A 70545-nucleotide genomic window follows, 5' to 3' on the forward strand; every position below is an offset into this window, starting at 1 on the left:
CTTTCCTACACGGACAAGAAATGATTGATTTGAATAATCGCCCGAGAATATTCACACGACATTCAAACAGTCCCTGTCATGATTACCAATGTCTCTCTTCCTCACAGCAAGTCTATAATTGGCAGGAGTGTCTCAGATAATTTATACAGCAACAAGATTTTCACACTTTCCCAGTTTTGGATAGTTGCTAATATTTCATGAGACAGTCATTTTGTCATACAAGGGAGCTTTTGGCACATCTGTTGATGCCGACTGCCATTGGATTTCTCCATTTTCCTATCCTTTTATTCATTGTCACTAGTACTCACCTATTCAATTTTTGCACTGTGGAGATTTACATTTAGTTTAATTTAGATTAGTGTTAGTCTTTTTCTATATTTAACAGAAACATCTACTTCAAGTAGATGAACGGATTTCCTGTTATAAGGAAAAATTCCTTATTGCTTAATAGTTTGCCTGTACCATGTTGTTCAATAAGTGAATGGCTAAATAAATCAGGTGTTTGCTTATCTAACTGTCCTGCATTCCAAACCAAACAGACTACTCCAAAAATCAAGCTGAAGCTGTCACCACCCCAGAAGGAGCTGGGAAAAAGCTACTCTCTCCATTGCTTTGCTGTCGTGCTAGTGTGGATTGCCACATGCTGCTCACTTCTGTGCTCCGCGGGATCCCACTGCTAGCAGCAGAAGCAGGGGTTGGTGCCCTGCTTGTGGGACTGGGCAGTCTTCTTGCTCTCGTAGTATCACCATGAAACTAGTGGATTGTTTTAGCAGTCATCCTTAGAAGTCCTTTTTTGATCTCTCTTTGTATAGTCATGTTTGCTCTCCTGTTTAACAGCACATGTGCTCATTTCACCTCATTTTACCTGCAACAAGATAAACAAAACCTTAACCGTCTTTGGCAACACCAGCAATTACCCAACCCTTGGGCTTAAGGAGAGAAACACTGGGATCAGAGCTGTGCTTTCAGAACACCCAGTGTCCTCACCGCCTCGTAGGCACAAGTCATTTCAGTGGCAGCACTGCTCAGCAGCAGATTTATTCCTTTTTTTTACTCCTGCATGTGTTCGACATCAGTGTGTGAAAAATTGCTACTAGAGGGCAGATACTGATCATGATACAGCTATTACTGGCTGCCAGGTACTGCAGAGATTGGGGTCACTGCTTGCTTTTTCCAAAAGAGAGACAGTTTAATGAAATCTTGCTCTTCGGAGGCAAGAAAGCATTTATCCCCTCCAAACAAATTCATAGTCCTGAGGTAAAATGACATGAATATGTATAATTTCTTTAGTGAATTACATGAATTTGTAAGAGAGGTTTGAGGCATACAGCACTTTCAAAGTCCCTCGTTCAGCTCTCTACTGCCTGCATTTAGCATATGCTGAGCGGATGTGTAGAGAGTTCCATGGTGCCTTCAGTCCCAAATGGCTTCACTTATGATTTTGGCTGAAACGGTTTTCCTTGGCAGGATGATTAGGCAGCAGCACACTCCACGGATGTTGCTTATTACCTCTTACATGACTGGAATCACTGGTGCTCATCCACTTTTAAGAACCGGCTGGTTGGCCCACAGGCTCTGCTGAGCTGTGATTGTACCACAGGCAGACTGCTACATCCCTTGGGATTGTGTGTCCCACTACTCCCACCAAATGCATTTCACAAAGCTGGCATTTAAAAAAATCTGAGTGGCTAAATCCCAGCAAGATCCCAGTAGATCCTTCTCTCCATCCTGCTGAGGAAAAGATAACAGCACAAGTGCTCACAATTTGTGCAGCACACAGAGGTAATGAAAAGCAAGGGAGAGAAGAGGCATTAGTTAAATGGCCAAAAAAGCTGAGACAGCCTCACACAGAGACACACAACAAAGAAGCCAGTGGATCTAGTTGACTTCAGCTGAGCAGGGCTTGGAGTGCTGCAGTCCCACGTGTTGATGATCATGAGCAGGCACATCAGTGACTCTGCTGGGTGGAGTCAGCTTCCAGGACCCAACCCTCTGGCATTTTCTCATTCAAAGAGGCAGTACATACAAAGAGAGCTCTAGCAGAGGTATAGAAGGTGATGTGTGGAGAGGATGTATGGGTTGGAAACATCCCAAAGTTTGCTTCAGGTTGGAGATACAGCTCTGTCTATTGAACTGTTAAGGGTGACTCAGCTGTTCTAGCCCCCAGTTGTGAGCCTATCCTCTGCCTGTGTCTGCAAAAACTGATTTATTCCCTGAATGGTCACATCAGAAGTGATTTGGGCAATGTAACTGTGTGACACTATGTTGAAGCTCAAGTTCGGGCCAGACAGTGTCTTCTGATAGATCCCATGTTGCCTCTACCAGCCTTGTGCAGATGTCTTGGGCAACCTAAACTGTCCAAAATTGCACTAGGCACCTGTGCCTGGGCACCTGAAGGGGCTGTCTCTGCGATTAGCATGTTCACACTGCTTCCAGTAGGTATCCTCTGTAAAACCTTGCATTGAGGAAAATGCATCCCTACCCCACACAGATGATGTGCTTAAACAGATGTAGGTCTACAAAGTTCTTACTCCAGGAATAACGAATGAACTGTTTTGCATTAAAAGTTTATCAGATTATGCTCTTTTCCCCGTTGCAGGTTATTCTGAAGCAGACATGACAATAAATCACCAAAACTCTATGAATATTTCATAGAAACACATCTCAGCTTATGGGTGTTCTTTTTTTCTTGAACGATTATGTCTGTGTCTTTAGCCATTCATCGTCTGCGATACGTGACTGGCCACTTGATTCAAATTACTGTAGTGTCTGGCTTTTGACTGGTTCATTAAATATTTCATAACAAGGAGGAAAAGTAGCACTGCAGATGACATCTACGTGAATATGCAAGCAGGTATTTGTGAAATCTTAGTCAGGATTTCTACTCACAAATGCTTTGGGAAGATTAATAGATATCTCTAAGCATTGTTGAAATAGTGACTTTTTATTCCAGTGAAAATTCCAAAGAAATAATGAAAATTATGATGATAATGATTATTTGGTACTGTTGCTCTAGTTAAAGAGATGTGGGTCCAACATTCTGAAGTCTATCCAAGACTGGACTATAACTAAGAAACTTAATGAGAAGCAGAGTAGATGGTATCTCTTGCAACGGAGCTCATTAGTGTAGTAGTTCTTGAACAAACTGAAAAACAAGTCTCAGAAGCCTGACATTTGCCTTGTCAGTCCATGGGAGCTCAACACTAGAATTCACAGACACTGTAAATTTTAAGTAGCAACAAGTATTCCTGAAAACCCTCAGTTCTTGTGTGTATCTCTTGTAACACAAGTTAATTCTTCAAATTATTAGCTACAAAATCTGTAAGGCAGAAAAAAAAGGCTGGAGGGAGGAGCACTGAGCTTTTAGATTTGATTTCCCCCAAATGATTATCAGCTTTTCAGGAGCAAACTTTTCAATGGTAAACTTTTATATTAAATTCCTGCATGCATGTTTAGCAGTCCTGTCACTCTGGGAGCACTTAGCTATGCATACAAACACTAGCTAATGTGAAAGATGCTACCAAACCTCTATCTGTTCTTCCCATTGAATGACAGCTCTGTAGGGGTTTGGAAATGGGAAGCTCCAATGAGAAACAAAAGCCTCAGTGAAGTGAATGACAAAAGCCCCAGTGACTTTGGGAGAGGCTGGGAGCAGAGGTGCTGTTACACCGCGTGTCCGCCTGCTCAGGTGATCCAAGCTCTTGTTGCAGGCTCAGCATGGTCTCGGTGGTTTTTTCAAGCTGTAATGGTCTCTGGGTTGCTCTGGTGAAGCCTAACGGGAGCAAACACCACTATGTGAATGTGACCTGCCACCACTGTCACAATTTCCCTGGTGGGAAGGAACCTTCCTCCACTAAGGATGCAGGTGCCTGAGATCTGTCAGGTTTTCCTGGTGGATTTGGAGCTGTATACTCATTATAAGGATGGCTGCCCTCTGCTTTGGCACCTCTTTCTGAGTGGAAGAGGGCAAGGAGTGTGAGCAGCAAGGAAGAAGCCTGTCAGGCAGGGGAAGCAGAGGGTGAGAAAGGGACAGGGATAGGACAGTGTGGGGAGGTGATGGGAGGTACAGCAGAAGAGGAGGCTCAGGGGAGACTTCATTGCCGTCTGCCTGAAGGGAGGTTGCAGTGATGTGGGGGCAGGTCTCTTCTACCATGCCTAGCGTGAGAGGACTAAAGGAAATGGCCTTGAGCTGGGACCGGGGAGAGTCATATAAGCTATTATAAACAATTTTTTCCCTGTTAGGGTTGTCAGGCATTGGAACGGGTTGCCCAGGGGTGTGTTGAAGTCACCATCCCTGGAGCTGTCCAAGAGACACTTGGACCTGGTGCTGGGTGGTTTAGGGGTTACAGCGGTAGTGCTGGGTGGACACTTGGACTGAATGATCTGCAAGGTCTCTCCCTCCCAGCCTTGATGATTCGATGATTCTGTGATTCTGTGGAAGCTGAAGGAGATTTGGGAGAAAGACGAGGAGCTGAAGATGGGCAACGCAGACGGCTGGGGAAAGCAGAGGGCTCCAGGAAAACGATCGGCCGCGGAGACAAGGCTGGGAGGGCCGGGAAGAGAGCCGGGAAGGGAACCCGCCGGGCTGCGGTGGGAGCGGGGGAGAGCTGGCAGCGGGTGCAGGAACAGCCCCGAGCAGGAGCGGGGGCAGGGTGTGTGCGGAACAGCCCCGAGCAGGAGCGGGGGCAGGGTGTGCGCTGAAGGCGGGGGCAGGAGGGGGGGCAGCAGCGGGGCCACGGTGTGCGCTGAGCGCCCAAGCGTGACGCCCGCCCTCAGGGCCCGGCGAACTGCAGCCTCCACAATGCCCTTGGCCCGCAGCGGGCATGCGCGGCCGCCGCCTGCCAGGCCCGCCCGCCCCGTTCCCGCCCGCCGCCGGGCGGGGACACCGGGAGCGAGGAGGCGGCCGGGGCGGCGGGGCCGGGCCGGGCCGAGCCGAGGGGCGGTCGCTGCCGCGGGCGGCAGGTGAGGCGGCGCGGGGCGGGGGCCGGCCCGGGCTCCCGCAGGGGGCGGTTCGTGGGGGGTGGCGGTGGCGGCTGTCGCCTTCTTCCTGAAGGGAGAGGGGGCGATGAGGAAGCGGGGGGAGCGGGGCCATGTCCCTCGTGGTCGGCGGCGACCCCACGGCGGGGGGGACGAGGCAGGGAGCCCTCCCGGAGCGGGGCTGGCGCCGCGGCCGCGGACAGCTCTGCACGGGCGGCAGCGGGAGCGCTCCGGCCGGCAGCCCGCGGCGAGGGTGAGCGGTGCCGGCGGCTGTTCGAATGCAACTCTGATAACCTCCCCAGAGGTCAAAGGCGCTGCAGGTGTAAAGCCTAGTGGGGCAGGTGAAGATGTAATTGTGTTCTCCTGACAGTTTTCCTTGATGGCTGAGTGCCTTGGGACACCACCCCCCTAGCCCCCCGACAGCCGTCTTCGGCTTTGAAAGCTTAGCAATGAATTTGCGAGTTTGGCCCCAATGGATGTGGACGCCGGGTTTATCACACGCTGCACCTTTTTAATTATTGCGTGCTGACTAAGCAAGGTGGAAAAGTTTTTCTTGGCTGTGTCAGCTCTGGATGCATGGCACATGCATGTTCCAAGAGTGGGCTCAGCAGTGTCTGCTGGGTCCCCTTGCTTCCTTCCAGCCCCTCTCAATTAACCCGGTGTTTAAATGGGCTTTGAAGATAAAGGCTTCATGTTTAGAAAAATAAATAAATAAATTGGAGAGGCACACTCTCCTCTGATGAGAATAAAGACTGCATCTGAACAACTGCTCAAGCCAAGGGAACGTATCAGTGTTTTCACACCAGTGCCATAGTTGGGTAACTATTGACAAATGCTGACTTTTAAACAGTGACTGCTGACTTTGGTAATAAAACAGAAACGGCTCCTTTTAAGAGCAATCTCAAAACGCTTGAACTGATTGATTGGCTTGTTAGCTCAAGCCTTGACTTAGCTGGGAACCAGAAGAGCTCTTATTCTCTGCAAGGACGTTCTCCCTGAAACGAATCTGACTTATGCTAAACACATCATCTGTAAGACAGGGTGTTTATTTTGCAATGTCATTTTCAAAACCGTGGTAGATACCAAATGTGTGAACTAGATATAGGAAAGCTGCCTTGCAGTCTGCTTTTCTGCCAGAGTGCATTTTGAACGGTATATGATTGCAAGGTGGCAGTTTTACTTGGAGTTTCACTTTTGTGTTTTAATTAGCTGTCATCAAAGCTGGAGTTCAGCTTCCAACGCTTGTGAAGTGTGCCATGAACATGCACTCTGGATGCCTGGGTAATGTTTTGGAACTAGTTACTTAGAGCCCACTCTCTATTAAGCAACGTGCAAAATGGATTAACTATATGGAAACCTCTTTCCAGCTAAATTTCCAATCTCCTCAGTTGCATCTCATTGTGAACTTACTGAGGTTTGCTTCAATCATCTGGAAATGAAATATTCTCATCTCACCCCCTTTCTCTTAAAAGATGTTGCTTTAAAGTGTTCCATAAGTGCTGTGGGTTTAAATGGTTCCCTATGACATTAACCCACATTCAGTTGCTGCATCCCAGAGTTTTTAATGTGTCTGGCCTGTGCTCTAACATAGCAAGGTCTTTAGAAGGTGTTTTAAAACATAAGAGACCTAGACGTCTTCCTTGGGTAAAACTATCAAATTATCAGAGCCATAGATGACTTTTCTCAGCAGAAGAAACTGCTTTCTTTTTAAAATGGCTTTTCCAGTCAGGGTGTATGTAGGCTATGAGGGAGTGGATTTTTCTAGGAAGTAGTGGGAGGCAGGAAGAATCATGAAAAAGAAGGTGGCGCAAAGGAGAGCATTAAACCACGGAGCCAGAACCAGATCACAGATCCTCAGCTATGCAGATTACATTTCTTCAAGAGGACAAAGTCTTCTCGCACTGTGGGACAGTATTTTCTTAGGTTGTGTTCCAGGGTGGTTGCAGAATTCAGTGCTGAAGTTAACATTGAGAGGTACAGTAAGTCTGTGGGTCCACAAAGGTCAGGGAAGAGTGGGCTAGGAAGGGTCAGTGGAGTTTTGGGGAAGATGAGTGATGCTCCCCTGTTTTGCTGGCTGCCCTGTGGGGATGCCAGCGGCTGTCCCTAAGGGGCTTTGCGCCATTGGCACAGAGCACTCACTGAGGGTCAGCATTTGTTGGTGGTTCTGCTGTGCTGGATGAAGGCATGACGTCGGACCCTCTTCCTTCTCCTTTTAGGTCTTCCCCCCCTTTCCTTCACCTTCTGTGGTAGAACGTGTTCCCTTCTCCGTCAGCACACCACCTGCTCCGACACCACTTTGCCACCTTTCCTGCACAGCTGTCTCTCCCTGTCCTGGAAGCCGACTGGTAGGTGTGAGGGGCTGGAAGAAGGCAGGTTTCTTTCTTTGCCTTCCAAGTATGCAGATTCTGCCTGCTGGCAGGGCAGGGGAGAGAGGGCCACTCACACCTGGTCGTGCCAGACAGCGCCCGGCTCTGCCTGCGTTTGGCATGAGCTGTGAGCGGGGCACTGAGCTCAGCACGGGGGAGGCTCAGCTGGGAGTGTTCAAAGGCAATTACTGGATGCAGTCTGTGTATGACAAGCTTCAGTTTCATTAGCTGCCTCCCAGGAGTATCGAGCTGTGCGGCTCACCTTTGCAGAGATCAGAGTCTCCTCTGTGATGTTATTAGGTGTTTTTAAAAATAGCTTCATCAATCCACTTTAAAAGAGCTGGTCTGCTCTGATAACAGTGCCTGCTGGTGCTTTTCCAGATAAGGGAACTTGTCACTTTTCCTGCTGTCATACATGCAGCTTCTGCCCTATTTAGAATACAGTATAAAAAAAGAACACAAAATAACCACCAGTCTTGACTAAAGATTTATATGTTTAGTTTAGTAACAACTGAACACTCCTTATTTAACTGCTTTGGACAGTATTGGCTTATGATGGAGTTAGGATCAAGCTAAATGCAGAGTTGAAGATAATAACTTCACATACCAATGTCTTGGGGAAATCTTCATGATAATGTCTCTTATATAACAAAATGACAACAGGCCAAAGATATCTTTTTTTTTTCCCCTTTCTGTCCCAATTAGAAATTCATTAGCTTTAAAAAGAATCTGAAATGCTATGTTGTTCATGTATGTGTATCATCTATACAACGGTGGGAAGGAGCCAGATGAAATAGCATAAAACCAATTTCAGTCTCTTTTGGGGGTCTGAAAAGAAGTTCCCAGCAGTATCATGAGGAAACTGCAATTGCAGGACGTACCTAGTAATTAATTCTATAATGGTGTATGTAGGAGCAGTGTTCTAATTTACATGTTTCTTTGATGTTTTGTGAGCAGATGGCATTTTTAAAAAGGTCTGTTAATTCTGTGGGAATTTGGCAATGCCTAATTGCTGGGGGATCAGTAAAGAGTAGTAGTCAAAGTGAGACTCCTGACTTCTCTGCTCTCAAAAGGGAGACAGCCCTCAGCAGCCTCATTTTTAAGCTACTATTGTTTTAGAAATCCTTGCTTAAAAATATTCACCAATGCCCTCAGCATAAATTTGGAACTTGCTGATTGGTCATCATTAATTGGACTGTTCTCCATGAACGAGACACCTGTTATTACAGCAAAAAGTACTGGGGTGATCATGGCTTATTGTGGAATGTGCTGCATTGTGGATTTTCCTAAGGAAGTCCTTATTCTTTCCCTCTTTCCCTTTTTCTCACTTGTTTCATGGTTCCTTTCCTTTTATTTTTCCCTTCTCTGTTTCTGTCTCTTTCATAATACCTTTGAGTTGGTTGGTGTACTTTAGGCACCTGCTTAAAGTGTTTGCTGCAAAGGACCTAAGTACTTGCACTGTGACATCAAAGGATGACATTTTGAAATTACAACTTTTCCTTTGAACGAGAAGAAGAAAAGGTTCCTGGTTGCTATGGTGATGAGCACTATATAAACGTCTATAAATAAATAAAGTAAACAGCTGATTCATGGACTTTGATTTGCACTATTTTTTTGGTTTTCTAATGAGATATAATTAAATATCAGAATGGGAGGAAGTGACTTTCTATTAATTTTATTAAATACATGTTATGCCTTCTCTTTTACAGCTGAGAACGGTTAAATAGTAAGATGTGTATTTTTCTCTCTATAGGAAGTTGATGGTTTAAAAAATCATAGTCTAGCATTTGTAGAAAAAACTTTTAGATGCCAAAAGGCAGTCCACTAAAAAGATGGTGTCCATTTTCAGTTTAAGCAGAGCATACGTTTTGAGCTAAATGCCTATTTTTCTCATCTTTGAGAGACTATTACAACTGTTGCAACATTTAAGTTCCAGTCAAAAGTGTCTATGAAAGTAATTATGTTCTTCTGCAGTATTTGAAACCCCACTGGTGCACAACAACAAAACTTGAAAATGTCACTGCCTTTTCTTTTATGTCAAAATGACAAAGGCACAGTGAAAAATCATATATTCCTTGTTGAAGTTTGAGGAGGAGGGGAGAATTGGCTTTTTCATAAGCTTTTTTTTTCTCAGGTCTGTGATGTAGAAGTAGCTTTCTCTCTGTGCTGAAGGTGATAATTGTGAAATGGATTGGATGGAGACAATAAACAGCGCACTGGAGTAATCCCACACACAGGTGTTTCTCACAGGAAACGGGTGCGCTTTGATTAACAGCAAAGGAGAGTCTATGATGGAAGGAGCTGTCCTTAGGGGAAGGAAAAAAGGTTTGTGTGATATACAGAACTACTCTTTGGTTAAAGGATCAGTCTGATTTCATGACGGAAACTGATTTTGCCACACTGGCCTGAAGAGAGATTACCTCAGCCCTGAGCTGTGGGGTGCAGCTTGTGCACTGACAGGGAATAGATCTGTTTTCTACCACAGTCATAGCTTTGTATTCAAAGCAACTGTCAGATTTCCAAAGGACTTGGAGCACTATACTGTCCTATTAAACAATAATAAAGTCACACCACATCCTTCACTGTCTTCCTTCCCTCTGTGCATTCAGATTCATGTCTGCTTTACCAATTAAAAATATATTTGACTGAATTCCTTTTACTTCCAAGCATGGGTAATTGGACAAAGACACGTGGTAGTTTTTTGCAGTTACACACAACTTTGTCTCACAGAGCAAAACATGTATCTGCACACAGCTGTAGAAGGCAGGGGCAGAACAGGAGCAAGGAATGGTGTCCCTGAGGGTGTCACTTGAGTGGTGACAGCCTGCTGCAGTTTGATTTATGTTTCATAGGCCTGTCACTTTTGTCACAACTGAGCTGCTGCAGTGGCCAGGCTGGTGGTGCTCACCTGAAGAACAGTGACAGCATCAGTGAAATAGCCATAGAGCTGCTTCTCAACCTGGGGTTTTCTGCCATGGGACTGGGTTCATCTCTCAGAGGGTGGCACAGTGTCCTCACCCTGATCCTGTGGCCACCACAGCACTGTTTCATGTGGGCCTGAGGCTGGAGCAGGTTGTGCCTGCTGGAATGTGATTTGTGCTGCACACATATCAAAGGCAGTATTACCTGGATTGAGGGCAGGGTTGGACAGTCAGTGTTTGACCTGCGTGACCAGCAGTGGACAAGGTGATCCAAGGTCTCTCCTAAAAGAGTTGCTGCAGAGGCTGATGAGGTTTGCAGGCAGCCTGAACCCAAACAGAATTCTGCTGCCTGCCAGAGCAACAGGGAGATGGGAAAGGTGGCAAACAGGGAGTCCTGAATGTGCTTTGAGTTTGCAGCTACTCCCAGGGCTAACCACATGGTTTTTGTGTTCCTGGAGACCAGGCTGGTACTGGAGCAAGACCTGGCTCCAGAGTCACTGACAGAATTTTCTCAATTGAAAGGCAGCATTGTTAGTAGTACATACTGCATTTAAGGAAGAGGCAACTTTATTTAGTAAAGTCTTTTCTTTGGAGAGGAGGATGAAATACACATATAGATATTAGTGAGAGGACAAACTGTTGAGGACAAGCTGGAGCTGTTGTGTATCTTCATTTCTGGCATGGTTAGGACAAAGGGTGAAACAGTGCGTATACCAGATTTTTTTTTCCATTCCTCAGAAGCTCTGCTTATGTGTGGTTAGAATTTTTTTTTCTGTCAGAATTTTTTAATAGATAGATATGATCCAGGACCATCTGGTGGAATTTGCTGTTGTCACATCTAGGTTTTCTGATGTATTGCCTGTCAAGTTATGTTGTATGTTCAGATGAATTTCTCATATGATCTGCTGACAGCTACTGACAGTCCTGAGATGGAAAGTTGGAAGCCTGGAGGGGAGAACAGAGGGGCAGAGCTAGCTTTAAAAATGTAGCTTTGATTGCTTTTGATTGGTGAGCTTTTATGTCTGATATTTATGGGTGACTTTTTTAGTGAAGAAATGTGAATGAGTGAACTTGGTTTAAACCAAGTGCACCTAAACTTACTGTAATTTTACTAGGAAGGTCTTGGAAGTCTGCCTGTAGTTTTGTTGTTGATTTTATTTTTTCTTTGACACTGGGCTCCTTAGTCGTTCTCTATCCTTAACTCTCCCTCTGTAGACAATCTCACACCTACTTAAATTGCTGCCTTTTCTTCTTCCTTTACTCCTCAGTCCTTATCAAGTCCCTTTTTAGAAAGACCTCAAAATATTTTTGTATTTGTTAGGATACTATTAGGAATCCTAATAATTATAGTGTGCTAATCCTAAATCCTAATAGCATAATAATTCTGTAGTAAAATGAACTTAGATTTTTGACAAATTCATATTAAACTTTGCAGACAGATCACATGTATAAAAGCAATAAGCAACTCTGAAATAACTACAGTAATTATTTCCTTGCTGGTATAGTACTCAAATAATTAATTAAAGTAGACGGTTTTTGATGTAGAGATCCACAGTGCAATTGCATTTCCTCACACACTGACAAAGATAATGCTCTACTTTGTAAACCAGAATCCAAATAAGCCATAAGCACTTCAGTTTTGTTCTTCATTTTTTTCTGCCATAATTTGAAGCTCCAAGTAGCAATTACAGGCTGGTGACAAGATAAATTTCACAACCTGTTGTCATTCATAATTTTTCAATTGGCTAGATCAGAAAATAAGTGATTTGTGTTTGAATTTTAACGGTTTTTAGTTTATATAATACTGGTAGAAAGCACAGTACAGGTATTTCTGAGTGGGTTGGGAGGAAGCCTGTTTGTAGACAGAGGTAGGATTGCCCTGCAAAGGCATATCCAGGTGTGGCTCTGAACACACCTCAAAGCTGTCCTGGTTATACTGGGCCTCCTGCTCATTACATCCTGCCTAAGTGTTGATGAAGTTGGAAGTCACCCTTGAAAGGAAAATGGTTTCTTCCATGGGAATCTGGATCTTAAGATGACAGTTCCCAAGCTCAGGGGGCTCTTGCTGAGGAAGAAGCTGAAAAGCATTTACTTGCCTCTGTTTACTCCTGTGAGTCCTTGATGCTATTTCCTGGACTGGGGGCTGCGAGTGCCTTTCTGTGGCAGTTGAGAGAGAGATCATATCAAGCTGACCAGGCCTCTAGAATCTGAATATAGGGACCACTGTTATACTCCAGTCCTGTTCCATACCTTTAAAGTATCAGATAAGGAAACTTGGAAATGATCCCACTGCTGTGATAGGGGAGGGATTGAATATGCAAGGGTCAGTGTAAAGATGCAGCAGCTCTCCATGGTGGTGGTGATCTGTGTTGGATGGAGCTCTGTTCTTGGACTGCTCAAGCACCAGCTCAGCTATTTTCAGAAGCAGTGGACTTTGAAGGAAAACCCCATAGATGGAATATGGCCAAATCCTCTGCCTGTAACATGTTTGATAGCATTGCAGGGTGGCAAAGCTGGTCTTCAGTCCTTTAATGCATTAAATTAACTCCAGGCAAGCTTGCTGAGAAAAGGGTAATGAAGCGGGTCCAAAATGGGCCGTGTGCGCTCAAGCACATGCAGTGGGCTTAATGCTCTAGGCAGCATTCCCACAGGCACGTGGCTCTGGAGCAGCCAGGTCATGGAGCACACTGTGCTGTTTGTCAAATGTATTGCAGACCACAGGTGCAGCCAAAATCACTTAGCCAGGCATCAAAGAGAAAGTCAGGAGGGAGAGCAATTCTATCAGGAGAAACTTGTGAGAGGAGCTGGATGAAGTCTGGCATAAAGCTGGCTTGTGGAGGATGTGTTCCAGTCAGCACCCTCTCAGGACCTGCCTAGCCCACTGTAGGAAAAAATTCAGCTTCTGTTAATTGAGATGAGGATCTCAACACATGGATTGTGTAGTTTCAGGTAGAGGCAGCATCTGAACAGGTCTGCAGCATGACTGACGTGCAGTCTTCATCTTTACTTCATGTGATGAAGAGGTGGGCAGGTGGAGATTACTTGAAGCATCTGGATTGAGGCAGAACATAATTTTTCAGAGTTCCTTTGTCTGGAGGAGTACACAGCCCTTATATAATTCAGAATGTTAAAAAATAGGGAGCTGTTGTCTTTAAAAATCAGTGAGCACCCAAGTCTGTCGGTTTAAAATCTTGCAATATATCTAAAATGAACCAAGAAAATGTGTACAAAAAGTACTGATAAAACCAAGCCCTTCATAAACTCAGAATAATGTGTATTTTCCACATTTAGGCTGAAATACCTGGAGCTGCATGTGGATTTATCCTTGTCAGTTCTTCTGAAATCATGTTTAATAGAGACGTTCTTTTCACATGTGATCTGTAAATAGATTTCTCTGTTTGTTTGTTTTGCAGTAAATCTTCCTTCCCCCACTTTTTTTTTTTTTTCTTCTTCAAGCCTTTTCTTCTTTCTTCTGATTTAAACCTGATGATGTTATGCTGTAGTTAAATTATCAGAGAGGGAGAGTGATATCAGTGTCCTCCACCTTGTAGTAAAAAAATCTATATTTTTGTTTTCTGCAGTGTATTGAGAGCAAGATAAACGAGCAGGGTGTTGCCATCCTTCATCACAGTCAGAATGATAAATGCCATGTCCTGGAAAGTTTAAAGATGTTTAAGAATGCAAATCCTTGGCCCACAGGGAGATGTTTGAAAGTGCAGATCCAGTCAGGAGTTAAGCACATCCTTAAATCTAAGCAGAAGCATTGCTTCCATTGGGTGTATGAACCTGGCACCACGCTGTGTGGGGTAAGCAAAGCTCATTCTGTGGCAGGAGATTTGACTTGTTTTAGTGGCTTGTGGTGGAATAAGAAGATGAGCCTTTTCCTGTCCCCTTGAAGAGCAGTCTGAGGGTAGTGCAGGTTTTGCTGTTGTGTTACTGTCACACAACAGTGTGATCTGATGTAGATGGAAATGCTGATCACTGGTACCCTTGCAGTGCATCCCTCCACTTCTCCTCACTTTTCACCCTCTGCCCGTGTCTGCTAACCATGAGCAGAGAGCCTTGTTTGTAGCAGGCAATAGAGCACCGCAGCACCTCAGCTTGGAAGGTGGAAGCACTAGAAGAGACTGAGGATGTTACGTGGGAGTGCATGACTTTTCCTCCCTCGCAAACAAGGAAATATGTAGAAATTTTCAATAATTCACAACTCAGCCAGGAAGGCCAGTGACTTCCTGGGATGCATCAGGGACAGCATCACCAGCTGGGTAAGGGAGGGGATTGTCCTGCTCTGCTCTGGGGTGGCCTCATCTCCAGTGCTGGGGGCAGTTTTGGGAGCCTCAATCTAAAGAAGACATTTTACTATTAGAGTGTCCAGAGGAGGGCAACAAGGATGGTGAAGGGTCTGGAGGAGAAGTCTGGTGAGGAGTGGCTGAGGTCACTGGAGCCTGGAGGAGACTGAGGGGAGACCTCATTGTGGTCTTCAGTATCCTCACAAGGGGAAAGGAGGGGCAGGTACTGATCTCTTTACTCTCATGACCAGTGACAGGATCCAAGGAAATGGCATGAAGCTGAGTCAGAGAACAGAATGTTTAGTTTGGATATCAGGAAAAAGTTTTCACCGAAACAGTGGCTGAACACTGGAAGAGGCTCCCCAGGGAAGTGGTCACAGCACCAAGCCTGACAGGTTCAAGAAGCATTTGGACAATGCTCTGGAACATACGGTGATTCTTGAGATGTTCTGCATGGGACCAGGAGCTGGACTCGATCTGATGGGTCCCTTCCAACTTAGCACACTCTACGATTTGATGATATTTTCTCTATCTGATTCTTTTTCTGGTTGTCCTTTAGTGGAAGTGCTCTCTTTGGCTCTGTTTTCTTTCCTCCCCTGCAGTTGATTTTCCTGCCATGTTTCTTACTTCTTTGTATTTGATGTCACATGCGCTTTCTGAGAATGCAGTGTATTCTCTGCTCTGGTTGCTGTCCACATCTTCCTGGTAGTGTGAAGTCATCTATGTCTTTCCTCATGGATTTGAGCTAGTTTTCTAACTGGGAGGTGATAGATCATTTTTGTGTACAGATGGAAATGTTTTTATTTGATTTTTTTTGGTACTGAATTAGATGTCGTCCCTCTTGCATCCTTGAGACTCTCTAAAAGAGAGATGGAGGCTGAGTTTTCCTGATGCACTGATTTTACAGCATCAGTTTCACTGAATTACCACCAGCTGATCCAACAGCATTGCAGCTGGCACTGACATTCTCACATTCTTCTCCCATGTTTTAAGTGATTTTTTTTTACTTCGTACAGTGCAATGAGGTCTCAAGCTCATGACTGGAAATTTTTTGGTATTTTATTGATAAATACAGATAAAAAATATAATCTTCCTGTTTGGTCTTGTTTTTTTTTTTCCCTAGAGTAGTCCTTGAAGGTTGCACCTTCTTCCATTGTACATCCTTTGTCCAAGTGTGTCTTCTTTTTTTGTCTATTCCCCTCCTACTTGTTTCTTCTCTTCCTTCCCTTTATTTTAGTCCTAGGTCTTCTTTATTCTTTTGGGGTTGTTTTGCTTAGGTTTGAGAAGAGACACACCTGAGTTTTAGTTGGCTGTTTGGAGTTAACTTGGAAGTTTTCCTTACAACTGCCATGTAAGCAGAGAGCTCAATAATTTGCCCCTTCATCTCTTCAAGCTTTTTCCAGTGTCAACTGAAAAGTTTCACAAACTTTTGCCATCCTGGCTCCAGCTTTCATTGCCTTTTGACCATCTTCTGCTCCAAAGCTTGCTTTGTCATACCTGTGAGAGGCTGTGCTGCACAATCCTCACATCCAAACCAACTGATGTTTCCCTTTTCCATTGTAAAATGTTTCACCTTTTCCTTTCAAAACACACATGCAAGTGTTCTCCTCTCCTCTGGCCTTTGACTCTGCCCTATAAAACTGCAGCCGAGATCTAGGTACTCACTGGCAGCTGGACTTCTCTGCTCAGTTGCATCCAGGAGCCCCTTCTTCAGCTGCTAGATGTTCAGAAGGCCACGTGTATAAAAAGAGGAGAAGGGCTCATTTCGATATTAAATAAGGATTTATTGGTTCTTGTGTGGAGGTGGCCTATATGGATCTTGGGATTAAAGATGAGAGGAATAAGAGTTTGTTTGATAACAGAAGGGGTTTCTCGTATTTATGGAAAAAAATGGCTTTTGTACCACGCAGCTTACTTGCCAAAGTTCAGCTGGGAAAATACTATTCTCAGTGAAAACAGATCGTGTGTTTTCAGTTGCAAAGATTTCTTTGTATATGGTGTTAATTGCCTTTCCATATTTTTACTGTTTTACCTTAACAATTTGCTTATACATGTATTTTTGCTCTCGAGAGACAGTGGGTGTGATACAATCTCAGTTTTAAACTGTTATCATGTAATTAACAGGAAGATATGTCTCTGAAGTCTGATCTGCTGGCTTCTTTGCTGCTCAAGAAGCAAAGAGCAGCTGAATTATGGGATTTGAGTCCTTGACTGGAAGTCCTTGTTGTGTAAATTTGGCATAGGCTACTTCTGTTTCAGAGAACTAACTCTTTTCTCCACTCAGAGTTGTGTATTAAGACCATGCTTTAATGACATCAAGAAATTGTGATAGGTTTCCTGGTTATGCTTTATGTACCCCTTGTATGAAGTGGGCTTGCACACATTTTCTTTCTTATTCATCTAGTTATGTTCTCTGATAGTAGACCATATGGGTTTTTAAAGATCTCTCTTGTGAAGTCTTATAGCTAATACTGAAAAGTAATCTTTGCTCTCCCTTCTCAGAGCTTCTAAATCAGACTGGGATGTTTCTGCTACATGCTTCTCAAAGCTATGCTGTGAGTTTTTAAATGTCTTCTGGTACTAAAAATTCACCCCTTATATTTTAGGGATCAATTTTGCATACTCTTCGCTGAATAACACTGTTGGAAGTTCAGTTCTCTTCACTGGTGTACTAATGTGAATGTTTTGTTCTAAGAGTAGTACTCAGCTGAGAGTTTAGACCTTGTTTTCTTTAAGCTCAGGGACTCATGTGCAGTTTTAAGCTGTATGTGACTTTTGAATCACAGGTGACCAATGAAATATTAAGCACAGTCTATGTAACATACCTTGGAAATGCCTTGAAAGAATTTGAAATCAACTGCCTCTGTCCCTTCTGTCCCTTCTGAGTTTGTGTGTAGGGACTGCCCTCCCCCTACAGAAGAGGAATACACTGTGTATTGTCACCGGTTCCCTGGATGTGATGGGGTTTTGCATGTGCTTCTGGCAAGCAGACAGTCAGATGTCGTTATGGAGTGACCACAGTCCATTACACAGAACACTCACTGGCACGCCCTGGAAATGAGTGATTTGTGAATTGTTTTGTGTCTCACTTTGCTGTTGTTTTCCCCTCTCCCAGCTGGCCACATGTAATGTAAATTGAGTGGGATGGTGGTGGATTGTGAATTGAAATCCCTTTGCACTGGAAAATTAGTTTCCCTGAGCAAATGGGGCTTTCATCTGTAGTTATGTGGACAAAAAGCTCTCTCCAGAAAGGTGTGTGACAGCACTTTCATGACCTCTTTTTTTGCACTGACTCAACCGTATCATAAACTCACTTTTGTGTGCCAAAACCAGACTCAGGCTGTTCCTGCTGTTGTCATATATTTCAGTTTTAATTTCAGTATATTCCTGCTTACCTTTCACAACAGATAGGAGGAGTGGCAGGAGGGAAGAGGAGGAGCAGTGAAAAATAAAAAGGTTCACAAAGATTAATTTGCTGTGTAATTTTCTCCTTTAGAAGGAGGGAGAGACACACCTGGGAAAATAGGTTATCAAACCTCTAAGCACACAGATGAAATACTGTCCTTTCTAGCAGACACTGTGGTGTTGCACTGAGGCAGTTCACTTACTCAGCACTAAAACTATACGACCAGATTCATTTTGAGGAGGCATGATGTGGTTTTCTCTGTGTGTCTGCATTTTTACTGCCTTTAGCTGAGTTAGGGCCCTTGGTGCTTATCACTTTTTAATGATTTGTTCTTACTTCTGCTCCTTGCTTCTGGCTGTTTGTTCTTTACTACTTAGGTTGTTATTCATGTTCATGTAGAGACCTGAGAGTTAATAGAAAATGAAGATTGGAGGTGCTCTCACGTTCCCTTCTCCTGTAAGGTTGCCTGGACAGCTCCACACACATTTATATAAGGCTTTGCAGCATCTCGGCTTCTGACTCTGTTATGGTTGTGTCAAAGTATAAAGCTAAAGCTGGTAAGCTAGCAGCTCATTGAAATTGACTTCTTTGGATTTATAAAGTCACTGATTAATCATCTTTTAATGTGGGTATAAACATAGAAGAAATATGTAGTCTCTCTCTTAATTGTAATCTTTTATATGAATTTTGCAATAGTCATACATATGTATTATATACAAATACATATATATACTTAGCACAGAGGTCACAAGGCAAGCTATTATACACAAAGTTCTCTAGTCCTTGCTTAATTTATGTGCATGTATTGTCCCACTGGAACACAGGACTCTTGTGTGCATGCTTATTTCTAAACCTTAAATATATTGAGACAAGAAGGTTTTTATTTCAGTGTATTTTGGGGTTTAGTTTGGTTCATCACCTTGATGATAAAGAAATGGGGGTTATTTTGTGTAACTGTAAGTCACTCAGCACAATGGTTGTTTCCTAGTCAGTCCTCAGTCCCTGACTTCCGTGCTTTCTCATTTTACATACTTGCTGTAGTAACACAGGTGCAGATTTGGGTCTTCATAGTTGCAAGAAAAGCTTTTTGTGCTGTAGCTTTAATCCCTTTGCCTGGAAGGAAGGGTTGGCTACCTCAGCAGATTGTTCCTGTCAGCCTCCGGGTTAGATTATAAGCGCATCGTTCTGCCACAGAAAGGGTGAAGCAGGATGAGCCAAGGCAGGAAGGTTGTAAATGTCCTCCATCTCTGACCTCTCCACACTTGGGATAGGATTCACTGCCTGTGGCCAATACATATGTATATTTTAGTCTTGTCTTCAAGGTCACAAGACCTTCCTCTTTGAGGCTGCTGGGTGAGGCAGCACTTATCTCGTTACTGTGGCTCATCTTGAGAATGCTTCAGCACTGAGAAGGTTCAGCCCTGCTCCAGCCCTCCCTGTGCTAGGTGGCTTCTCTGGGACGGCTGCATCAATGCCAGCAGAAGCCTAGAGATGGCAAAGCACATCCTGATGTAGGAAGCTGTCTGGAGAGCCCTTGATGTCTTGAAATACTCTGTAAAGTAGCTGAAAGATCACTCTATTCTTGGCTTTGCGAATACCAGCACGTGGATCCAGAGCTGTACAAAATGAATGAGGGCAGCTGTTTGTAACTGGAGCTGTCTTGAACAGCAGTTGGTTTATCTGTTGGGCTGATGTTGCTCTTCTCTCAGTAACAGTCAGGTTACACTTCAGTTACTTGAAGAGATTCTCATTGCCAAAGACTTGACTCAGCATTTGATGCAACAGAGGCAGCAGATATTGCTGGGAGGAAGGAAGGGAACAGAAACGAGCTGCTGTGGCTGGGTTGGGTAAGGAATCCATCATGGAAGGGCCACAGGTGAACAGCAACTGCGTCAGTAGTTTTGCAGGTGGTCCTCTTTCAACAGATTCTTCCTGCTTTTTCTCTGAAACGTTCAGCTTCTTGTGTGTATTGAATGTCATATTGTTTATTTATGGGGGTGTTAAAAACTCCACACTAGTGGGTCACAAGGAGGGCTTGTAGGGAAATAATACTTTGATTTATTGGTGGAAAAAAATGTGACAAAAATTAACCACCTTGGTTTTTATTACTATTCAGATAAATACAACAGCAAGCCTAATACAAAAATTTCCCATCAGGTCAGGCTTGGACTTCTTCCTCTTGCTGCTGTGCCCTTGATAAATATGCCTAAATTCAATAATTTTTCCATGAATTTTCAAGCTGCTGAGGGCATGAAGAAGCTCTTCTTAGGTAGTGAACTGTAAATGGTTGCATATGACACCTGGAGGAGTTGAAATGGGCTTTTACAATTAATTCAGTGTATTCATCACACTTTCCCTGTTGTGTGCAGTGGTTTGTGTTGAAGCTGAGAAAGATGATTCGTTTGCTTTCTTCTCCCTCCTGTCAGTAGCAGCAGTAGCCCTCAGAGCAACAGGAAATGCCTGGCCTGCAGCCATGTGTTACTACTTCTCTTCTGGGCCTTCTGATGATACTGTAATCAGATAAGGGACGAGGTAAGAATTCTTTTCCCTGGGGGAAATCAGACTGGGATTTTAAAGTATTAATCAAAACCCAGTTGTTAGGTTATTTTTTAATTGGCCAGCAGATATTTTTCATTTGTATGGCTTATGCTGTCAGGAAACACAGTTTGGTTTTTTACCTCCTGTATAAGTTATTTTATGATTTGTTAGACCTAATGCTTTGTTCTGAAATTGCATGTGAGTGTCAGCACCTCTGGGATATGCTCCCCTCTCAGAACATGAATGTTTTGTGCTCCCTTAGCATCAGTCCAACAGGTTACACTACAGGGAGGGTATCTTGTGATACTGTGCTCCTACCTGTTGTTAATATTACACTGCTGTCCTAGGAATAGGGTTGGGTTGTGTGCTGGCTGCATCCTTTAAAATGTGAGGAGGATGTGTTGTACAGGTGGCTGAAGGGGGCGTTGGAGGCAAAACTATCAGTTTGCAATTATGGGACTCAAAATGGCAGTAAACCCTTTTATTTCCCCTGATTTGATTTAGATTCTCCTTTAGCTTGGCTCTGAACTATTTTCCTGTCATGTTGCTGTTCTAGCTACTTCCAGGCATTTGTCAGAGACTGGCTAATTGAAGCACATGCTCCAGCTTGGATCGAAACTGCTGTTTTGATCAAGACTGGATGCTGTTACTGTTTCCTTGTGGAGTTCTTTCCATGAAGTACTAGCACTTTGGTTTGTAGGTTTGGATTCTCAAGGTTTTAAGAAAGCACAAATTCTCTGAACATAGAAAAAGTGGAAGGTTAGAACAAAGGCAGCTTCAGGCAACAGTCCTGTCATAGAATATTCTGAGTTGGAAGGCACCCATAAAAACCATCCAAGTCCTGGACCTCAGTCTTTGAAGCCTTCCTGTAATCCTGCTTGTGAACGGAGATCTTCTCATCAGTTTTAGGACAGCTGCAGCCCACTTGCAAATCAGGTGCATAATCCAGTGAAAGCAGTTAAATTCTTGGACATCTTAAGCCCTGTCCTTTGGATACTTCCACACAGTTGTTGTCTGTTCACCCCTATAGATCTAAGTGCCTGTTGGTGTTTTGTATTTCTATTATGTCTCTTCCATACCTTGGCCACCCCTATGATATTCACATTCAGGGGTGTTTTTTCTTTCAGTAGCTGTATTTTGCTGTGATACTGACATCTTAATTTCCTAGGACATCTGTGAGACTTGCTGGTTATGACTACCCTGTTTGTCTCAATTGACAGGAGAAGAGGCTCTCTTCCTTTTCCTCCAAAATTCCCAGGACAAGTAATTCTGACATGGCCTCCAACTTGAGGCTAAATTTGGAGTCCAGGAGGGGTTTCCCAGGTGTGCAGGAGGCCCCTGGACCTTCTGCACAGCAAGTGCACTGGGAATAGAAAATGGGAGGAAGGTGTGTGGGGAGCAGAGTGTGTCAGGCTTGTGGCTACTCCTCCAGCAGCTCTTTGAGAGCAACAGTGACAGAGCTGGTAACTTATTCCTCTCTGTCCTTCACCGTGTTTACTCTGTCTGTGGTCTTAGAGGCCCCAGCTTCTGTCTGGAGCCCATGAATACAACATTGGAATACACAAGAGATTTTGATTGTTGGTAGATTTTTGACACGAAGCTGCTCCCATATTAATGGATGCTGGTGTGGTGCATCCTACCCAGATCCCATTGACACGTACAGTCTTTTTGTCTGTAAAATGGGAGACGTGTTTCTTCAGGTGAGGTTGTGGCTGAATATTGACGTGTCATCTGAGAGAGGGCAGATGATCTTCCTGCTGCCTGGGCAGAAGCAGTTAACAAATAGCAACTGTGGGAAGCACCGGGGTGAGGCCGTACCCAGGGAACTCACAGGCAATGTTTTACCCTTGGTTTCTCATGTCAGTCTTGCTGAACATCATGGACTTACCAAACTGCTCTTATGAGCATGAATTATCTCAGATTCCCTTGCAGACACATTGGCACTAATTACATTTGCAGGTGCGCAGTTGGCAAAGCTGTAGGAGAGGGAATTGATTTATCTCTGTCACCCTGCTGACCTGTCATTACTGATGGCCAAATGGGAACTTAAAAGAGCACAAGTGGCGCCTAACTTGAATCAGAACAGCTACCAAAGCCATCTCCTGCCTTGGGAAAAGCAGGTTTCTCTCCCACACCTTTCTTCCCCACACACCCTGCATACAGCTGCAGGAGCAGGCCAGTGTGTCCCTGCAATGCTGCTAGGGTGGTTCCTGTAGGGATGGAGGGGTTTATTGGAGTGAGTAGTTTGGCATATGACAAGTTCAGATGGCAGGCAAGTATATGTTTTATGTGTATAAAACGTGCTCACATCTGCAGAGGAGAATAAATATCTATGAATTTGTCTGTTTGATACCAAGACATGTAACCTCTATGTGTGTGTGTGCGTGTGAAATATGTTTGATCATACTTAAGCCTTTCTAAACCTAATATCTATGTAAAACTTGCATCCTACATCTCTTAAGCCTGGGAGCATGTCATTCTTGAAGCACTTGAGCAAAGGGTGGTTTGGCCTCTGAGATATTCTTCAGAAAAATACCTTTTACCATGTCAAAGTATATTCTTGCTTAGGAATTTTCAATATTTGGCTGAAGTCCTGGTTCTTTTGGGATGAGTTTTAATTTTAGCTTCTACAGAATCAAAATGTCTTCCTATCTGTGTGAAGTCCCAATATTGGTGTCCAGAAACCAAATGCTTCCTTTGTATCCTTTTTGTATTTGTCAGTACAAAGACTTTTTTTGTTAGTTCAGGCATATTTTTTTTTGTGCTCTCAAACTGAAATGCACTTTTGGTTCAAAAGCACTGCAAGAGGAATAATTTCTTATAGAGAGTCCTTCTGGGGCTATAAATAATAAATGCTGTGACTCAGAGTGATGCAGGCACCCCTGCAACATATATGTGCACTGAAAAGATTCAGTAAATAATGATTTACCTGCTCTTTGTCAGCCCCAAACCAAGAGGGATCTATTCAGACTTTCTTGCTAGCTTGATGAGTTTTGTGCTGTACTGCTTTTTAGGAGTTCTAAAATGTGGTGCTGTTTTTGAAGGCTGCAACTTTATGAGGGGTATTAAATATTTATCAAATTCTTAGTTCTGAGCCAAGATCTCCTGTTCAAACCTTACCAGCTTGTAGTAGATGCTGACTGTGAAGAGCTTGGGACTGCCACACTCCGTGCCTTATGGTGCAGTAGTAATGGACAGTCATTATTTCACAGTTGCTGGAATTACTAGATTATGGTTCCTCCCCCACCCCTTAATGATGGAGTTTTGTATTCTGTGGTGTGGCAGGTTGACAAACAGGACCCTCTTCAGGGCTGGGGTTAAACTCTCTAACTCTATGCATTGTGATAAATTGTACCTAAGAAATCCATTAATATAACTCATTCCAGGGGTAGAAAAGAAGCTTATTCATAAATAGAAGACCAGTCTGTATATGTTGTCCTTTCTTCTCCAGTAAAATAAAAGCTTGTCTAAGAGAAAGAGACGAACGTGGTGTGTGGGGGTTATCAGGGTTCCTACTGATAAAGTCGCTGACCAAGATATGTGGAGTCAGTGGAAAGGCTCCCGTTAGCATCAGTGGGAGGTAGGTCATGCTGTGGAGCTTTCTGAAGTGCAGAAAACACAAAGTCTAGATGTGTTTTCTCAAGTGAAGTCAGCTCCAAATCTAACTCCACTCCTAGAGTTACAAAATTCAGAGGAAAAATATCAGACTTGTTCCGCACAAGGCAAAATCTTTGTATTCAGAGGCACAACGGGACAATGAGATGGTCTTAAAAAGAGAAGGGGGACTTTGGATTTCCTTAGTCCCAATAGGACAGGCTGAGGGCACTGGATGGGCTCACTTCTCTTTGCTCTTTTCAATTATTTATTTCCCCCGGGCAGATGTGACTGAGCAGTGTCTCTCTGAGATCCTCTCAGGACAGGCATAGGCTCATGCTGTAGTTTGAAGTGCACCTTGAGCGTGTGGGAGGAGGTGTTGGAGAACTTTTCTTCTTTTTCATTCTTTTTATTTTACCTGTCGGGTCTCAAAGGGAAAGTCCTCACAGACAGATGTTGAACAAGATGTGTCCTACAAGTATACTGTCAACAGGTTTGCAAGGCCTCCTATGTTTGCTTGTGGTCTGCCTGCAGGGAGTGTCCCTGCAGGGCTGGGGTCTCACTCCTGTGTTTAATGCTGTGACTTCGTGCCATGAGCCTTTTGGAGGGCTATGATCTATGTGGATCCTATTGTGGGATAAGAACTGGAAGTGTTCCCAGTCACTTCTATCTGGTTTGCCATCTTCGTGAAGCTGCTCAGCCCCCACGGGTTCAAGCTCTGCTGTGAAGGTTTGTGTAAGGCACTCACCTCCGCGAGCTTGTGTGCAGTAGGAGATTCTCTTATAAGCTCCTGGATAATTTCTGTGCCTTTGTGTTTAGGAATTACTTGTTTCCACCACAAAAAAAATAACTTTAGTATTAAAATACTGTTCCCTGCATCTCTGAAGGAGGGCAATCACATCCCTGTTCAATTCTAAGCCATTTGCTGACCGTCACAGCTGGGAAATTGCTTTCCTGGTGCCAAGGGAATTACTAGAAAGCACGACTAAAGGCTTTCACGTCTTCAAGCAAGGGGCATTTTTTTCCTTTCTCTCCTATTGTTTTCTTCTTTTGTATGAGGTGTTTGGAGTAGCAGTGGCGTTAATGATCCTCAAAAGCAGGATTTCTAAAATGCGTGTGTGTCCCCCCTCCCCAGAGCAGTTCGCCGCCCGTCTCCCAAGCCACGCTCAGCTCCGTGAAACGGCTCGGCGGTGTTCCTTTCAGTGTGGCCGCCCGTCGGGGATTTGCAGGAATACTGCAGCAAATCATCCTGCATGCAAGGCTGACCTCTGGGAGGCTAACAAATTGAGGTGAGCCAGCTGGAGCGATAGGACACTGCCGGCGGACAGAGCATGCTCAGACCTGGGGGAGAAAGGTAGCTCGGGCTGCCGATGGTGCGCGGGTTACGGTGCCGACAGCTCTTCGGTGGGATTTTTGCTTTTTCTTTGTGGTGGTGAGGAAGGAAGAGGACTGGAGAGTGCTCGTTCCCCTGCAAAGCGTAGCTTTAAGGTGTCTTCTTTTTTTCTTTCTCCTGTGAAAGAGAGGCACCGGATAGCATTTCCTGTTATTTAGCAACACCAGGTATGCGTGCATGTGCTGAAACGCTGATCTACCAGTGATAGTACTTCCAAGACGGAAAAGGTTGCAGATGCTCTGAATTCCTGTATTTCTTTGCTGGGTGTCATTGTAACTGTGCTGTGTTTGCTGTGCTGATCACATACGGCTCTGAATTCAGTTTTGTTGGCAGTCCTGATTGCAGTGTACCGAGGAGAAGGGGGAGGTCGGCATGTTTTCCGTGAGATCTCCTCGCTCCCCCCTTCCATGCAGGTTCACACTGAATCCCTCCTCTGCGTGTGTGCACATGTGGGAAGGGAGTCAGTAGTTCATTTGTAATCCCACGTCTTTGTGGTCCCTCTTTGTTTGACTAGTGGTTTGCTTTATCATTTTTAAACAAAAGTCTCGTGGGGAAGACGTCTCTGGTATGGACTAAATTCTGTAGGTTTGCAGAAATGTATTTCTTGCCCGACACGTGCTGCCATGGGATTACTTTTTTTTTTACCTGCCCCTGAAAACATGCTAATGTGGAGCTTGTGGTAACCAAGGAGGGATTGTCGCTGTTCTTATTGGCTGCGCTGTGCTCCGAACAATTTTGGCTCCTGCTTAGGATTTGCAGCACACAGGAGCAGTCCTGGGCACCGTGTGATGGAAAACAGGGAGAGCTCCGGCTGTGAGTCCCAGTTCCCGAATAACACAGGTACTCTGCCTGCTGGAGAGCAGAAAGAAAGAAAGAAAGGATAGATAAAATACAGAGAGTAACAAATGGCAGCTAAAGCCCAGAGGCACAGTTGGAGTGGCTGAAGATCGTCTTGTTCAGTACTTTGGGATTTCACATCGTATTCTTTTTAATTCAGTTTTGCAGCATTAGTAAATTTTCCCTTCAGCCACCCCTGCTCTGTCTTTGCTTTAGGCAGACCACTGAAGTAAAATAAACCTGCTGCTCTCTTGACACTTTTTGTTCTGACGGAGGTATCTTGTTTACAGACTAAAAGCAAGAGACCAGGCCAAAGGAGAGATTTTTTTTGCTCGTGTGACAGGGCTGTTAATGACAATGTAACCAGATAGGTTTCAATGGGATACTCGGGTGAATAAAGATCAACTGGAATGAACTCTGCCTGTTAAGCTTTCGCCTCTGTCTAGCCATGGTTATTTTGAGTCCCATCTTTAGGCTTGGGACTCTAAGAAGATGAACAAGACTTGAGGGACTGAGAGAAAGACCTTTTTTTCTTTCTTTTTCTTCACCTTTTTAGCTCATTTTCCTTACATCTCTCGCCTCAAGCTTGTTTATCAAAAAATGCATCTTTTTTAGGGGAATTTTCTTGAGATCTGGGATTTTGTATGGGGAAAGAATTTCATACTCCATTATGGATGGAGGACTTGGAAATGCAGATCTTAAAAGCCCAAGAAATATTGTTTTTAGATTTATACTTCTAGCTCAGCTTTGTGGCTTGCTTCTATGCATTGACTGCTTTAGTGTTGGAATTTTTTTTAACCTGTTATTTTGTAGATCAAGACAGGAGTATAAACAAATATTAAATCAATGGCTGCTAGTCACTGTGAAAGTCAGGTTGGAGCTCTTCCTATCCCAGCAGTCACAGACTTGGAAATTAAATGGAAGAAAACTTAGGTTTTCTATCCATAAGTGAAGCTGGGAGGTGTCCTGTAGCCACCAGTCTTCTCCTGTTCATATGGAAGGTACTTTGGCAGTAGGGACCATTGCACAGAGCCTCAGTCTCCTTGGTTGCAGTCTTGTATAGAAAGATTTACAGTTTTGCTTTCTATTTTTCACTTATGCTGAACCATAAAAACTGAAGATGGACCTAATTTTGATCACAACTATCTATAGATAAGGTTTTTATAAGACAGGGGTTTTTAAAATATATTGTTATATTTTGATTTTTTTTTCTGAATAAAGCTATGTTTTTAAAATTCTTCTTGAGACTCCATAGTCAAGATATTCTTGTTTTTCATGTCCCCTCTTTGTATCAGGCTTCAATAATGATATTTTTATCTTTAACTGCTGGGCTTACTCCCTCTACAAGAATCTGCTCTTTTCCTGTTTAAAAAGTCAGCACTTCTACAGTTGGCTGCGTTTTACAAAGAAAATGTTCCAGTATATCAATCATCCAGTGTACCATCCTTTCTTTAGTGTGCTACATACTGTGAAAGATATATGTATCTCATTAAATAAATAGAGTGAATAAGATAATAACAGCTTTTTGGGCTGTGGGGATTGACTTGCTTGTAGTTCTGTGGGAATCTGTGACAGAGATGAGAATAAAAGCAAATTCTTGGCTGCCGAATCCCAACTCCCCCTCTTTCCAATTGGGAAAGTTGCCTTCTAGCAACTTCTGCTTTGAGGATGAATGAAGTAGGTATTTAAAACTGCATGTGTTACATACACTGAATCCTTAGCTAAGCCTCTTGCATCAGGGATGGGAGAAAGAAGACGTTTTGCAGGGGGAATGCAAAATGCCATGTTTTCATACTTTTCTTTTCCTGTACTGGTCCTGGAAAGCCAGTCTAGCAAGAGATGGATCCAGGGGTAGGGGGTGCTGATGGGGCAAATGTCCTTGAGGAGGGAATATCTGCTCCTGCCCCTCCCGCTGTTACCGTAACAAGAAGCCCATTTCCTGCCCATGCAACTCTGCCCCAACTCCTTCGCTGTCCTATGGCAAGAGCAGCCCCAATCCACTTCCAGTTGTGTTGCATTTCTGGGAACCGTGGAGATGGTTCTGTTTGGACACCCTGCCACCACTGGCAGGCTGTGCATAGAAGCTGACCAGCTGGGTCAGAGCCGAGTTGGCCTTCATGAGGAGGCATTTCCTCTGTGCACAGAGTGGTGATGCTCTCTGGAAATGTGTCTCCTTCATGCTTTTTGGTTTTCCATTTGATGAGGCTTTTTAGCCTGCTGTAGCTATGGGAAGCTGAACATTGGCCTGGAAAATGTTTGGGCAGTTGGTAACAAAAGTTCATCAAGGCCTAAATAGACAAACCCAGCACTTCTCATTTTGTTAATACCTGCAGGAACAGGTGACCCCTCTTAAGGCACCCTGGTCACCCTGTTCACCCTTCTTCTCCCTAATCAAGCTCTTGGTTTTTTCCCTTTGGGGGTCTTAGTAGTGTATGCTTGTCTTTTTTGTAGTTGGGATTTTTTTAATGTGGATTTTGTAGCTTTTTCTCTCTATTTCTTACCTAGACTGCAATTTTTAAAATGGAGAGGAGATTTGGAACACTGTCCATCATATTAAAAGCTTTAGTGATTCATCCTACTGTAGCTTCACAATTAAAAAAAGAACAACAGAACTCATCTCCTAAATGAATCCAAACAGTTCTTCATGCCAACTGCCTATTAGTGGAAATTCCTCTCTCATCCCGCCCACTCTGATCTCCTAGGCATGTTAACAGGAGATGGAGAACAGTGTCTCCATCTATGCTTCCTGTGTCCTTACCACTTCCTGAGGATGTTTAATACATCAGATAACCTGTAGCTAACAGGTAGAAGGCGCTGCTGTGTCCAAACTTGCACGAGAGTGTCATGGACCTGCAAGACACTGGAGGGCTCTGCCAGAAGTGCCTGCTGAGCAAACCAGATTAATATTCCTGAAGACTTTACCTGCTCACCAGCAGCCAGTGCTAGTTAGAGGAGAAGTAGCTGAGCTGTGAGAATGAAACTGTGATGCGTTTGCTAAGTGAATGGGGGTGGAGGAAGAAAATGGGGTAAGCTCTTCATGCCTGTGAACTCTTGGAAAAAGAGTAAAGATGAGCTGACCAAAAATAGAGTGCCTCCCACAGGCTCTTAGCTGCTGGAGCAGCATCCATTGTGGCTGAGCTGCAAGCCTCAGGATATGCTCTTAATTCCACTGCACAGTCTTTAGCTGCCTCCACACCGGTGTTTTTGTTGAACTCCCCATGTCTGGCTCTAAGATTGCTGCCTCCTGCCCTGTCAGCATCACTGCCAGGGAAATCTGCCTCTTCTACCTCCCTCTCTCACTCCTGCTGCTCCCCTGCAGCCCACTCCTCTCGGGAGTCCTCAAGGGCACATCCCATCCCCTCCCATGGGACATCCTTGCCCTCTGGCAGCTTGGCAGCGAGAAGCTCTGTGCAGCTTTTACATGCACGTCTCTTCTGGCTTGCCTCTGGTCTATCAGTTGCCACGTCTCCTGGTGCTGAAGGATGGTGTTTTAGCATTTCAAAGCAGAGAGTGAAAAAATGTCAGTCCAATCGATTTCTTTGGTAATTGGGGTGTATTACTCACGTGGAGCAGAGCCCTGGCTATCCCAATGTCACTGGGAAGCAAGAGAGGATAGATGAATGTGGTAGGGATGGGGAGGAGGGAGTCTGTGGGCAGCTTGGGGGGTGACTGGCCTTGGGGCTGCCCTCTATGTAGCAAGAAGCAGCATAGAGCACTCTGCTCTTAAGAAAAGTAGCAGTGTGTCTGGCCTGCCACTTCTGCAAGTGCCTTTCAGTTCTTAGGATGTTCTCTGATGACACCGTGGGAGTGGCAGCTCTAGACCCATTTAGTGGGGGAGATTTAGTAATGAAAGTTTCTTTTATTGTGAAGCAGCACTCTTCAGGTGGAAAACTAAATGCTTTCACCTATTTCAGTGTTACCCTCTGCCTCCTGGGAAGGTTTCTTATCCCAGGTCTCCTGCTGCTGACAGCACTTTATGACTGATCTCAGCTTGAGGGACTGAGGAACCAGGGACATGGAGAGTGATTGCTTGCCTTTACTCCCTAGGTGCAGCCTCTCTTGGGTATGTAAAAGCAAACAGTGGGATTGTTTGTTACTATTTATGCTCTATCGTTCCCTGAGGGACCAAAAATTATAGTTCCTGAAGGTCTGTTTTCACTGAAAGTGTCAGATTGAAAAAAAAGTGGATGATAAAATGTGGGAAAACAGGCAAAGAATTAAGACAGCTCTCTGAGTACCTGTGAAATTCTCCTTTCATTTCTGCCTGCAACACCCCTTCCTGTCCATATCCCATTGTTCACTTCCATCAAAAGCAGCTTTCTCCCAAGCAGCATGAACCAGGATTTAGGAACTGGCAACGAGGAACAAAAATGAAGATGGATTAATTTAGCATTGCTAACATTTAACATATATTCCTGACACCTGGTTAGCTAAAGCACCTACACTCGCTTCAGCTAAGTGCAGGGGAGTGAAAGAGCTGCAATGAGGGAAGAGGTAGAAGAGGGCCTTGCAGGTGATTTTTTGCTAAAAAGCCGAGTTGTTTGTTCCTAGCCATTTAGCAGGTGTGGCTGTGGCAGAGTCTGAAATGAGAATTGCTAACCTCTGAACATTGGCTGCATCCATCAGGCTGCATCTCTGAAGTGCCTCTTGTGCTCTTCCCTTGGGGCTGGAGGGGAGAGAACAAATCAGTGAGGGGTGAAACATTTGAACAGACTGTTTTCAAGGAGACCTGTTTGGCTCAAGGGGTTTGAATGGACAGTAGAGCTCTCCGCTGCCAAAATGCCCATAAAATGCAGGTGGTATCAGTGGTGTTTGTATGGACTGTGGGCATCTCATGGCTTTGAAACACCCACACATGCACACTCACCTTGCCATAATGGAGTAATAAAGAAGCCATGTGGTTTTCCCTCCTCTGCCAAGTTGTTGCAACTTGCATTATTGACTCCATTGAACTTGTATGTGCTTTGTTCTTCTGACCCACAGAAGTTAAATTTCGTAATGCCTGCGGGCTGGCCTTCCTTTAAGAGTGTGCTTGCAGGAGAGTACTTGCTTGTCAAAGGTCTCCTCCATGAGCTGATTATCAAGCTTTGCACATGGCTGCTGGGGCTTGATCCTTTCTGTGCTGATGCTGTTGAAGTCACTTAAAGCTGTGCTCACAAGATGAGAGGTTTGTAGTGGAGAGGTTATGTACAGAATTGGGTGATATCATTAGACATTTTTCAAAGACAGTGAAGAAGGAAAATAAAGCTTTGAAAGTTGATACCAATAAAATAATTCAGAATCTGTCTGCATCAAAATTTTCTCTTCCTGAAAACTGATTTGATTGCATTAGCAGAACCTGAGTGATGTACTGCTGTCCCCAGTGGGTTTCTATTCCAGGCTGTCCATGGAATAGCCATGATTGGAGTTGCACAGCCATGAAGAGCAGCAGTCACCCCTGTTGACAGAGGAGGACAGATTATGATCTGATGTGACAGCCATCATTTTTCTGCGCAGGATATCCGTGGCACCTGGGACAAGACCCAGTTAAAATTGCTGTGGTGGAAACAAAGGTTAAGTGTTAGAAAAGAGTTTATCACAGTGCTTCATGCCTCTCTTGATAGAGGCTGGCTGAAGAGATGAATGAGATAGAGAAGCATCTTTGGGGCATGGTTTATGGAGAGTTGATCCTGCCCTGATAATCAGATCATCACTCTAGGTCCCTTTCATTTTTTTCCATGGTTGAAATCAAAACAACACATTTTTAATTTGCTGCTTGCTTTTAGGGACTTTCTAAATGAAGCGGTTTTTCAGACCACATGCCAGAGGAGGTGGACTTCATTTCTCTTTCATTTGAGTAGCTACAAATGGAAGTGAATTTGTTGCTCAGATCCCCAGAGATCACCTCTTGAGTTTGTGTGGCTTGCAGCTAGCACTCACTTCTTTGGCATTATTCAGACTCTCAGTACTTTCATTTCTTCCTAAGATAGATCCCCCAGGCTGTTGGGATCTCATGAGGTGTAGGAATCCCTTCTGACTTCATTGAGTTCCATGATTCTCCATTCAATTCCAAGTTGCAGGATGAAGCTTTTAAGCTGCAGTAGCTCTTTTCAAAGGAACTTCTTTGGCAGTAGAGGAGTTGTTTGCTTTGGTCCCAAGTATGCCTGGCTAACTTCCTCCACATTGCCACGTAAGAAGTGTCTCTTGGTTGAAATGCTAAAGGATGCTTGGGATGTCAGAACATGTGCTTGAGACATTTCTTTGTTTTCCCCATGGCAAACTTGCACCAAAAGAAATTTAAAATTGCTACCTTTAAAAATGGCAGCTAGAAACAATCTAGTGAGGTAAATACTAATCAGAAATTTCCCTTCCTGAAGTTCCCCATGAGTCATGCATGCAATTATTTACAGCCTGACTAGCAGTGAATCTTGATGCATAATGAAAATTGAAGCCCATAAATTCTGTAGGTGAATCAATACCTCAATTGAAGTTCACAGTTGAAGTTATAATCAATACTCTGATATAAGCCAGTAGTGTTTCTGCATAGAAGGAAAACAGTGGCAGGCTCTAACAGAAAAATAATCAGGGAGGCTTTGGAGCACCAGAGAGAAGGTTCTCAGGTTGGAATGGGAAAATGCCAACAGTGAAACCCTTCAAATGCATTAGCTTGTCATTTGTATAAGGGCTGGCTGTGCTGTGCAAGCCAGACTCTCACTAAATGAAGGTCTGATTGCTTTAATGACACATCAGTTCCTCTCATAAAGAGCAGAGCTCTCCTCTCTTCCAAGCCAATATTTCTTTTGGAAGACGATGGCAGTTCCTAGCCTTTGATCCTGGATTGCAGCCAGAGCAACACCCTAGTGACTCAGGATTCTCCCTCAGGGCCATCCATAGACCTGCAAGTCCTTCCCCCACCCCGGGATAAAATGAAATTGCATGTGCTGTTCACTAGTTCACATTGCACACTGGAGTGTAGCGAAATCTGCCCTGGCAATACTCCTCGAGCTATTGCTACCCGCGCAGTGCAGGTGAGGGCACCGCTGAGTGCTCTCAGCCGTGCAGAGCGGGAGGAGGAGCTGGGGCTCCGAGTCCTCCGCCAGTGGCCCAGTGATTGCACTGCTCTATTTCCTCTCTCTGCGGGAGTGGTCTGCAAAAAGCAGAGTGATCCAGAGTCACGGAGAACATACTTTTCTTTCTAACAGATCTTCATAGAGCTCATCCTTAAAAATCTTTTACATTTTCTTCTTCAAAAGCATAGAAATGAAAATGAGAGGGGAGCTCCTGTAGAGCAGCTCCTAGTTCTGTTTGCTTTATATTTTTTACATTTTTTTGGGGAGAGCTTTGTCACTTTTTTTCTTCTTTCCCTTCATTCCCTGGAAGGGGAAAAAATCACTGAAAGAAGCCTAAGCTCTCTTGAATAGTCCATAAAATATGATTTATTGTGGAGCTGTAAACCTGATGTTTAAAGGTTCCTCTCTTGTTTTATTTTCCACAGGTCTTTGCCCTCACCATGTCAAAGAGTGTTAATGATGTGTTCCCTCTCCATTGCATTCCCCACCTGTCATCCTGCTAGGATATAACTACAGAATGAACATAGCAGCTGTGTTCAATGCCCTGCTCGTGTCCGTCCTCGCTGCCGTGCTGTGGAAGTACATCAAACTGTGCGATCATGCCGCCATGGTGGAGGAGGAGCTGGTCCTCATGCGCCAGTCTCAGGAACTTTCTGAGGCTCAGATTGACTACCATGCAGCTCTGCAGGCCCTGGTGGAGAACGGTACCAGGATGGTGTGCACTGGCAGGATGCACACCGACCGCATCTGCCGCTTTGAGTCCCTCTGCTACTCCACCGAGGCTGAGGAGTTTGTCTACTTTCACAGCAACTCCTCCGTCATGCTGCCCAACCTGGGCTCCCGGAGGTTCCAGCCGGCTCTGCTCGACCTCTCCTCTGTGGAAGATCACAACACCCAGTACTTCAACTTTGTGGAGCTGCCAGCTGCTGCGCTGAAGTTTATGCCAAAGCCGGTCTTCGTGCCTGATGTGGCGCTGATTGCCAACAGGTTCAACCCAGACAACCTGATGCACGTCTTTCATGATGACCTGCTCCCCATCTATTACACCATGCAGCAGTTCTCCGACTTAGATCTGGAGGCACGACTCTTCTTCATGGAAGGGTGGAGTGAAGGTGTTCACTTTGACCTCTACAAGTTACTGAGTAACAAGCAGCCGCTCCTCAGGGAGGAGCTTAAAACCCTGGGCAGGCTCCTCTGCTTTACCAAATCCTATGTGGGACTATCCAAAATCACCACCTGGTACCAGTACGGATTTGTCCAGCCACAAGGGCCAAAGGCTAACATCTTGGTTTCTGGTAATGAGATCAGGCAGTTCACCAAATTCATGATGCAGAAACTGAACATCAGCTTGGAGGAAAGCTCCAGTGAGGAGTACATCGTAGTGTTCAGTCGGACACTCAACAGACTTATCCTAAATGAGGCAGAACTAATCCTGGCTCTTGCTCAGGAGTTTCAGATGAAAACCATTTCCGTCTCTCTGGAGGAGCATTCATTTTCTGACATCGTCCGGTTGATCAGCAATGCGTCCATGCTGGTCAGCATGCACGGGGCCCAATTAGTCATGTCGCTCTTCCTGCCAAGAGGGGCCACCGTGGTGGAGCTCTTCCCATATGCCATCAACCCCGAACACTACACCCCCTACAAAACCCTGGCAACCCTTCCTGGCATGGACCTGCACTACATTGCCTGGCAGAACACCGACAGGGAAGACACCGTCACCTACCCGGACAGACCTTGGGATCAGGGCGGGATTGCTCACCTGGACAAAGCTGAGCAGGAGCGCATCATTAAGAGCACGGAGGTGCCGCGGCACCTCTGCTGCCGCAACCCCGAGTGGCTGTTCCGTGCCTACCAGGACACAAAGGTGAACATCCCGTCTCTCATACACGTGATTAGGCAGACTGTGAAGTCTAAGCCCGGACCCAGGAAGCAGAAGTGGTCAGGTAGCCTCTACCCTGGCAAAGTGAGGGATGCCAAGTGCCAGGCCTCTGTCCAGGGCACGAGTGAAGCTAAACTTGCTGTGTCCTGGCAGATCCCCTGGAATCTGAGGTATCTCAAGGTCAGAGAAGTAAAATACGAAGTGTGGATACAAGAGCAAGGGGAAAACACTTACATGCCTTATATATTGTCCCATCAGAATCACACCTTCTCAGAAAACATTAAGCCCTTCACGATATACCTGGTGTGGATACGCTGCATCTTCAACAAAAATCTTCTGGGACCTTTTGCAGATGTGCTCTTGTGTAGTACATAACCCGCTGCACTACCTGTACAGCTCTAACCTGCTCTCCACTCCATCTGTGGTTTAAAACTTCTCGTCTTGTAGTTAGTAGAGGGCTGAAGGGGACTAGACTGTACCAGTGCCTAAGTGTCCATTTTATTGCACTCCACATGTATTCTTTCAATGGTATTTATTTCCAGTGAGTGTTTGGGGGAAAAAAAATAAAAGAGAAACCTCTGTGTTCTTCAGAGTAACTTCCACAGGTTAAATTACATGCTGAATACATGTAATTGAAAACAGAATGGAAGTGAATTGTGTGTACCTTGGTCGTGATTTAAATTTGTTCCTGTTGTGTGGTGACTATTTAAGCACAGCGTTAAAGCGCAGTTAATTCCATGGCTAAGTGGGCAATTCTCATCTGCTTTTTCACTGTGAATTATATTTTTCCGTAACTCTTGACTGTAACTTTGAGTTCAAGATTTTGTACGAGAGCCTTCATTAAACTGCTGTAAACCTCCTCAATACTTTTTTTTGCATTTTATTATTTGTCAAAAGCATTACTGTGATAGATTTGTCCATTGCTGTGATAAAATGTGTATCTGTAGCTTCCTCTGTTTATATTTTGACTGAAGAGAATAACTACAGACTACAGCTTCATGTTTAAAATCAGATTTTAATGCACCCCTATTGCAAAAGGTTGTAGTAGCAGATAAGAGGTAGAAGGGATGGAGTAGATTAAATAATTTACTGTGGTTTGGGAGTTTTCATTTTGTGAGTTATATACAGGTGTGTGAGAAAAGAGTGGGGTGATCTGGGAGAGCTGATGGGGAAGAGATTGCATTTACAACAGTCTGCTCAAGAAAATATTTTTTTTTTTGGTGTTTCTTCAGAATAATCAGTTGATAATAGCTACTAATAGGTACATGCTTTGCTGGGGAATAGGCAGGTGGGGGCAAAGGGAAGCTTTCTGTGCACAGGTGTTCCTGGATGTTGGTGGAAGGAAGCAGAGTCAGGCAGGAAACAGGTAGATGTACCAGGGAATTGGGCTGGCCAGAACACATGGTAGGGATCAGGCTGATGACACACCTCTGTTCCTCCAATGGGGGAGTAGTTTAGTTTAGACTTAAATTCATTTTCCCTGAGATCAGAATCTGGCTTCATTGCCGGGGTAACACACTGACTACTTTGGACCTGATCCTGCTCAACATCTGCTTTAGCTGGAGACCCTAAATGGCACTGTCTTTGAAAAATGGCTCTGAGTCACAAGTGCAGTTCTTGAGGAGGGGAAAAGGAAAGGGGCAGGAGTGTGAGATGTTTCCCTGATAGATATTAGCATCCTCAATAGTTTATAAACAGTGTTGAAGCAAAAGGAAAAGTGCCTTCTTCTCCTTTCCCTCCCAGTCCACACCTTCCTCCCAAGGTCTGGATGAACATTTGAAGAATAGGATAGATGTCTTGCTTTCTGGGCTGATAGATGAGCATCTCAAGTCAGGATTATAAATATGGGTTCTAAGGAGAGGGGGCTGTATAAATTTGGACAAGAAACAGAAGGATTGAAAAATGAGCAGAACACAACACAACATTGGACCTTTGGGCAAGTGTTACTTCTGGAAATACGTTTTCATTATGTCTTGCTTTGTTTTCAAACATGTTTATGATTTAAAGGAGGGGAAGAAACATAAGTCCCAAAGTCTGTCTTTGCTTTGCAATTGTAACCTTGCCAACTAATGGTTTTTGCCTTGGTATTTTAAAGGGACACGGGAATATTCCCTTTGTTATTTTCTTAGGACAAAATGGACTTCTTGCTGAAGTGGGTATTCGAGCTGTGCCCCAAAGTCTCCATGTGACTGCACATTCCACGCCATATATGTCAGAGCTGAGGTGAGAAAAATTTCCTGAAAGATGGCAGTGAAAGCAAGCTGTTCAGGGAAGCCTCCAGGACCTGTGGCTCCCCAGGAACTTGCTGGCTGATGAGCTCCCACTCACAAAACTGTTTTGCAGCAGTCCTGCATTCCCACATCCCTGCTAGCTGAAGGTAGCCCTGTGACCAGTGGCCATCCTGCTGGCTCTTGCAAAGGTGGTATTATTGGTATCCTGTTTGGTGGTGAATGAGTCTTCAGACATCTGAAATTTAGTCAGCATTCATTTTGTATCAGCTCTCAAAAATAATTTTCTTTCGAGTGTGTGTTCTCCTAAGCATTGTTCATCCTCAGCAAGATATTGATCTGCTTGTTGCCTTCCTGCCTGCTTTTCTGTATGCCTTTTGTAGTAATCCTATGCCTGTAATTTGTAGATCATCCCATTTCACTTAAAATTAGTTCCATATGATTGCAGATTTTATAACATTTGCAGATTGGTTACAGCACATTAACTATTTTCTTCTCGTATCCTAATGACTAATCAACAAAATTGGATACAGAGCAATGAAGTATCATATATGTGGGTTTCTGTGCTCTTTACTCTGGCATGAAACAATCTCTCGTGTTCAGAGAGAGACTCATTTTTTCCAGAAGATAATCAAATGTGCTTTCCGAAAATGTGCATTCAGGTTCTGGCTTCCTCATCAGTGCTATGAGTACTTTATGAGGTGGAGAAAAAAAAAAAAAAAAAAAAAGAAGAAGAAGAAGAAAAAAGAAGGGCTTTTTCCTTTTCAAATTCTCAAATAGCTAAAGTTGTGCTGGTGATGTTGCCATTTGCTTCCAGCACCTGCCCAGTGTAAAAGTGTCTGTGCTAGCACCTCGCTGCTATACCTGAATTTCTCCTCTGCCAGAGCACACAGCAGTGAGAGCCCCGGGTGCAGCCTGTGGCTGTCATGAATTGCACACACTAATGTTCTGCTGATTTATACTACCTCCAGAACTGCTCTGGACTGCTGGCAGCTTTCCATAGTACATTTTCTTTCTTTTAATAACTTTGCCATCAGTGCTTTGCAGGCCCATTCCGTTTCTTAGGCCTAGACCTCCTCTGTCTCATGGGCTCTTTGTTTCCCTTGCTCCTCTCTGTCATTGCCACTTCTTGATGGATCAGAAGGAATGTTTGCCTGGCATCATTTAAAGTTCTGTCCTATAGCGAATGCAGACTCTCTGTGCACTCTGGCTGAGGTTGCATCTCTCTCGTGTGCAGGAAGGCGGGACTGGAGCTGGATTAGTTTATTTCCAGGAGAGCTTTTTCATTGGGTGAGTTTGTGTGGCTCCTTTTGACAAGTTGCTTTGTGCAAGAGACTTGGAACTTCTAGCGCTGCATCATTTGTTTCTGCTCCCAAAGGGAACACATTATGCTCTCTGGTGCTGTCTGTCCACGCTGTCCTGGAAGAAGAGCTGAGAATAAATAGTAGATTAAAATTAAATTGTAGCTGGGATTAAATCCAGAGCCCTTTGGGGGCAGTGTAGGATGCTGGTCTTGAGCTTGCTGCTGCTGGCCTTGTCCATGCTTGTAGAGATGGATCATCCAGGAGGATTTCCTCTGGCTGCAGTTTCTTATCTCCTAAATAGCCCAAGTGCAAGCACCAGCCAGCAGCTGTGGGAAGGCTCTTACTGCCATGGATGAGGATGAAGAGGAGCTGAATGGAGGGCTTGGACCCATGAGGTGTTGCAGCAGGAGCTGCAGGTCGATGGTAACGCCTCCATGGGTGGTAGGGGTGGGCAGTGATGGGCTGGTTGCAGCCCAGGTTAGTCACCCAGGGTGGGTTTTCAGCTCCAGAAGGTGCTGAAGAGATAGTTAATCAAAATACTTGGGTCTGCAGAGTTCAAATGTAGATGTTTCTGTCTCCTTCCTCTCCCCTCTCCTGATTCTTTTTTGACAGATTCTTTTCTTAAGGAAATGATAACCCTTAAGAGCAGTAACTTGGGACTTGCAAAGCACCTTTTTTTTGCTTTATCACCTTAGTCTCTAAGAGCTAAATACATTATTCAAGGTAAATGTGTGACAGGATTATTTGTTAAAGCTGTCTGTTGATTTTTTTTTTTTTATTCTTTCTTCCATTTCAAGCCACTTTTTTTTTGCCTCCATCTCTTAGGGCTTTGCATGTCCAGCGCTCTGGGATCTGTGGATGTCTCTTTTCCCAAGACACCAACACCTCACAGGACCCAAATTAAGTGAGGACACACAGGATAATATTCATTTCACCACTCTGTAGACTGTTGGTGCAGTTGGCTTGGAGGCAGAGGCACAATTGCTGCAGGTGGACTGGCAAGGACTATGACACAAGCCTTTATCCTCCTCAGGGCAGGAGTTGGTCCAAGTCCACAGCAAGGAGGTTGTTGCTCTCTGGGACCCCTGGCTGAAAGGAACTCGATGAGCACACCATGATTTAATTTAATTGGACAAAACAGTGGCTTCAGCATCTTTACTGCTGTATCTCTTCTGCTGAGCTGTATAAATAGCAGACTTATTTCTATAATATTTTTGCTTCTGGTGTCTATGCTGGTGTAAGGTTTAGTGGATAAAAGAGCACTTAATTTTTCCCTGCTGGACTTGAGAGAGGCACACTCTTGGAATGGCTTTCAATGTGATGACTGACAGTCCATCTGTGCTGTGGGTGGTATGAGAAGCATCACCATCTGCACGTGCGTGAGGCACATCACCGTCCTTATGTAAGAGAAGTCACCTCCCCCAGCGTGTCCCTCCTGAGGGGCTTTCAGCCAGACCCTCTGCTAGCATAGGGCTGGCTGCAACACAGAGAGCTGTGGTGAATTTACACTGATTGAGGGCCTAGCCCTGCTTGTCACCCTCTCAAGTTGTCCCTTCAGAACGTGCTGATTACTAAATTAATTGTTGGCACATTCAGACAGATGCATGGAATCGCCTCCTGTTTGCTCGAAATAACTTGGCAACGATCGCCACCTTTAAATGTCGCTTAGTCCTGCCATTTTCAAATGTGCTGCCTTTAAAATTTCATTGAGTTTCCCTTTGTTGGGTGTGCATTCAAACAGCTCGCTCCAATTGCCTGATTTACCTTCTGGGTTAGCCGTGTCCCTGCATGCATAATGTAGCATCCACGACACATCCACTCAGGGTAACATCTCTGTTCCCTGCCCTAGAGACTCCCTGCTCCTTTGTCTCTCCTGGCTTTCATGTTATCCTGGCCTCTAGCAATAGCCAGCCAGCGTGCGGGTAAGGTGGATGGAGGTGGGACAGTCTTGCAGGCATTCCAAGCCCAGCAGCACTGTTGTTTTCCTGCTGTGGGTTTCCAGCAGTGTTATCCTGTGATGTTCCTAGCGGTGTGATGTTTCTGTGATGAGTCAATTCCTCCTGCTTCTTCAGTCCGCCTGGCAAAAACCTGCCAGGGCCCGGTGGCTATCCATGAGTAGGCACTGGGGCAGCAGCTGCTCTCTGGGCTCCCATGGATCTCCTGTTTTGGGGTGATTTCACCCCAATCAGAGCTGGGTACTGGCCTTTCCCCACCTGCCAGCCCCAGGGGCCAGGTCTGCTTGTGTGGGTGGCAAGGTGTGACAGAACTGGCTGAGGAGACACAGGCTCAGGCTGCTGCTCAAGCTGCCTAGCAGGGTAGAGGCACTGGTGGTCATCTGGCTGAGGTTTTCATGAAATGGTTTTTTGTGAGATTCTCACTCCAAGAAACGTGGAGGAGAGGGAGGCGGCGTGTGGAGGAGTAATCTGGAATGAATTACTGGAAGATCTCCTTTATTTTAGAGGTGAGACACCAGCAGAGTACTGTAGATCAAAGCTTTTTGTTTTAGCATGGGACTCCAAGATTTGCTGTCTGTACAAGTCCTCATCCCAATCCTGCTCCTCTGTTTCAAGGATTTATATCATTCTCCATTACTTTGTCCTTTTTATTTGCTCTTCTCTAGATTCCATCTTCTGTTTTGCCGTTAGAAGATGAAAAATTTGAGCTGGACTTTAGGCAGAGGGGAGCAGGGGAGGAGCTCCATGAGAAAACACCTGTGTGTCTCCTGTGTGGCCAGGAAGCCCCTGGCAGAAGTGCTTCTGCAGGACAATGGAAGATGAGTGCTGCCCTCCATATTTCATAAGCATTCTTTCTCATCTCTTTCCTCCTGACAGAGAAAGGTGCTTTCCTCCACACATTAATACTTGTCAGTTTCAGAGCCAGACAGCTGAGAAAAATCTTTTTCCTTTCTTCTTCCTCCAAATTCCTTCCTCAGGATGGTGCTTCAGAGGAGCAATTAGAAATGCTGTTTGCTTAGGGGGAAGAATGGGATTTGATTGTCTGGGAGTGAGGGCTTCAGATGCTTTGGATTCTTGCTCTTTTCCCACTTCTCACTTGCTAAATTTTAGGCAGGGGGTGAATCTGTAGGACATCCTCTGGTTATTGCTGATGCCTGGAAGATGTTTGTCCTTGGAGAAAGTGGACAAAGAGACATTGCTGCTGCAGCTCCAAAGGGCCAAACACCACAGTCACATGTCCCACTTGTTTCTGTGAGAAACATTTTGTTTCTCTGACAACTCTTCCTTCCTCCACAAAAAAAAAAAAAAAAACAAAAAACCAAAAAAAACACAACCAAACAAACAAAAAACCCAAAAAAAACCCCCAAAAAAACCTAACCAACCAAACAAAACCAAACCAAGGAAAACAAAAGAACCAAACTCTATTAGGGAGAATTTTTGATGAAATATGTAAATTCCAGAGCTATCTTTCCACTCAAAACTGGTTTTGACACTATTTTCAGCAACTGATTAGGGTCTAAAGGAGGGGTTCTGATTAAACAGTGGTTTATTTGCCATTTTCCTTTTCCCAGGCTAGAGGAAGGGCTGGGAAATTGGTGGGGCTGACCTGATAGTGTCTGTCTGCAGTGCCAAATTTTCAGTGAAGTCTCAGGGCAGCCTTTTCCTCCCAAAACTGTGCTGCAAATGTGGGAGGCAGGAAGAAAACTACCCAAGAGCCATTAGCTGCATTCTCTACATTGCACGTTTCCCTTTTAGGTGTCATCACCTTTCTGAGCAAGGACCTAATGTGAGTGTTCTCCTCAGGAAAAAAAAAACAAACTTACTTCTTACAGCCCAGGTTTGGGGAAACCCTGACCAGCAGAGTACACTTCCTATAGCAGTGGTAAAGGGAAGGGTGGCAGGTGTGTAACACCAGGCTGTGATGGACACAGCTGCTGATGTGGTTTTTCCCAAGGTGAGCACCACTGCTCTTACCCTGCTCCTGCTGAGTTAATCCTTGTCCAGTTTGATGCATCCTCACCAGTGGCTCAGGTGAGGGCCACCTAGGTAAGCACCACACACAAAGAAGCTGCACAATTCCGGGCCAGGATTTTGGCTCTGCTTTCTCGGCTCTGTTTCAAAGCAGTAACATTTCATGGGAAACCAAGACCCACAAAATGACCCATGTGGAGCAGTAGTGCACCTTGGTTTGTGCTGCTCCAGGCCAGACAAGCCATTTACCTGGAAACCTTCTCTGTTTCGTGGAATTAAAGAGTATCTCACAGCCAATCCCACATGATCTGTTGGAAGATAAGATCACCATTAGATGATCAACAGCTTCAGGAGCAAACAAACATGCCTGAACCCAGCCAGGTGCAGTCAGTGCATCCAGCTGTAGCTGCATGGAGCTCTTCCCTTTTGATCCCTCTTCTGGTCTGATAGCTTTTTTCATACCCTTTGCCTTCATGTAAACAACCACATGGGTTGCAGCAGAATAAACAAAAATCAAGCCCTTGAATGTCGTTGCTCACTGGGAAAGAGACCAACGTGGAGCTCTGTGAAGCCCACGTGCAGCACCGCAGGCACAGCCACCTTTGCTGGGGCTCTGCCCTGGTGGGGGCTGCAGCCACCTGCACTGCCTTGGGAGCCTACTGCCTTTGCATGGACATACAGAGCAGGGAAAGTCTGACTGTGACTGTAAAAGGGATCCATTTATTGTTCAACTCTGAAGCTGCCTGACTCACAGGGGAACCTGCTCCTCTCCATGGAATCTAAACAGACTGGAAATGCATGTTCTTAGGCTGAAGTGTTTTGAAATGTTTTAAAAATGTAAACTATCCATAAATGCAAACTGATTGCATTGCAAAATTCTGCAGCTTGAAGCAGGGGCAACAAGAAGCAAAACCCCAGGGCAATTTATTTTAAAATGTTTTTTGTTTATTTCCATTTAAAGCATGTAAATAACCACACTGGTACCTCTATGCCCTCCTGCTGTGTACCTGCTGCTACACCAGCCCAGCTCTCCAGTTGCCAACAGCTCCAGATATTTCAGACCTCCATGCAGAGTGTTAATTTCAACATCCTGCCTACTGGAAGCCATGGTTCTACAGCACACCAAGCAATGAGGCTCTGGACTGCTTCACTGAGCTTGGTTTAGTTGCTTGAGACCAGACATCACCAAGACCAAGCTGCCATTGTTCACTTGGAGGTGTGGCTCGGGGTAAATAATTTCCCAGTTTAGCTAAGAAGGCAGCTCAAACTCTGCCAGAGTGGGATTCCACATGTGATGGCAGGGCTTCAAAAGAAAATGCTGCTGACAGTGGGCTCACTCTGTTTTCCCATTATCCAAGCTGCATCCGTGGTGACACCAGGGTGATGCTCCAGGGCCGAGGCTGGGAAAGAGCAGGGGGTTGGCACATGGTGGTGGTTTTCATCTGGTGCCCCCTGCCAAGCCCACCAGGTCACCCTGTCCCTGAGCTGTGAGCCATTTTCTCCTCAGTTAACTCAGTTTGACAGTTCCAGCTGGTCCCAAGCCATCCTAATTATTGCCACATCTTTCCTGTCTCTCTCCAGCTTTCAAACACGTGCCCAGGCTCCTGCCAGCTCTCATCAGCCACTCCCCTGGTGCCAGCAGAGTAGCAGCAAGCCAGAGAAAGGACCAAGTGTGCTTGCACCAATGGTGCAAGGCCAGGCTTTGCCAGGTCTGGATGGGACTGGTGTGTCACCTCTCACCTCAGAAGTTTGCTCTTGTACTCTTTGAAAAAGTGGGAATAAAGCCTCTCTGCCTTTGGTGGAAGCTTCCCTGTCCTCTTCCACTGTTTCCTGGCCAAGTCAAAGGACCATGGAGAGCCTGTGGGTGTGCTGGCCTTGCTCTCCATCCTTTATCAGAGTTGTTTCCTCCTCGAGGTGTTTCAAGCTCTCTACCCAGAGAGAGGACCTTGGCCATGCAAGAGGGTTGTCTCAGTGCAGCCACTTATGGTCCCCTTTTTTTTCCAAATTTACTTTCTTTCCTCCCATCCTCAGAGACAGTGCAATGGATAAAAAAAGACACCGGATTAAGGGTTTTATTTGAGGGGACTGCAAAAAAAAATTGTGGAGTATAACCTGTTTTGCTCTGTTTTGCTAAAATGGAGATAAAAGTCTGTCCAAACTCATTCCACACCTGGAGCTGAGAACTGCTCAAGGACTTCTCTGCAGGCATTCAAAGACCTGATTTATGATTACCAGGTTTTAGGTGAAATGTTTTGTTCTACCTATAGCAAAAGTGAAAGATTAAGCCCTTCAAACTCTTGCTCTTCCCAGGCACATTGAGGAAATGGACGTATTCCTCTCACATTTGGGGGATGACATTTCAACGTCGAGTTCAATGCTTGGGTTTAAGGATTTTTTTGGCATCTGGCTGGGATTTTATTAGGGTTGAAAGACAGAGCCTGTGAGTGTTTTATTAGCTGTTCCTTTACCTATGAAGGGAACATCTATTGTTTATTAGTTTAAGAGAAGTACAAGCGATACATTGAGTTCTTGTTTAATAACTTCCCCCAGTGCTCCAACACAATGGCAACTTAATCTCAGTGTAGGGTGCTCTCTGCAGCTGGAGAAGATTCCAAAACCATGGGGAAAAAACCCATGCAAACCTCCACCCCCTTAGGCAGGAGAAGCCTGTGACAGAGATGTTGCAGAGGGGTTGTGGACACTGGTGGTGGGAGCTTGCAGAGTGTCAAATAATTTTGACTAATAGCTGAATATGTAAAAAAAAAAAAAAAGGACTGGATCTCCTCATGCTCATGGGTAATTCACAAGCCGTAAATTAAACAATGTTTTGCTGGGAACATCTTACCTTGTACTTTTTGCCACATGTATCTTGTGTATGTTGCCACCTGGAAGTTTAGTTGTCTGCATGTGTTTGGCACCGACATCTCTACAAAATCCAAGGAAAATAAGCTGTGAAGAGCCAGAGAGTTTTTAAAAGAGGAATGCTTTACAGAGGAAAAAAATACAGCATTGAAAAGACATCCAGCAGTTACTTCTTCTCTTGGGCTAGTTATGGTTTAAGATTTATTTGTTATGGGAGTAGTGAAGTTGTACCCAAGCTATTAATCCCAACCAGAGGTAGAGTGTTCAGCTAAGAAATATTTTCCTACCTGCCAAACTTCCCCCAACATGTAGGAAATCTGTTTCCCTGCTCGTGCAGTTGGGTTTAACTGTACTTTGTGTCTCAAGGGACCTAGGATTTTTTAAATTTCTCAGAGGGATTTAATCTTTAAATTCTCTTCCTTTGCAGAGGAAGAAAGAAAGGAGAAATCATGATGCTTGTGAGAAGGACCACAAGTGAAGGATCTCTTGGAGGGATGTAGGACAAAGCCAGCCTTGGAGAGGGCTCCCTGGGCTCCAGAGAGGTGATGAACCACCAGCAAGGTGATGGTTCCAACATCCTCTGGACAACAAAGTCTCACCTGGAATTAGGTATGATCCCTCAGTCCCAGCATCCTCATAACTGAGAATGGGCTGAGCATCTGGGTCAGGAATAAGGATTTGGGAGGAAGATTAGGGAATAGGAAGACAACAGGACTTGAATGGAAATATTTGTTTTGCCCAAGGATTTTCATTTATTTGATTCCCCTGGAAAAGCTGCAGCAGGCTCATTAGAAACCAGCTCAAAAATTGGTTTAATCTGCAGTCTTCTTAGCTCTTCTGGAAAGGGGCTGTTCCACCTTCTCCCCACTCCAGCCTAGTTCCCCAAACACTACCTACACAACAGAGATGGGGGTGTTTTTTAATGTTTAAGTTAACTGTTTTTAAAATATTTATTCATTACATGTCTGTTGGTGCCTCATTAGGGTGTTGGCTGAATGAATTATTTAATCTTTAATGAAAAAAGATGAGGAATATTTTCTCTTCCTATCTAAGTGCTGATTAAAATGAATCCTAGCACTGTGGGGGGGCTAACGCAGTGGAGCCTGGGCTCTCCCCATTAGCTGGGTATCACACCACCCCTTATTAGCCCATTTTTACAAATAAGCTTTGATGCCCTTAGTTCCAGAATTCGCTCATCAGACACCTCATACCAGCCTCACGAGCCCAGCCCAAACCTTTGGAGAGCTCCAGCCAAAGCACCTCCATGGAGCTATCATACAGAATGACTCCCTGAGGGTGTGTAAGGGGCAGGAAGGTGGGGGACAAGGGGGCATTTCTTCTACTGATTCCCCATTAAATGGTTTCCACAAAAGCCATGCTGCCTTTGTGCCCTCACCCCAGGGCACAATCCAGTTCATCAGTGTATGGCACAGCTGCGATCTCCACTGCACTACAGAGGTGGCAGAAGAAGATTTTGTGCAAAATGAATGATGGCTGCCCCAACTCGTGTGAACCAAGGGTGCAGGTTTGCTTCTGCACCATGTCAGAAGATGCTGACAGGAGGCACCTTTCTTCTCCTGCTCCCTTGCAAGAGCTTAAACCCTAATGGCATCGCATTCAAAAAATGAATGGTAGCATCATTATAGCCATTAGGTTTGGGGTTTGAAGGGCTGACAGGACTTGACTCGTCCCAGGGTATGACTGCTGTAAGCACCCTCTTGTGATGCGATGACACACAGTCTGGGAGGATGCACTTCTTTTGTGTAAAATGGCAGAGGTGAGTGACCTGGGACAGCTGTGAGGAGCCATCCTGCCTGGCAAAACTCCTTTTTAAGGATGGAGGAGAAGGGGCAGAGATTTGTTTCAAAGCTTCCAGCAGGTAATGCTGGGCTCCGTCTGCTCTGCCCCTGTGAGTTCCTCAGGGGCAAAACTTGACAATGCCAACTAATAAATAACCATGTTTTTAGAGGCTTTGCTAAGCTCTTTTTTGTGAAGTAAGTCCATAGAGGCTGTGGACTTATTTCACAAAAGAGCTGTATCTCCCCATGGACAGGCTGTGATCAGCCTTGCCATTTGTGCTTGGAGAGTATTGCCTTTTTAATAAACCAACATGATTTTATGGTATTGTTTTCATATAAGGAAGAAGAAAACAAATTATTGATTCTTTACTCACAAAGAGGTTGCTTTGCAGCCTCCCTGTAATACCTGCAATGATTTTGCAATATATAATGATTTGAGAAAAGGGACAAGGACAGTTCACCTGTGCTTGTGACCATCCTCGGCAGCACTCTTTTATTGTTGTAGGAACACAAAGTTTGCCTTACACACCTGTGTAAGGGCTGTACAAGACCAGACAGAGTCAGATTTTGTGCCATTTCCCTCCCTGGCTCTCTCCCCCACTGCCCACTGCAACCTACTGCAGCAGCCCTTGGAACAAACATGTTATCCACCAGGCAAGCCTGTAGCTGCTGGGAATCAGGCACTGCTGGAGGAAACAGCAACTCCAACACCAGCACCTCTGCAATCTGTGGCTTCAGTTTTCATGGTGCAAAACCCGATCTTGGAGGTGCCTCTCTTGGTCCTGACTCAGGGGTGTCCTTCATTATGGACAGAGCCTCTCTGCCCGCGCTGGATGCAGACATGCTGCACATTCAGCATGCCGGGGAGGGAGGTCAGCTGTGAGGTGAGAAACAGACCTGCACTTACCTGATCAATTCAGGCATGGCCTAAGCTATTTTCCACCCACAGCCAGGAAATCTTTGAGAGGGGAAGAAATTGGATTTCAGCCTCCCTGGTATGAAGCTGGAGCCCTAATCACTAACCTATCTCAGAAATGTAAATTTTGCAGAGTAACTCCTGCAGACCTGGTTTGCAGCACTCAGCTGGAGACAGAGCTCTCCCTGAGATGATTAAAATCTGATTTACAAGGCACGGTGGACAGATGGCATCTGTTTTCTGCAGTCAGTGGTCCCTACAGAATAAAAGAGGCAAACTTCAAGGCCATAGCTCTGCAAAGACAGAGAAATGATTGTCCATATCCATGCAGGTGCCTGCACTGACACATCTGCTCCCACCAAGCCAGCAAGATACCTGCTTACCCTCCTTCCCCTGCCTCTCAGCACCCAAATGTTCCCTATTTCCAAGCCCTTCCCCTGCCACACATCCCCTAAAGCTACTGTGAGGGCAAGCCAGGAGGTGGGCAAAAGCAATTGAAACAGAGGACAGTGCCTGGCTGCTTTGCGGAGTGTGCAAGAGGCAGCTCCAGCTGGCAGGGGCAGGGAAGGGATAACGCTGCAGGCAAAAAAGGGCAGCATCCACCTAGAGCAAAAATGCCTCAGGAAGATGAGATCTTTTGGAAGGGTGAGTGCAAAAGCATCACCAGGAGGGAGAGGCAGGGAAGCACTGAGGGGATTTTCCCTCTGCACAGCCTGGGGCCAGGCTGGAGCGGAGCCCCAGGACGTGAAGCCACATTGCCCACCCAGGGGCTGTCACCACAGAAGCACGGCTGTGCCTTTTTGGAGCTTTTTTTCCCCCGCCTCTTGAACTGTGATCAGGCTTGAAAAGGCCATGTCCAGTTGAAGTAGAGATACCTCCCACACATTGGTTGTTTCCTGTTTCTGGAAGAGGAGTAAAACTAAAGGCAAGGAAGAGGCTGCAGCTGATTTGATGTCCCCCGCATGGGCACTTAACCCTCCAGCTAAGCTCCTCAGCAAATTGCTCTGGCCTTCAGTAGAAGCCTTTGATCTCTGCCCTCTTAGTTTACAACTTTGACTCAAATGGGCAGGATGAACTCTTCCTGAGCACCTAATTATGGCTCTTTCCATGTGATGCCATGTTTCGTGCTCAGACAATAAGGGAGAAAGTGTCTGACCTAACTTGTCCATTCTGTGCATAGATGTTGTGCCACCTCTCTCCCACACTCCAAATCAAGTAAAACCATGCTGAATTGCCTTAAATTTAATATAATCACCAATTCCCTGCTTCCAGACTATTTACTGTTGGCAAGGAGCAGAGCTGGCAGACCCAGGTGAACTGAACAAAAGCCGTTAAAAAAGATTTGTCCCAGTTGTGGCAAATCTCAGCCTCCTGGTATCTTGTTGGCACCTAGATGTGCTTCCTAGAAGCCCAAATCTGCAGCTCAGCTTATTAGATCCCTTTTTTCCCCCCAAAATTTAACCCAGAGGAGCAAAGAACTTGTTTCAGGGAAGGTCAAGGCAATAAACCTCCAATTGTTTATGTACATAAAGAGCCCTGGGATGTAACACGCTTTGCTTACTCCAAACATTCCCAGATGCCCAAAATGGGAAATTAAAAACAAATACAGGCAAAAATACGGCAACATTTACAGCGTAGCCTGCACCACTCTTTCCACTCACCTCATCCTCAATAAAAACTACATCCCTGCTTAGATATGGCCAAACATTAAATCCAAGGGAGCAAAATTCACTCAAAAAGCAGGACTGGAAGAGGTGGTACCATGCCTGCTCAAGCAGAGAGCCTGACCAGCAGCACCATGGAGTCTCTAGTGATGCTGTGTGTGGCCCAAGGGAATAAAAACTGGCTCAGCTCAGAAGAGGAAGAAATGTGAGGCAGGTCCTTCAGTCAGGAGTGAAGCAAAAACCCAGGGAAATTCCCAAGGATTGCCATGGTGATAGTCTGGGGGTAGAAAACTGCTCCTGTTTGGGAGAGGCTGTTCCCATCTTTGGCTTGCCTTGCTTACAAACCAGTGGATTTCAAAGCCCCAGAGCATGGCTGGATTTGTGTTATCCGCCAGTTGGATGCACACAGCTTTAGGAGATGTATCCTTTTAAAATCCATCCCAGGGACAGCTGCAGGGCCCATTCGAAATGTCCTGAACTTTACGAGTTCTCTGGAACAGAGACAATCCTACCAAAGCAGCAGCTATCCAAAATAGCTCTAGGGAAAAACTCCTGGACTTGACCACCATTTGAGATCTTCAATCCAAAAATCCTGTGGCTGCTGTGCACATTTGGGTCCACACTAGGGTGGGAAGAGCCCTGGGTGCTGTGTCATTTCATTCTTCAAGCAGATGCTTGCTCTCTCTTGCTTGCAACATAATGCTCTGCTTCCCTAAATCTACATTTTTGTAGGAAAGAGAATAATGGGGGGGGGGGATGATGCTGGTGAAGAGATATAAAGTACAGCTGGGCAGATTAGGCTGCAAAGGAATTAGGGACTTAATGATGCTTTAGCAGCCTGAAATCTGCTAGTCCAGAGATGAAACTTTTAAGATGCTCTTGGCAAGCCCTGGGAAAAGACAGCCTGTCGAGCCAATGCCACCTGCTGGAGACAGCACTCGGACACCAAGATTCATGGCACCAGCTAAATTCATGGTTTTTAGTCGTCAATGTACCCAAAATCCCTCTTCTGAAGCTTGAAAACCTGAGCCCATGTCTGGCAGGGCAGAGATGTCAGGAACCCACAAGCACAGCCCCTCTGCCATCCCCGGGAATGTTTTGTTTCTCCCGGGTTCCCTGTCTCCTTCCTCCCATTTGCCTTATCTGGCAGGTAATTATCCTTGCAGTGGTAATTGCTGCAGGAGCCATATGGGATCCATAAGCTGCTAATGCTGGGGGATTTTTTACAAATAATCATAAGACCTGTACATAATTGTTGCTGATATTGGCATGATTATCCCTGGTATAAAAAGCAGCCAAAATTGCTAAAATAAGTTGCAGAAATGGTTGCATCAGCACAGACATGAAGAAAAAGTTATCATTTCTGAAATCTTAAGGGGTTTTAATTGAGAGGAAATAGTATGAGAGAGTTACAGAATAAACTCAAACCTAAAGGGAGGGAAGGAGGAGGGAGGTGAAGCTCCAGTGGGGACACCACCCCACTGGGATTTGGGAAGAAGCTGCCGACAATGTGGGGGGTGCTCAGCACTTCCCTGTGTGTGTACAGGGTGCTTATCTAATGAGCCATTTCTTGAGCTCCAGTGATACTGCTACTTATATCATAAATTCAATGATCTTCACTTTAGTGGCCATTAATCTGCTCCTTTTCCTGACAATTTTATACTCTTTTGATAAACTGTTTGTCTAACTGCATGGAAGAAACAATGTCAAGAGCTGTACCTTAGGCGTTCGCCCAGCTAATGAAGAAAATCCATCACAAAGAGAGTTTATCTATTGCTTTTCTGGATGTAAATAAAACATCAGGCTAATTTACTTCCATTAATCTCAAAGACCATTGCTAAAACAATAATCTGATGTCAGAGCAGAGGTTTTTTTCCCTTTTTCGCATAAATATTTATGTAAGTACTGAAAGAATAAATAAATTGCTTTCTAAAAGCCGGATTATTTTTATATACAGAGATTTAACAATGAATTTGGATTTACTTGCTAGCCCATGCCTTTCAGGCAGCAGTCAGCCCACGCTTCCCCTGTGCAGCACAGGGATGTTTGGGTGGGTTTTGCAGAGCACCCTGTGGGGTCTCTGAGTGTCACCTGTGACAACCCACCCTGAAGGGGAAGGAAGCACAAGGGTGGCACATTACCTCACCCCCAAGTGCCACCCCACTGGTGTCACCCCTGGCCACTGGGTGGGTTCTGTGAGTGCTGGGGCTGCTCTGCGAGGTCCATACGGGGCTGCAGAAAAGACTACTTAGTGTCCAGCTCAAGAAGTGGCCCTTAAGTGCAGCAAATGGGCCTTTAGTTTACAGAGGGTGAGGCCAGCAAAGCACTGGAGCAGGCTGCTGGGGGTGCCCAGGGATCACCAGCTTTGGGGGTGAAGATCAGGCTGAACAGGAGCAGTGACATGGTGCGTGTTTGCACGTGTGAGTGCGTGTGCTCGGCAGGTTGGAGCCAATCTGGCCCCTGCCTTCCCACCCCCAGCCCTATTTTCTGCCAGCTGAAAGGCTGTGCACAGCCAGAGAGCTGTGAAACACGGGTCTTGTCGCTCGGATCACTGCAGAACGAAGCAGTACCCTCCCACTGGAGCTCCATGAAGGTCCGTGCCCATGCTCCCAAATGCTGTTCCAAGCACATTCCAAGGTGCCAAGGGTGAGCAGGAGGGTGCCACAGGGATCTCCCCCATCAAGGAGCTCTTGTCTCTCCGCTGGTTTTTCCCTTGCTTGGCTGCTGCTCCTGCCTTCTTAAAGACAAAGCCATCCTGCAGCCAGCTGGGACCACCTTTTTTGCGGCCACACCCCAACACAATCTGTGATGATGTGCAGTAAAATTTGGTAAAACAGCATCCCTGCTCAGATGAAATCTGGTTTGTCAAGCGTGGCCCCACAGGAATATTTCCAACTATAAATTAGTTACAACCACAACAGTAAGTTTGTCACAGGAAATGCGACATGCTGATAGCTGGAGCAAACCGAACCCAACACGACAGGGTAAAGGCTGACACAAGCAGGCCACAGGATCCCTCTGAACAGCCATGACTGCAGTTCAGAGCCTGTGCTGGTTACACAGGCAAGCCCATGGAAAAAATGGACTAATTAAAGAAGATTAATGATTTGTCTCAGCAAGATCTTGGCTTTTGCTTCTCTCATTTATCCATACATGGCTCTCTGTGAAATCACGAGGGAATTTTATTCACATGTATAACTGCTTACAGATGTTTCCACATGTGTTTAGCCAGCAGACTCACATTACAACTAAAGAAATGCAAAAAAAACCCCACTACCTTGTGCAATGTTAAGGTAGAGCCGATGCAACCAGAGGCAAGGCATAAGCTGCTGGTCCAGCTCAGCAATGTCCACAGCTTTGGCCACTGCGCAGAGCCCCACCTGTCTCTTGATTCTCACTGAGAACTTGGCTTCCATGGGATGAAAAGCTCTCCTTTGATGAACTTTCTCACTTCAATGAGATAAAGCAAGACTCTGACTGATGCTGTACATCCTAACTAATGCTCTTGTTACCTCATGGGTTTTCCCAGCATATTTTTTGAAGTTAATTTTGTTACATTTAGTATCCTTTACTCCTACACAGCCATGCCTGGGTATGGCTTTTCATAGGACCCAGGATGAGTTATTTTGTTCTCTTTCAAGCTCACAAGCTAAGCTCACCTCCCAGTAATAAATCCTCATGATTCAGGCTTTAGCAGGGTTTCCATGACCATCATCCATCTCATGGCACAGCAAATAGGGTGATAATTCATGGGGTGGAGAGAGTGCTGGGGGAAAGGCCCTCCCTGCCTAATTGGAGGGCAGGACTCCAGGAACAAGCTGATGGCACTTTGGATGCTGCTGTGCCTGTGATGCTGAGGGCTGATGCTTCCTGAGAGCACTTGTGCTTGCTTGTTGATTCATGTCACCCACGTCTCTCTTCACCCTCTCTTCAGCAAGAGGGAAAAGAGGAAAAAAGGTAATTGCCTGTGCTCATCAGCATGGATGTTAAAGCATCCCCTCAAACTGACACTGTGCTGAGAAGGATGGAGCAGGGAAGGTATCCACACCCAGCTTTTCCTCTCCCACTGCATGGGTAGCTGTGTTTTCCAAAGCTATTGCAATGGGGCAGCAGCACCGTGGTGCAGCTGGGTACCCATGCCAGTCTCATTGAGACTTTCCAAAGGTACAAGTGAATTGGAGTGCCTGAAGCAATGGATGCTGTGCCCGTAACAGTGGAGAAATGGAGGCCTTTAAAAAGCCTTCTGGTGTCAAACCATAAACTGACTGCTCCAGGCAAACACTGACTGCATGCCTCAGCTGGGAAACACACTGCGGGGAATGATGGAGCCCATCCCTGCATCTCTTTTCCTCCTGTTCATTTTGATTTTGAATTATCTCTCAGCCCTGACACTTGAGGACCTGCCTAGCTGGGATGCTGCTGTGCTTCATCAGAATGGGCTGCTGGGAAAGAGCCTGAGGGGTGACAGGAACAGGATGGGCTCTGCCGGAGGTGCCAGCATGCTCAGAAAGCATTTTGCACTCAACTGCCTTCTGCTAAAATAGCTTGGCATTTTTGTTAAAACATATTTCTGCAAGCCTGGGGAAGAGTTACATGCAGTCATGCCCAGGAGAACAGCCAGGAGCGCTTTTCAGAAGTGGTGTAGTTTTGCCTTTAATCCCCTGACAGTGAAGGCAAAGAGCGAACAAGAGATTTAAATCTTCAAATCTGACACTGAGAGCATTGGCAGCAGCCCAGGCCCACCAGGGCACGTGCATGGACCATGGCACACGGCACACAGCACGTGGCTCTCACTGGGGATGGTACCATGGGCTGTGGGAGGGCAGCTGCTGCCCAGTGCTGCTGAGCTTCAAGATACTGCCTAGTCTCAGCTCCAGGCAGTGGCTCACAGTTTCCCAGGCACACGTCACCTCTTCCGCAGGGGGAAAGGCAGAGCTCAGCTCTAGTGTCTTGTCTTTGTTTAATCCACTTAGAAAGTTCCCCTCTGCTTTCCCCCTGCCTCTCTGTCCAGGATGTTATGGAAATAGTGAAGGCATCATCAAAAAGCCATGGAAAGGCTGCCAGTGATTTCCTCCGCAGCTTCTTTAACTCTTTCCAGGGTCCCTGTCAGCTGTTCAACTGTCCAAGACTCCAGTTTTCATAGTTGCTGTTTGTGTGTTTCTGTGTGTGTGAGCAAAGACACCCAAAAAAACCTCACGGATGTGCCCTCCCTTTGAAAATCCATGCTGAGACCATAACTTGATGGCCGCTACCTTTCCCAAGCAGTCGTGGGTTGTCTTAGGAGACATCTCCTCCCCATCTTTCCTACTCCCTGTGGTTCCATCTGCCTCTCCAGGTCATCCTACAGGGTGAGGGGAAACACCTTGTGGAGAGCCAAGCACCAGCACGGAGCCTCATAACGCCCACACCGAGGGCATGAGGTACATCCACGGCTGCTGGGATGTGCAGGGCAGGCACCGTGAGCCAGCCGGAGGGCGCTTCAACGTGGCGAGTCCTCAAACACCGTCAGGTTGTGCTCTTGGATGTGGTGGAGCAGGATTTGTGCCCGCCTGTCAATGGTCCGGAGCAGGGCTCTCAGCCCCTCGGCACCCCCCTGGCTCTCCCAGAGCTCCCGGTCCAGGCGCAGGGACTGCAGCAGCAGGCTCTGCAATCTGCCCGACCGCAGCGTGGCCACCGCCGCCGCTGGGAAGCTGCAGTGGAGGAGAAGAAGAGACAGGGAGAGAAGGGGTTATCCAGGGAAGGCTGAGCAGAGAGGGAGGGAGCAGCGGGGCACTCGAGCAACGATGCTTCAAGAGGAAATGCTCGTCTACCCAGAGGAACGCAGGACGAAGAGCCCTCTGCTTAAAACTCTACCCATGGTGAGCATGCAGGATAGCTCCATCAGACACAGACCCAAACAAATTCCAAATCAAGAGGCCTCTAGCATGCCAAAATGCCTCATGGGCAATGGCGCAAGAAATGCTGAAATACCTGATTATTCATTATTTTTGTGCAGCTGCCAATTAAAGAGGGGAAATAGGCTTTGGAGCCTGCCATCAGCCACCCAGAGCAGAATAAAGAGTTAGTTTCAGGGCAGGGGCACACGGGATGTTTTTGAGAGCCTAGCCACTCACCCTGTTCTGGGGACATCCAGAACATCCATCCCCACTCAGACGGATGCCCCATCAGGGAGGCCAAAAGCAGCAAAGAAGGTGAGCAAACACAGGGTTGCTGGACATCCCCTATGTGCCAGCTCAGCCCTTGCTCAGCACGTGCACATTCCTACCTGTCTATGCCTTGCAGGAGCCTGAAGTTGAGCTTCTCCTCAGGGTGCTGTGGCCTGCCCGCGTTGTCGATGAACACCAGGCGGGACGGCGCGCTCCTCCGCACCTGCCACCAGGATGGCAAGAAGTTCACTCAGTGCAGAGTCACCAGTGTGGGGGTTTAGGCTGCTTTTAAGGCAGTGAGAAAGCCTGAGAGTATGTGAGGGAATGCAGATACCATTGTCTATGTCCCTCCATGCCTGGGCATACGTCCCAGCAGGAACCCATCATCACCACGGGACCTACATTCCCTTTGCTACCAACTCAGCCCTGCAAGTGCCTCCCAGGCACCTCCACGTTAGCCCCAGAGCAGCCCTTGGACAGCAGGGAGACATACCAGGATGTGGACCAGGACCAGCTCTGCTGGATTCCGGCACTTCTCGTGGAGCATCTCCTCCACGCAGGACTCAGAGGGATCAGGCTGAAACCCGCAGCAGTAGCGGTCCAGGCGGTCATGAACCTGCAGGAGACATTTGGGGACCTTAACAGGGACATGCGCCTGGGATGGGGAGGTCCTGTTGTGAACTGTTCCTGTACAGAGGAAAATAAAACTTTTCTAGGGATCCTCAGGAGACGTGCAATGGAAAAGCTGCACACGCTGGTGAGTGAGAGGAATGGAAGCACACAGGCAAAACCACTTTGGCATGAAGAAGGTGATGACAAACGTGATGGTGACAGGCTTTTCTGATGGAGTTCAGACACGTGGTACCTCTGCATTCTGTATCTGCACAGACTGAAGGGGTTGTGCTTCCAGCTGAAATGAAGACGTACATGATGATGAATGAACAAAAAAAAACAGCAAAGCACCCAAGGAAACCTAGAATCTGTAACCTCAAAAATAATTTATTTTTCCAAGTCCTGGCGCTCTGTATGACGGTTTCATCTGGTTCCTGTCACATATGCAACCTTTCTTCCATCCCTATGGTAACCTGAGCAGCTCTCAATGGAAAGATGAATGGAAAAGTATCGGCAAGGGAAAAAGCAGTCTGTGAATATGCAGAGCATGCCTGACATTTAAGTTGGGCCACCATGACTTGTTTCAGCTACATTTGTGTTTAATCATTTGCAGGTGCTGCTAAGGTTCCAAGTTGTCCAGGCTGTCAAACCTCCTGCTTCCCATCCCAGTTCCCTGCAGAAACCCTGGAGCTGCTTGACAACTTACAGTGTTTCAACCACACCCTTGGAGGAATGAAGGGCTTTTAAAAAACATAAATCTCTGCCAGACCTGGCCTCAGTATTTATGGAGTTTCCTCAGCTTTGTCAGAAGCAGCTGGTACACCCTCCGGAGTGATTTGTGGGGCAGACAGGACCTTGGCTGTCAACAGACCTCCCCATGTCCGTGTGTTGACATGACCATGTAGGGGAGCTGCCTCACCTCCTCCCAGTCTCAAGGCCTTTTTACAGAAAAAACCCCATGTATATATATGTTCCTTTAAACATATATGAAATATATAAAAATATGTATAAAGTACAAAATAAATATATTTTCTGGTTGCAGCATGAAAATGTCCGACTCGCTGATTTGCTCAGCATTGCTGGTGCCAGCCCAGGAGGCAGGGCTCGGGGTGCAGAGGCTCCTGGAGCCACTGGGAGCAGGTCTCAGGTGATCCAGAAGGGGTCTACAGGTGACAACGAGACAGAAGCCAAGGGACCCAGAGAGGCTGCCTATTCCCTTCGCCCTGGTAATTAGCACAAGTTACCAATTACAGGCTGTGCTTTGACACAGAGTTCAGTCCGAACCCAAACGCTGACCAAGCACTGGAGAAGATGCCGCAGGGAAACACAAATTGTGATCTCCACGGCCATTCCATTCATAACCCTTTGAGAAGAAGGATTAGTCCCACACTGGAGCCTCGTAAACCTCTCTGTTTTCTGAGGTTTAATGAAGAACTCAGGTCAGTATTCCTCCACTGGGAGACACTCCAGTGAAAAAGTGCTCGAGCCTCTTGTCACAAAACACATGGAAACAGAAGAAATATCACATTTCCTCCACGCATCTCCTCGGTCTGCCTACTGGAGAGCTCAGCACGCCAGTTGCTCTCACCTGCTATGTTGCTTTGCAGGCTGCACAGAAGGTGAAGACAACCTGAGAGAACTTTCAGAGACATTAAATAGGCTCAGCGCTCCCCTCACCCGCCCACGAGCACCTGTGAAACCAAGGTGGATTGGTGCTGAACGCGTAGAGGTGCGAGGTGGAGCCAGATCTGGTGTCCAAGTGGAGCCCCAGGAGAGGGACCAGATGGCTGTGGAGATGCTGAGGGTGCTCTGACACGCTGACAAGCCCTCCCTCCCCTGGCCCTCCCTTGATTTTTTTGTATTAATTTCTTCTTTCCAGAGCCTAAACAGCTCTAATTTATGGGAATTTTGGTCTTATTGCTAGAACACAAATACATGAGCCACACCTTCTCCCATCCAAGCTCAAACACTACCAGAAGTTCACCTTCAGGCCCTCTTATGCCCATCCTGGGGTATCCCCTTGCATCTGATAGGTTTTTCCAGTTATAATTCAGCCTGGGATGGCTTCCCCTAGGGAAATTTTTCCTGCTCTCCCCCTGGCTGGGAAGAGGGTACCCCAGGGCAGGGACGTGGCTGCAGAGTTGATTCGGTTTTGGCCATCTTTAAGTGCAGGACAAAGCCATCAGCACCTGCCCCTTTTCTACCAGGCTTGGCATTTTGCCCTCACTAAAACTTTGCACTTTGAGGGGGGTTCCCTTATGGCAAATACCAAGAGAAATTAACATAGAAGAAGCCAAATTTTAAGAGAAATTGAAGAAAACTACCAAGATTTCAATGCCAATGTACAACAGGGCTCAAATCTCACCAACTTCTCCTTCCCCAGCAAGGGTGGGAGATGCTAAAGCCATTTCTGAAAGATGCTACTCCACTTCCATAACATCTTCTTTACCTTTGTGTGACTTGTTCTGCATGGGAGGATTCCATTAGAATTATTGAGGAGAACCTGTGGATTGCCCTTGAATTTATCATTGCACTGCTTCAGCCCTTGAGGAGGAACTCTCCTTAGAACTAGATACTTTCTCCTGCAGTCTCAGCCTTTCCACTGCACTTAGTGGTATTTTGGCCTGGGGAAGGGAAAGGAATGGTTAGTCTTCTCATTTCTCTGGTTGTTTCAGCTGAAATATTTTCAAGCCTGCCAGAACAGCTCCACCTTTGCCAGCCACAGTTGTGAAAAAAAGAGAAAGAATAAGGAAAACATATTTTAGTAGTTTGGGTTTTTTCTTTCTTCCCCTTTTTAGTTGTATTAATACTTGTCCTTTCAGGCAGTTTTCTCTTGTCTGATAACCAGCCCCCAGGTGCCTAAAGAGGCTTTCTTTTTCTCCACAGAAATCACTTTTGCCTCCTCACAGCTGCCCTCCAAGACCGGATAACTCTCTGGGATACTGTTGTAATCCCTCATAGTGGCAGGGTCTGATTTTCCAGACAGAAGATTAAGCGTTATTAAGCCAAGGAGGAGGAAGGCAGTGCTGTCCAAGGCATGGCTCCTTATTTCCAGTGCCAGCAGCACATCCCTGAGTTTGGACGTGATGGGGCTGGTGCAAGACATGCTGCCTATCCCTAGGGATGCCCTAGGGATGTCTCTAGGGATGTCCCAAGCCTCTGCGAGCACAAAATGAACAGCAGAAAGCTTGCCCACACGAGGACAGACTCACCACAACCTGCCTGTGTTTCCCCCTGCAAGTCCCAAATTTGGACCATACTCAGGCCAAAGTGCTTCTGCACAAAGTTCTGCTGCTCCCCATCAGACGAAGAGTGTAAATACATCCCAAGAAACCACAGGTGATGTGACCCCACAGAGCAGGAGACCACGGTCAGACAATACAGGTGCAGGTGCAGGGGAACCTGGGTGCCACAGCTGATGGCACAGGTGGCCTCAGTCACCACAGCCCTACCTGGAGAAGAAAGTCAAAGAGGGCCAGGCGGCTCCACTCGCTGTGTGGGATGCTGGAGCAGGGAGTGTCCCTGGCCACCAGCATCGGTCTGTGGGGCTGCAGCATCTCCTGGTACTGCAGCCATCCCAGGGCACAGGAGTTCTGGTCATTGTTGGCATCCTCCAGGTGCTGGAGGTCAGGAGCCCACCAGATGATGGGCCGCAGGGCGCCGTCGGTGTAGCTGTAGGGCAGGAGGCGGCTGGTGAAGCGCCGGGCCACGGCGGGCAGGCTGCGGTTCAGCCCCAGCACCCTGTCCAGGTGGAAGGCCAGCACCTCGTACAGGTCCCCGGGGCGCTTGATGAGCCCACAGCGCCCATCCTGGCAGTCTCCTTCTGGGCTGGCTAGCAAGACATCCTCCTTGGAATCTCCCTTGGCGTCCCCCACGGCACGCAGCCTCACTCGCATGATTTGCCCGTGGGCAGGGACGCGGCTTTTGGAGACCACCTGCCCACTGGAGAGCAGCCACATCTTCTGGAGGTCGTCAGCAGAGAGCCAAGGGGGAGCGTCCCTCTCCAGCCCCCGCCGCCTCCTGCCCCGGCCAGGGGCCTGCTCCTGCTGCAGGTGAGGGCGGGGCATGGGGAGCCTTCTTCTGTGGGCTTGTCCTCCAGACACGGGGGCTGCCACCTCCCTCGGGGGCCCTGGGGGGGACGAGGCAGGCAGTGGGAGCAGGGAGTGGTCCGGTGGTGGGGGCAGGTGGATGAGAGCCAGCAGGGCCAGGGCCAGCAGCACCCCGACAGCTGCTGGGGCTGGGGGCTTCATCCCCGTCCTTCGCCAGGGTCGCTGGGCCTGCGGGGACAGAAAGGTGGAATGATGCTGGAGTGTCGCTGCAGGCAAAGCCCTCGGTAGGGCTTGCTTTAGGGAAGCAGCCCCTGTGCTCGTGTGATCCCTGCAAGAGGTATTCCACTGTGGCAGCAGGGTTATGGCTGGTGCCATGGTTTGTGCCAGAAATTAGCTGCAGTCCCTTCAGAAGGCAATCAGAGCAAGGGCTCACTCCCCACCCAGAGGTTGCCATATCTGCAACGGAGGTACAGCATGACCTTATGGGCAATGAATTTTTCATGGTCAAATATTTCGCTTTAAAGACCCAAGAAATGGAAAAAAAATAAAACAAACCCAAACCAGAGCAAATTCCAGATGTGAACACTTTACCGCTCCCAAGAGGTTTTATTTTTCAGACCTTACTCTGGGCACCTTCACTGGTTCCTATTCTGGTTGCACACTGAACCCATAACTTGGATATCTCAATGTGTGCTGAGACAAGGCCTCTGGAGCGCTGCCCATTGCTGTATCCAGCAAAAGCAAGGCAGCTCCAAGTGCCAGTCAGGACCTGTGACTGGCTCAGTTTTAAACAAAAGGGTGCAAACTCCTGGAGGGCTGGAACACCTCTCTATTCAGACTGGAGTGGAGAATGCTCTGGGGAGAACTTACAGCACTTTCCTGTGCCTAAAGGGACCCACAAGAGAGCTCAAGAGGAACTTTTTACAAGGATGTGGAGTCATGGGACAAGGGAAAAGGACTTTAAACTGAAAGAGAGGTTTAGATTAGATATTAGGAAAAAAATGTTAACTGTGAGAGTGTTGAGGCATTGGAACAGGTTGCTCAGATAAGCTGTGGAGGCCCCATCTCTGGCAGATGGCAGACATTCTCCAAGCCAATCCAGTCCCTGGACCATGCTGCACCCATGCCTCATTCACTCAGATTTGGGCAGCCTCACACACTCCAGGAGGCAGGAGCCACAAAAAGCACCTTGGCACCATTTCTCTGCTTTCAACAGACATTTCCAAGCAGCTCAAACCCACATTGGAAGTCAAGGCGATGGTCAAGTGGATACATTTTTTTCCAATTATTTATTTTGGAAGCACAAGGATATCCATGGCAGACACAGCAGGACAATATATTGCCAAAGAAGGGATAAGAGACTGCTTATAAGAGGAAAAGCTTGAAAAAAAAAGAGCTAAAAAGCTGGGGAGGTGAGAGCCAGCAGCCAGAATTACTTCCAGAAAGCAGCTGGGCAAGCAAAAGCATTTCCAGCTGTGGGGCTTTTAGGACCACAAGCTCCCACTGACCACAGGCAGCCACCACCAGCACAACTCCTGCCCCATGAGCAGCTGCCCCAGGCAACTCCAGTGCATGAGCTTATGAGCTGACACAGCACTATCCTAAAATCCATCAGGTTTCATGGCCTCAGCTTGGGGACACGGCTTCAGACAGCCCCCTGGTGAGGAGCCACATCCCTTGCAAAGACACTGCATCAGCTGAGGTGGGTAAGAGGAGCCACCGAGTCGCTGGCCTCAAACATAGGGATGTTCCTTCCATGCCTCCCCTCCAAGGACTGAGCAGATTTAATGCAGTTTATAAGAGCTATTGATGGTGCACTTGGAGTGATTCAGCTTTATAGCTCTCACTTAATTGCTTCTCTCCTAGAAACACAATGTAGTGCAGCAAAATATATCTGCTGGGCTGAATGCTCTTTTTCAGACAGGGTTTACACCAGCCTCTGCCAGGAACCAGGGGCTGCCTGGTACAGATCTTTGGGACCTGCCAGGGAACATCTGCTTTATCTCTTCCCAGAGTGGAAAGGACCAAGTGCAGGGTGAGACTGTCTAGAGAGGGATGTCCTGTCCTAGATCACCAGCAGGGTTATTCAAGGCTTGGCATTAACTGACCGAGGCACCAAACTACGTGGCTAAATCATTGTCTTAGGTGCCTCTCTGGGGAGGGGATGAGCGTGAGCACCCCAAGCACCCTGAGGGGCAGCAAGACTTCTGTCAAGAGGCTGGTTGTGATGCCAGCTCTCTCCCACTTGGACGGAATAATGATTTGCTGTGGAACCAACACTAAGGGACACAGGCAACACCCAAGCTCAGCTACTCAAAACCTTCATGTCCCGGATTTCAAGCAAATTCTACAGAGTGCAGACACACATTCTTTCCCAAACATCTGCAATCCATGTCTGGCCTCCCAAGCAAGAGTTGAGGGGAGGTGCAATGTCTAAATCCTAGTTTAACCATAGTACAATAACTCTGTGGCATATAAAGGGCTGATCCTGGCATCCTGATACCCACACTCCTTTCTAATCATCACAGTAAGTGCCTCACAGTCTGTTCCTCTGGCCTCAAAGTATGCTGAATTAACAGCAGTGATATCTATGGAATCAATCCCAAAGGATGGGGCTAACTGTAAATCTCAGTATTCCCATCTGCATCGAGCCAAATCCCTTCCCAATCTGTGCTTTCTTGGGCATGTTTTCCCAGCACCTCCCCTGTCCCACCCTTCTGGAGAAACACAGCCCATCCCACTCTCACCAAAACCCCCGTAACCCTTTTCTTCAGCAGGGAGGATTTTCAGGGGGATTGTTTTTGTTATCCAGCTGACAATAACCCTCTGGTTGCTTATGCCATCTCTGGGTATCTAAAAAGCCTGTCTGCCAAAACTTCCAGTATCCTGGGGGAGGAATGAATTTGGGAGCCACATGGAGAACCTTCAAAGCACTGCAGGAAAAATCCTTTTTAACCCACAGCCAGACAACAGAGTATGCCAAATGGATGGCAACGATTGCTGGGTTTTTAATGTCAAGTCAGTTTACAGTCCAAGTGGTTAAGAAGTTATTATTGTCCAAACCCACTTTGTCTTCCTTGTCAGTGAGCTTGGGTTTGGGCACCACAAGTTAGAGCCCCACTGCTCTCCCAGCCTGAACTTGAAACCCTGGGCTGTGAAGTTGGACAAGGGCCAGCACAGGCTCCCTTCCCCATTCAGGGCCGTTCAGGGTTTCCCTGCCACATCAACAACAAAAAGAAACAAAAAAAGGTGCAAGTACAGTCTCTGTGTTATTTCTGGTGGTTGATACTGCAAATTTATTAATAACCTGGGTGATAAAGCATTGCAGAAATAATACTGTATTTACAAGCCCTGGGTAAATACTTTTCCAAAGAGTCTTTCTCTGAGCCCATGCTGTAAAAAAATGCTGCAGTTTAAGCTGTGGCTTTGATTCAGCCCAAAATGCAAACCATACGTACAGCTCTGCTTTGCCAGGCTGACATACTGACAGTACAGCATGTCTTTGCCAGAAATTAGGTCCTTTTCCCAGCAGGCAAAATCCATAAAAAGGCTTAAGAGGGGTACTACTTGTTCCAGGATGCCAATAAGTAAATAATATATATTCTCACTCATCAGAGGGACATACAGCACAGCCCAGGCTCTGAAGGCACAGTGGAGAGCTGTGCAGCTTTGATGCTAGGAGATAAAACTTTCTAAGTCTAGTTGGGGATGAGGCGGGGAAGGGTTATCCTTGACATTGTATTCCCAGGACACTTGAACCTTGGCAGAATTTGAAGCAGAGAAGCCTGTTTTCAATTTCTTTTCAAAGTGCATCAAATTGGCTTTGTCGAGCTTGAAAGAAAAGAAAAACAAACCCCAAACTTCATTATCCAAGAATGTAAGAAAGCCCTGAGACTAGAAAGACGACACGGAAATACGTGGCTGTTGAAAACGAGATTCATTCCTGCTCTCCTCTGGCATTCAAAAGAATCCTCCTGCCCCTGCACTGGCACTGCAAGATGCCTTCAGCAGTAAATCCCACTGTCCCAGAGAGGTGCCCAAAGGAGCCAGGATGGCTCAGGCATGGCCATGTCACTCTTGGCCACCTGCCTGCCCTAGACTCCCAAGCTCAGAGGTCTTTGCCAAAGGCGACCTGCCGATGAGCAGGTTAAAGGCAGGCCCGTGCATTTACCTGGGCGCACACTGAGTGGGGCGCACCCTGCACGGGGGGTGCAGCACACAGGGCTGTGCTCACCATCCCAGCTCCGTGCTTGCTGCCCGCCCAATGAACCGCAAAGCTGCCTGGGCAGCAGGAGGTGCAGCCTGCCGTGACCAGTTTTAACAAAGACTGCTTGAAAAACAAGTGGGAAACCTCCTCTGCCTGCCCCCCACCTCTGGGAATGTCTCCAGAGCCTTGCACCCACACATGGTGCTCGCAGCAGCTCCCGGTGCAATGGGAGAGCGGGCATGTCAATCAGATCTGGGATTGGATCAGCCTCTTCTTTCTCACATTGTGCAGGAGGATTTCTTGGTTTGTTAAGGGCGTGGCATGTGGGCTGGAGACCTATAAGCATGCTGAGGACATGGAAGGAGACAAAACCCCTGCATCCCCAGAGTGACTCCAGGCAAATCTGAGCAGAAGGAAATGCTTGGCAGCGCCCGTCGCCCATCATTCATGTGCATAAATGCCTTCCTATATTATCCTGCTCAGGGAAGATAGATGGCTGGCAGAGTGGGAATTTAAAGACAGCTATTAAATGATGATTGCCAGTCCCAAGGGTAGCTCTGGCTCAGAGTGGCTCCCCAGGAGGACAGGTCTGCTGTGCTCCCCTAGCACACGGGGACAGCTCCACCAACACTCGCCTGCACCCACATGGCCATGGGGCACGAAGAATAAGACAGCCCTTCCTCTGGCCTCATGATCCATCAAAGTCGCTGCAATTCCTAGCAGACCCACACCAGCTTTGTGTCTGGGTTTTTTCACTCCAGAGATGAAGGTTTTTTCCCTCAAAAATGTCCTTCCAGAGGGGAGAACCATGACCCCACTACATTTCGACACTCTGCAGACACCCTGAAGACCATGCTGCCTGGCTCCAGGACAAGGATGTGGCAGGTAAGCCTTGCCCATCTGCTCAAGATACTCCTCCAGCCCAAATTCCACACAAGTGGCTTGGAAAACTCAAGCCAGGCACTGAGAAGGTGGGAAAGGCTCCCATAAAGCCTATGAAACAGAGTCACAGCAAACATTGGGTGAACTGAAGCTGGGGATATGGAAATGTGACACATCACCACATGGTGCTGGGTCCTTCCCTGCAGGGTCAGCAAAGTCCTCAGAGCTGACACACAAACCTCCCCACCAACATGTCCAAACCAAACCAGAAAATGACCATGTTAAATTGCCTGGGAGGAAACCTTAAAACATGCTGTACTTTGCTAAATTTTGGACAGCCTGCAAAGTTTTTGGGATCATTTAAAGCCTAAGTGCAAGATGAGCGTGCTTTGCACTAGCAGAGGGCAGCACTCTGGCTGCAGCATAAATGGATCAAACAGCGTTGGCACCGTTCAGTCTGAGCACTGACTTCAAAAGGATGGTGCCAACACACCACCTTTAGCTTCTCAAATAATGTTGGCTTCACAGTTCCTCCCAGTTATCTCTACGGCCTTGGGGCAGCAAATTCCAAAAACCTGGAAACCTTCAAGCTCCACAGCCTCTCTCTAGTAATAACCTGGCGTGTCCTTGGCTCCAGGCCCTGCATCAGCCCCTTGGGCTTTTTGCTTCCCAGGGATGAAATGTCCTGTTTCTTGCTGTAAATCTCCCACCCAGAGCGACTATTTCCAGTTTTTGGGAGGCTCCTTGCCCTGGAGGTTCTTCTCTGCACAGCTACAGGCTAAGCACAGCCCCTTCTCACACATCCACCATCCAAAGGACCATTGTGAGCAAAATCTTCAGCCGTAGCTGCAAACTGCTCTGTTTAACAGTGATATTCCCATTGCACTGTCTGCTCCCAGTTGAGTTATGCACCAAAGAAGTACAGCAGAAACACAGGCTTGTAAACTCCTTGCCCTCTCCAGGAGTAGCTTACAAGAGTGGCAAAATTCCCAGCATCCCAAATGTCCTGCTCAGTACCTCTGAAGAAGGGAGACTTGAAGCAGGAGACAGAGGACACACCTTGACAGAAACATGGCCAGCTCCTGGCTGGAGGACACCACACCATGGGGTGCAGCTGATGCACTCAAGGTCAGGGCTGCTGCTTGGGGGGACCCAGAGGGGACACACACCCTGTCCTGTGCCTGCATGGACTAAAGCTCTGCAGGGTAGCAGCAGGGACTTGCTCGTCCTGTGATGACATTGTCCTTAACCCCAAAATCATGTGATTTTCACTGAGCAAAAGGGAAGATTCATAATTCTCCTCATTCCCATTGTGCAAATCTCAGCTTGCAGACAGGTAGTACTCAGCTCTGTGTGGGATGGACAGGGAGTTTGTCATCCTGGTGCTATGTACAGTGCAGCTCAGGACCACTCTGGTTTAATCCCAGAAGTCAACACAAAGCATCACAAAAATAAACAGTCTCCGGGATGCCACACTTCTTCTGCTTAAAGTAGGCAAACTAAAAGCTTTCAGATTCCTTATCTTTCTCCTATTTAAGTTCAGAGTCAGGGCTTTGCAGACTCTTGCACTTAGGTGGATCCTCTACTTCTTGGAGACACATCTCCTAGGAGATTGATGGAAGTCTTTCAGAACACATCACTGAGATGCACAGGTCTGCTGTCATTTGCATGTGCAAACTTCTCCCTTACTTTTACCACTAAAAGTGATATCAACCTGCACCCAAATCATCCAGATCACTGAGGACCCAAAACAGCATCCCATGTTCACAGGGGACAGTGAGAACCTCGGCAGCCCTGAATGCACGACTGTCCTACTATCCTCAGGGGACAAGGGAGGTCCTCCTCATCTTTCCTCCTCTCCCTCTGCTCACTGCCCTAACCCTCACACTTACACGAGAGCAGCTCAACCTAGAAATTCCTGGCAGGGACGTCAAGGAGGGAAAGCAGCAGTTTTGGGAGGCTGTTGCTCCCTCCCTCCACCACTGCCGTGCAGGCTCCTGCCAGGTTTCCCTTTTCCCCCTCCCCTCGTCCCAGTTTCCCGGCCAGCCTGCTGCACTCAGCTCTGTAAGTTTTCATAGCAGCTTTCCCATCTGCCTGCTGAACCAGCAAGTAGGGGGCCCCTTCCCCGGTGAAACAGATGTGGCTTGCCTTTGTGCAACATCTGCGCCTCATGCCCCGCTCATTTTGAACAGTCTTGCCTTTGTTTCTCAGGGGTTGTACAGGGGATGCTTTGGAGGAGGGCAGCAGCCTGTGGCCCGTGGGCTGGACTCCTTCCCTTCAAGTCCCACACACAAACTGCCTCCGACCCCGAGTTTCTTCTGGGGAAGAGGAATGTGCTTTGTTCCTGTGGCATTCTGGAGCTGACAGTCCTGCTCCTCAGCAGGTTCCAGCCACAGACCATACTTAGGAGCTGATTCCTTTGGCATGTCCAAACCCAGGGACAGTAAGAACTGGAATCTGGGAGCCATGGACCCCCTTCCTCACAACTCCCCTCATCCCAGTAGCTTCTCTTGCTGCACCTCTGTGCTGCTCACCAGCACAGGTTTGGCATCCCCAGAGGGGCTGTGCTGCTGCAGCTCTTCTGCACATAACAGAGGCAAAGAGCAGAGGTGCTGGAAAGCCATGTCCCTCTTGCAATGTGTTCTGGGCTGTATTTAATATGGGGAGGAATACATTACAACAAAATCACATTTTATTTCCTCCTCCTCTTGATAAGTTTGCCAATCCTGCTTGTGACTGCCTGGAATGCTGCTAAAACTCTCACATATTTTGGCATTTGGTTCTGTTTTATTTATTTTATCAGGGGTCATGTTTTTTCTATATTTTGGGGAGGAGGGATTTGGATCTACTTATTTTCAGTTTTCTTTTCTAACTGGTGGACCAGCACCAGGGAACAGGAATGCTTGCTTGGTGCCCAGTGGGGGCTCACAAAACCCTCTTTGGGGTGTTGGCAAGGAGTAGCACTGGATTCCCTTGTTGGAGTTTCAGTGGAGGTTGCCCAAGTCAGACAGTTGGGTTTCCCTGAGCTGACTGTCAGGTTTTTCCCTTCCTGGAGAGCAGGAAAGTGCATTCGTGGGATTCCAAAGGGGAGGGAGAAGGAGGAGGACAGCGGAGCCTTTCAGCCCTGTGGGCTTTCTTCAAAACAGAATTGTTCATACCAGCTCCGGCCTCAGCTGCAGAAAGGCAACCCTATTTTCCTCCTGTTAAGCCATTACAGTTATAGAAAATTTAAAAAAAGAAGAAGAAAAGTGCTTGCCACTTGGGTCTGAATGCTGCCTGTGACCTGCAGACCCCATCCTGGGCAAAGCCTGCTGGCAGCCACCCCCAGCCTGCTTCTTCTCCTAGCAAAACACATGGGGTGAGCAAGCTGAGCAAATGTGCAGCCAGGCTCACAGAAAAGGGGCTTTTCCTTCAGGGCAAGGCAAGTAGCTGCAGGTGGACTCGAGTTACTGAGCATTGGAAAAGAAGGGGTAATTGAGGCATTTGGAATCTATGCCAGAGGATTAACACAGTGTAATCAGCCCCTCGTATTTAGAGTGCCTCATACTAGGCAAACAACAGCAACTGGAAACTACTCTCTGGCAGATTTTGAAGCCAGAAGGAAGAAGATGTTTCTGCAATGCAGCCATCCCCCAGCCCTCTCCGCTGCGGCAGGTCGGGCTTGAGCGGCGGCCGGATCCAACAAGAAGCTGGCTGCAAGCGTGCTCTCCATACCAACACGGGAGCTCCCAGCTGGCATCCCTCTGCCTTTCTGCAAAGGGACACCCTCCTGGTGATTTTGAAAGGAGTGAAAAACCATCTCGAGCATTTTGTTTGGGGTTTTGCTGCAAATGAAGCAACAAGATGATCAGCTGGGGGCATAGCCTGGATTTATTCCTCATGACCACCACTGCCTTGCCTACAGGTGCCCAGAGCAAACCCAGGTTATACGTAAAATCAAAGCAGTCAATGCAGGAGCTCACAAAGGGGAAAGGAATGCAGAAACAGACCTTCCTTTGCCAAGGCAAAATGGAAATCCTGGCAAAAAGTGAATACCCCACTCTTACACGGGAGACCAGACCAGGTACCTGGCTTTGAAAGGCTGTACAGGCTTTGAAAGGCTTCATAGCGAAGGCTTGTACAGAAAAATGTTAGTGCAGACAAAAGGCTGGTATGGGGAGAGTTGCCTTGCTTTTCCCTTTGACAGGGAGGAGTTATCTCCAAACCCAAAATGGGGTGACATGAGCCCCAGTCTTGTAAATTTTTCCTGCTGCTGAAGTTCATTAATTAAGAAACCCAAAGCAGCCTATGCAAACTGTAGGATGGGAAGTATAAAGCATGACACTAGTGTTCCCTGTACACAAACACACACACTCCAGTGAAGGCTGGCACAGCAGCATTGTCCCCAGAGATGCTCTGAGTCATCAGCACACTCTCGAGGACATAAAAATGCTTCACTGACACAAATTACCAGTTTCTGGCAGCAGCACCAAGCATCTCCTCAGCTCATCCATCACAGGTTTGCAATCCCTGCCCAACACAAGCCTGGCAAGGGCTGAGGTGGTGAAGCAGGGACAGAGCCTCCCGCCCCAGTGCAAACTCCCCGGCATGAGTTGGCATGAGTTTCCCCCAGCACAAACTCCCCGGTGGGGCAGGGGGATTGGGGCATGAGGCACCATCCCCGGTCAGCTGATGTGTGCTTGCTCAGATGGCTCTGCCAAG

At 46.5% G+C, this 70545-nt stretch overlaps 2 protein-coding genes across 12 annotated transcripts; one reads left to right on the top strand and one right to left on the bottom strand.

Moving 5' to 3' along the window:
• The first annotated feature begins 4490 nt into the window (after nucleotides 1-4490).
• Nucleotides 4491-36113, top strand: POMGNT2 (protein O-linked mannose N-acetylglucosaminyltransferase 2 (beta 1,4-)). Of its 11 annotated transcripts, XM_038129070.1 has the most exons (4): nucleotides 4754-4962; nucleotides 7194-7322; nucleotides 25227-25380; nucleotides 33796-36113. In XM_038129070.1, exon 4 carries the CDS (start codon nucleotides 33888-33890, stop codon nucleotides 35622-35624), a length of 1737 nt encoding a protein of 578 aa, XP_037984998.1. In that variant the 5' UTR covers nucleotides 4754-4962; nucleotides 7194-7322; nucleotides 25227-25380; nucleotides 33796-33887; the 3' UTR covers nucleotides 35625-36113. The 11 variants fall into 11 exon arrangements, 10 of the variants coding, with proteins under 10 accessions (XP_037985000.1, XP_037984998.1, XP_037985002.1 ...); XM_038129072.1 differs by lacking the exons at nucleotides 4754-4962; nucleotides 25227-25380 and adding an exon at nucleotides 4491-4652; XR_005255940.1 differs by lacking the exons at nucleotides 25227-25380; nucleotides 33796-36113 and adding an exon at nucleotides 8740-15531 and having other exon boundaries at nucleotides 4702-4962.
• Nucleotides 36114-52911: 16798 nt separating this feature from the next.
• Nucleotides 52912-60733, bottom strand: GASK1A (golgi associated kinase 1A). The gene is made up of 4 exons (XM_038130109.1): nucleotides 60159-60733; nucleotides 56588-56710; nucleotides 56214-56317; nucleotides 52912-55638 (listed from the first exon to the last, which is right to left on the bottom strand). Exons 1-4 carry the CDS (start codon nucleotides 60663-60665, stop codon nucleotides 55428-55430), a joined length of 945 nt encoding a protein of 314 aa, XP_037986037.1. The 5' UTR covers nucleotides 60666-60733; the 3' UTR covers nucleotides 52912-55427.
• Nucleotides 60734-70545: the final 9812 nt, after the last annotated feature.

This window comes from Motacilla alba, chromosome 2 (genome assembly GCF_015832195.1).
Source record: "Motacilla alba alba isolate MOTALB_02 chromosome 2, Motacilla_alba_V1.0_pri, whole genome shotgun sequence".
NCBI classification, from domain to species: Eukaryota; Metazoa; Chordata; class Aves; order Passeriformes; family Motacillidae; genus Motacilla; species Motacilla alba.

Excerpts from the sequence above, each read along its gene's own strand:
- POMGNT2 (XM_038129072.1), top strand. The coding sequence starts at position 33,888 with ATGAACATAGCAGCTGTGTTCAATGCCCTGCTCGTGTCCGTCCTCGCT.
- GASK1A (XM_038130109.1), bottom strand. The coding sequence starts at position 60,665 with ATGTGGCTGCTCTCCAGTGGGCAGGTGGTCTCCAAAAGCCGCGTCCCT. Across the intron at positions 56,711-60,158 it reads TCTTTGACTTTCTTCTCCAG|GTTCATGACCGCCTGGACCG; the intron begins GTAGGGCTGTGG and ends TGTCTCCTGCAG. Across the intron at positions 55,639-56,213 it reads CTCCTGCAAGGCATAGACAG|CTTCCCAGCGGCGGCGGTGG; the intron begins GTAGGAATGTGC and ends CCTCCACTGCAG.